Source organism: Microtus pennsylvanicus, chromosome 9, assembly GCF_037038515.1.
Source record: "Microtus pennsylvanicus isolate mMicPen1 chromosome 9, mMicPen1.hap1, whole genome shotgun sequence".
NCBI lineage: Eukaryota > Metazoa > Chordata > Mammalia > Rodentia > Cricetidae > Microtus > Microtus pennsylvanicus.
Genome location: NC_134587.1, coordinates 8,539,172 through 8,611,260, shown reverse-complemented (window position 1 = coordinate 8,611,260; position 72,089 = coordinate 8,539,172). Strand labels below are relative to the sequence as shown.

The 72,089-nt window shown below is 37.7% G+C and overlaps 1 protein-coding gene and 1 pseudogene across 1 annotated transcript; one reads left to right on the top strand and one right to left on the bottom strand.

Moving 5' to 3' along the window:
* Positions 1 to 20,834: 20,834 nt before the first annotated feature.
* Mtx2 (metaxin 2) lies at positions 20,835 to 70,840 on the top strand. The gene is made up of 10 exons (XM_075984843.1): positions 20,835 to 21,123; positions 39,440 to 39,487; positions 40,496 to 40,542; positions 55,182 to 55,254; positions 61,366 to 61,442; positions 62,887 to 62,979; positions 63,434 to 63,472; positions 63,858 to 63,983; positions 64,947 to 65,023; positions 70,402 to 70,840. Exons 1-10 carry the CDS (start codon positions 21,084 to 21,086, stop codon positions 70,571 to 70,573), a joined length of 792 nt encoding a protein of 263 aa, XP_075840958.1. The 5' UTR covers positions 20,835 to 21,083; the 3' UTR covers positions 70,574 to 70,840.
* Positions 48,975 to 51,393, bottom strand: LOC142856677 (large ribosomal subunit protein uL16-like; annotated as a pseudogene).
* Positions 70,841 to 72,089: the final 1,249 nt, after the last annotated feature.

Genomic DNA, 72,089 nt, shown 5'->3' with positions numbered 1-72,089 from the left:
TCTTGATTTTATTTTTATCTTCACGCTCTGAAACTCTGTTTTCCTTTGTGGTCGTGAGACAGCACTGTAATGGCCCCAAAGGAAAATCTATCTAAGCAATTTCAATGTGAAAGGTTTAAATAAACAATGATGAACAAGCTATTAGCTTGTTTTCATTTTAATATCTTTTTTATAATGGGTGAAAAATTCAGTTATATTTTCAAATGATCGATAAAAAACCCCTACAAGTATGTTAGGGTGGCATGAGAAATCCTGGTAAAAGGGCTGCGATTACGCTGTGTGCTTTCCGGTAAACACATGTTGCTATCAAATGAAGATTTAACTCATATTCATCAATGATGGTTTCTAATAAAATTTAACAAAAGCCAGATCATCCTGTACTTACCCAAGTACTCTTTTAAAATGTCCCACATGTCTACCCATGTGACCAAACCTTGCTGTATACACTCAAGACTGTGACAAATGAAGCCAGGTGTGGTGGCTCTGTGCCTGTCATCCAGGACTCAGGAGGTGAAGTCGGAGGAGAAATTCAAGACCAGCTTCAGCTACATAGCAAGATTGAGGCCTGCCTAGGCTACATGGGACCCTGTCTCAGAACAAAACAAAGCAAACAACAAACAAACAAACAAAAGCAAAAAAAGAGAGAGAATATATAAAGAGAGAGATCAGGTATTCAGAGGGAGAACTTTTGCTTTTTTGCCTTCATTACAAATTTTGAACTATTTGAACTTTTCCCTTCCTTCCTTCCTTCCTTCCTTCCTTCCTTCCTTCCTTCCTTCCTTCCTTCCTTCTTTCCTTCCTTTCTTCTTTCCTTTCTTCTCTTTTTGGTCATGAACATTGTTTTATTTGAATAATTTAAAAGTTTGGCTAGTTACCAACTGAAGTCATTAAAGAGGTGTGCTGTACTGTTAGAATCCTTAGCTGTCAGATTAGAGTTACCCAGGAAGAGGGAGCCTCATTCCCTAATTGATGTGGGAGGGCCCACATCCTGAGCGGTATCATTCTTAGGCAGGTGGGTCTGGTCTGCATGAAGGAGGTCCTGACCATGAGCCTGAACGCAAGCCGAATTATCACTCCAAATACAAGTCTTCTGGTGGTGAGAACACGTGAAATGTACCAGCAATTTTGAAATGATAACATGCTATTACTAACTATAGTCATCCTCTCGTGGAGTAGATCTGGAGAAGCCTCATTCCTCGCATCTAACTGAGGGTTGTGCTTTTATGACGCCCTTCTCCTGGTTCCGCCATCAAGACTCCGGCTACTCATTCTGCTCTCCACTCTATAAGCCCAGCTGTGTGAGGTTTTTTGTTTGTTTGCTTTCTAACAACTAAAGTTTTCTTCACTAAGATTTCTTATTAACCTCTAACAGTTGTATATATCTCAGGGATATAATGTGATAATTCAATATATACTGTGTATAGCAATCAGCACTTCCTTCTCCTTCAGTGTCTTTCCTTATTTTCCTCTCCTCTCACTCTCCTCCCTTTCTCCCTCCCTCCTTTCCTTCCTGCTTCCATCCAACCTTCCTCTCTTCTTCCCTCCCTCCCTCTCTCCCTCCTTCTCTTCTTCCTTCCTTCCTCTTCCATCAACACTGGAGATTGATCCTGGGGTTTCATGCATGCTAGGCAAGTGTTCACCACTGAGCTATCTCTTCTACCCCCTCATTTTAGTTTTTATGTTGAGACAGGGTCTCATTAAGATGCCCTGGCTGGCCTTGAACTTGTGATCTTCCTCCCTCAACCTCCAGAGCAGCTGGTATTACTGACCCAGGTTAAAACCCTTTTATTGAAAAAAAAAAGTGGAAAACTTAAAACATATGTAAAAGTAGATAGTGAGGATAATATCACAAAGCCTTGGGTTCTTATCAACCGACTTCAATAACTATCAATTCCCGTCCAATTTTGCCCTGTTTATACTCCCACCTACTTCCCACCAAGTGAATTATTATGGAGGAAATAAAAGTGTGTTTTTTCACTTAGAAGTATTTACTGAACATTTCTAGAAGAACTAAAAAATAAGTAGCTAGAACACCGTGTCATGTCTCTCTTCAAACAGCTACTGGTTTCTTAGTGTTGTCGATCGATATAAAGCCATGACTCAGTCTTCATTAACTGCTCAGAAATGCCTTTCTTTCAAGTCAGATGGGTTTTCTAGAGCCCATAATCTGCTCTTCAGTGGACAGATTACTTCCTCTCTAGCTTGATTTTTGCTCCTCTTATCAGTTTAAGGACAGACACTTATCTGTAGTGTTTCTTCTCTCCATCCCTCCCTTCCTTCCTCAAACGTTCTCCCCCATTTTATTATTTATGTTTATGGGTGTTTTGCCTACATGCATGTCTGTGCACAACACACGTGCCTGATGCTGAGGAGGCCAGGAAGAGTGTGTCTGATCCCTTGCTACTGGCGGTACAGACACTGTAAGCTGCCATGTGGGTTCTGAGAATCCAACCCAGGTCCTCTAGAAAAGCAGCCAAATGCTCTTAAACTTCTGAGCCGTCTCTCCATGGATCTTTCTTTATTTCCTATTGGTTTTAAAGCTTTTCTTTCTGTGGTGGGAACTGAACCCAGGTCTTCACATATGTAGCTCTCCTGCTAGGTTATATTTCCCTGTCCTTTAGGGTTTTTTTTCAGCCTGTGTAGAGGGAAGTTTCTGTTCCACCCAGTCCTGCAGTTGTTCAGTCCCAAATGAAGACAGAGGCTTATATTAATTATAAACTGTTTGGCCTATTGCTCAGGCTTATTACTAACTGGCTCTTACAATTTAAATTAACCCATAATTCTTACCTATGTTTAGCCAAGTGGCTTGGTATCTTTTCTCAGTAAGGCATTCTCATCTTGCTCCCTCTGTGTCTGGCTGGTGACTGCATCTCTGCCTTTGCTCTTCCCAGAATTCTCTTAGTCTGGTTTCCCTGCCTATACTTCAGCCTGGCTGCATTTTATTAAACCAATATGAGTGACAAATCTTTACAGTATACAAGAGCATTATCCCATAACAAGTCTGCATTTTGGTGATTTTGCTATGCCTTGTAATTGTTTAATATGCTTTGTTCCCCCCCACCCATGTTTCCTATAATTTAGTAGGTAGACATGAATACTTAAGCTAAACAGCTTCTGTTTCCAAGAAAGGCCATTTTCCAGGTGGTGGAGTGTACTCTGTGCATGTCACTCTGGAAGACATCTTATGCTCATTACTCCCCCTACACACCCACCTTTTTGGGGCTATGTTAACACGGGTGGATCACTTAGGGGATGTCAGCATAACATACTGCAGACTTCTCTCTCTGGCTTTCTCTTCCCTGTGTTTGCATTTCATCAATTGGCATGCTCTTTGTGTTGGGGCTGAGCTGTATGACGTCTGTGCCGTTCTGCTGGTCTTGGCCTGGGATTAGCTGTTTGATGTCTCAGGATCCAGCTAGGACCCACCCAGCTGTTGGGCCACATCAGACAGCCTCCACGGGGACAGCTCATCTGCTCCTTCTTCTCCTTCTTCAACAGGCATATCCAGCTGCGATCATCGGCAGTCACGGGAGCCAAGCGTCTTCCATATTGAAAGCATCTGAGTCATTATAAGATTGTTCGTTCTTAGTAAATTCTTCATTAAACTTCCAATTAGTTTCCAGTATGAGATTCAATATGGATACAATGTGTGATAGATCTGACCTTTCTGAAGCTGTGGCAGTTCATTTTGTCTCTTGTGAAATAGGATAGACTTTATTACTAACATTTTCTAGTCCTTGTTCTTACACAGTTTTATAGACTTTCTGACGTGATTAAAGGTCTTTATCATTTTGTTCTCGAGCTTGTCAGTTCAATCCATACCAGAATTCTTTATTTCCCCTAATTTGTCTCATTGGCTCCTCTACTTCCTGCATAATTTTTCTTCTCTTCTTTCTTTTGACAGCCCAACTGGATTGACAGACTGTCCTGTTTTCGCTTGTCTTGGGGGCCTTCAGGAGAAACCTGGGGGACTTAGTATTTACAAGTTTTGTGGTATTTGCTTAACAAAGGCTCCTTGAAGAGATCAGGGTCGCCACTGACTAAGTTAAGAAATAGGAAAACAGAGGGATGCGAGGCACCTGCAGCTGGAAGAGTTTCTTTGGGATTGCTATAATTTACAGTGGTTCTTGCCTTTTAAATTTTACAAACTATATATATGTGATTTTCCCCCTTGGCTTGACCAAACATATAGTGTATATTTTATTTAACATCTCATATTCTGCAAACTATTTAAAAATATTAATTTGCCTAATACTAATAAAATCTTGTGGGCTACTCTGAGAAGCACTGAACTTAATTTATAGAGGTGAATATGATTACAGTATATTATACATGTATGGAAATCTCATAATGAAACCCATTATTTTGTACAATGAATGTATGCTAATAAAAATGTCTAAAAATTTAATTTATAGATTAAAAAAATGCTAAAGTCAAGAAGGTGGTTTTCCTCTAACCAGTGGCAAAGCAGAGTACTAACTATATAGCCTAATTCTGCACCAGAGGGACTCCATTACTCCTTTCCCAAGAGTAAGAAGACTCCCAAAGGAAGTTACATAATAACTCTTTGTGATGGTTAAGTTTCACCACCAACTTGAGCAGAGTTGCAATCATATAGGAGACATACCTCCAGGTGTCTGTGATGATGTTTTGAAGAAGATGTAACTGTATCAGGAAGCCCTGCTCTGAATGTGGACAGAACATGCCATGGACTGGGGGTCCTGGACAAATGGAAAGGGGGAGAACAGGACTGGAGAGATGCTTTGTGGTTAAGAGCACTTGTTACTCTCCCAGAGGACCCAGCACCCACATGGTGGCTCACAACCATCTACACTCTAGTCCCAGGGGATGCAATACCCTCTTCTGGCCTCTGTATCAGTAGGTATGTGTGTAGTACACAGACATACATGCAGGCAAAAATTCATACATGTAATAAAATATTTAAAGAAAAGTGGGATAAGAAGTTCATGTGTGTACTGCTTTCTTATTGGGGAGTTGATGTGACCTAACACATCATGCCTGACCTGGGTATTAAGGGTGGCCCCCACACTGGCCTCCTCAGCCATTTCTGTACACATAGGCTGTAACGGCTATCATGGGCACCCTCTGGAAAACACAGAGTTGAAATATCCTGTACTGAGAGACAAAATTAAACTTTTATATCTATACTTCAGATATATGAGTGTTTCATAAATTCAAGCCGTTAAAGTGATTTAGATTTTACAAAGTAGACTGGGAATGGGAACTGTTTTATCAGATTGGTCTCCAAAAGCTCACTGACTGCCAAAACAATGGTGCCAAAAAGGAATTAGGTGCAGACGACTCGGGGAAGCTGTGCTTGCTGCCAGCTTGAACTTTTCTTCTTTTCCCACTGAAACATGTTTTGGAAAATCTATGTATGTATCCTATTGTATAGAGAACTTCAAAAGCCTAAAGTGGACCACTGCAGAAACCTCAGAATATTGTCTTGAGAATACTTCAAATATTTTCAAAACACATCAGCATAAAACATCTGCATTGTGAGTTAAAGATGCCAATCGGGTTGCCAGTAAAGGCAGAGTTTAATATTCCCAGATGTTATTATACAGTATCTATGATATGTTGGCTGAGCAGGGTATGCACATTTGTACATCACAGTGTTTTTTTCAAAATGTAAATCTACTCCCTGAAGATATAACAAGCACAAGGCTGAATAAATTGTCTGGAAAGTAAAATTCATATTTCTTTTTCATTCTTAGCTTAGAATATGGGGGAAGGGAGAAAGCAGAAAGCTAATTTCACTGTTAGATAGAACTTGGAAAATGAGCTTCTACCTGTGCAAATTTAGAAAACACATGCACATCTAAAATGAACAGCCCTTCATCTGTTTGGTTGCAATCCTCATTACCAGACACCTAAATGAATACAATAGAAGTGAGATTTGCTTAATTCCCCAGTATACTCTCCTTTCTGAGAGAATCTTATAACACAGTCCATTCTAAAAACATCTGAAACTGGGCACAGTGGTGCATGCATCAACCCCAGCACTGGGAGGCAGAGGCAAGAAGACTTTTGTGAGCTCCAGGTCAGTTGGGTCTACATAGTGAGTTCCAGGACAGCCAGAATTACACAATGAGGCCCTGTAGGCAGAGGCTGCTCTTTCATTTCCAGCCACCCAGACCCAAAATGATCACATAGAAACTGTATTAATCAAAACACTGCCTGGCCAATCACTTAGGTGTATTGCTAGCTAGCTCTTATATCTTAAATTAACCCATCTCTATTAATCTGTGTATCACCATGGGGTTGTGGCCTACTGGCAAGGTCCCAACGGGCTCCCACAGGCATCTTTCTCCTCCTGTGGCTACATGGCATCTCCCTGACTCTGCCTACTCTTCTCCTGTATCTGCCTGGAACTCCTGGCTTGTCCTATTCTGCTCTGCAACAGGCCTAAAGCAGCTTATTTATTAACCAGTGATATTCACAGCATACAGAGGGAAATCCCACATCAAAGCCCTGTCTTGAAAAATCCAAAACCCCCCAAAAAACCCTTATGTTTTAAGATAATTGATGAATTCTATATAGAGTGTTTGGAACAAAACGAAGCAAGATAAGTTTACCATATTAAGTAAGCTATATCTCCACTGAAAAAGGATTTTGGAGGATTTAGCAATTTGTAGCAACTTTGTCCTGTGAAAGCTGTCTGTAAGGACAGAGCAGTGCAAATGGTTTCATTGTTGCTTTAGCAGTATATATATGAATTGTATCAAATGCGAGCTGCCTTGTGACTTTTCCCTGTGTGTATACCACATACTTAGATTATACTCAGTGCCATCATCTTCTCTTTTCTCTCTACCCTTCATTTTCGTCCTACCTAATAGTCCCCTTTATATTTTATATCCTTAAAAAAATCCCCTAGGTTTTGCATATAATAGCAAACATGACTATCTGTCTGTCTAACTTATCTTACTTAGTATGGTGGCTTCCAATTTTATCCATTTTCTCTCTCTATGGCCAAGTAATACTCATAAATAAATACACATACACACATATATCCACACATATATCACATTATATATTTCAGCAGTTTTCTGGGATTGGGAGCCACTGTGTAGCCCTAATTTGAGGACAAATGATACAGCGTCTTTCAGTTAGGCTGAGAGCTGAATTTCCAGGGATTCCACGTCCAGTAATCTATGCCCAGGAGAGTTATTTAGCTTATCCCTTGGCCATCAACAATGAGTCGTTAGGTACCTGCTACTTTACCATGCTGTGTTAGCAAGAGAGAGCAGTTCCAGAAAGCTTAGATTCCTCTCCAATCTGAGAAGATGGGTTCAATAGACCGAAACTAATAAAGCCAAGGATGCACACCGGAGAGGCCTAGGGTGTTTGAGAAACCCTTCACAGATAGCACGCGCGAGGCGTGAACAGGGCCCAACAGGGGCTAAGAGCTGGACAGAGGAATAAGTGACGTCACCAGAAATGCAGGAGCTGCCCTAGTCAGTGCCTGTCTTGGAATAATGAGCAGGGCAGTTTGGATGGAAAGACTGTATTATTATTTAATGAGCCTATAATCCCAAGTTGTGTACTGCAGCGTAGCTGTTATTTTAGCAAATGTGGTAACTATTATTGCTATATTTAGCTAGCTTTTGGTACATCAGACTATCCAAGTGTTTACAATTACTTTTATTAACCCTAGGGAAATTACTGATGTGTCTCAGAATGTAACACTGACACAGTACAACAATGGGCAGCTACTTATTTAGTCTGTGTAGTGCACAGCTCTATGGGCATAGAGTTGCATTGGAAAGATTCTTTTAGGGAACAAAGTAGCTGCTCTTGCAAATGGTTGCAAGGGAAGGAGGCAACAAGATGAGTTAGCAGGTAAAGGCGCCTGCTGTCAAGTCTGATGACCTGAGTTCGATCCCTGGAATCTACATAGTGGAAGGAGAGAGGCGTCTCCCATGGATTATCCTCTGACTTCCACATGTGTGCATAGCATGTGTGTACCCCTGATGAAAAATAAGTGAAAATGTTTAAAAAATGGCCTTAAGTAAAAATCACATAGGATCATATAGCTGATTCAATGCTTTAAAGGAAGGTTCAGTGAGACACACTTTAAAAAGTGATTTTTACCCATATCCACGATGAGAAAGATTGTTTGGGTGCAATGAAGACCCTGAATTTCTAGGCCCTTTATCCCCACAAGCTCTAGGACAGTGCTTCTTCTTTTCTTGTCCCCTACAAACACATCTTTACTCGGTGTCCCCAAACATGTTGAACTTCAAGTGCCAATATACCATCTTTCTTTCTCCAGCCTTTACAAGCAAGTATAAAAGTCTCAGAAACAACTTTCATTGCTACTTCCTTCACACACACACACACACACACACAGTCTATGCACATGAATATGCATGCACACCCATCAAAACCGCAACAAAAAACAAACATACAAAATCTCAAACAAAATCATTCTTTTTCTTGCAAATCCTACTTTGGTGAATGGTAAACACCCCTGTCACCAGGTCAGATGTTGGAGCCTGAGCCCAGAGAGGGGAACAATGAGATGGGGGAAGATTGTAAACAGGAGGCAGCTTGGGAGAAAGGGTTATTGTGAGGTCAAGAAACATGTCTACTTCTCCATTGTACTCCTGCTAAGTCTGCCACAGTACCCAGTATTGAGTAATTCTCAATAAATGTTTGTGAAATCAAGCAGAAATTTGCCCAAGGGTGGAAATGCTCACCAGAGGAGAATATGGGGTGTCCTGTTTTGTTGCTTTCCACTTTATTCTTTTGAGGCGAGGTCTTTGGTGAACCTAGAGGAAGGTAGAGAGTTAGAAATTGGACCTGACAATGAGTAGGTTGATTGTCAAGATCCATCTAAGAAGTCTTGTCTGTAGGATATATATGCAGATTAGGATGTAAAAAGAAAACAAGCAGAGCCGGGCGGTGGTGGCGCACGCCTTTAATCCCAGCACTCGGGAGGCAGAGGCAGGCGGATCTCTGTGAGTTCGAGGCCAGCCTGGTCTACAAGAGCTAGTTCTGGGACGGGCACCAAAGCTTCAGAGAAACCCTGTCTCGAAAAAAAAAAAAAAAGAAAAGAAAGAAAAGAAAACAAGCAGCAAAAGAAGAAAGATTAGATGATTTTTGTTTTGTTTTTGAGACAAGAGTTTCTCTGTGTAGCTGTTCTGGAACTTGCTCTGCAAACTAGGCTGGCTTCAAATTCAAGGGATCCACCTGCCTCTACCTCCTGAGTGCTGGGAATAAAGGTGTGTGTCACCAACTCCCAGCTACAATTTGTATTTTTAATTATGATTACCAACACCAATTCTTAATTATGATTAAGTATAACTAGACCAATTCTGCTTCCTTATACCCATGAGAATGGAATTTTCAATATGTTCTGGGCTTGTCTAGGATTTCCCAGATTTTGAACAAACTTACATCCTAAAATTGGAAGGATTTCTATTGAGCAGGCATTGATGCAGCTACCTATAGTTGTATACCCACTTATTTCTAGACTGTAAAGCCTTCCAGCCTTAAAAAAATAAAGAACCTTAAATAAGTTTTGGATGATAAAACAATTATCACCCCTTTAATTTGCTACAAAGTATTACGCAAATTATTTCTTGCTGTACCACCAAAACTTTGTTTAAGCCAATGGTTCTCAGCCTGTGGATTGCGACCCCATTTGGGATCCAACAACCCTTTCACAGGGATCGTCTAAGACTATGGGAAATCAGAAATATTCATTTACATTATGATAGCTAACAGTAGCAAAGTCAAAATTATAAAGTAACAACAAAAATAATTTTGTGGTTGGGGTCACCACAACATGGGGAACTGTATTAAAGGGTCGCAGGATTAGGAAGGTTGAGAACCACCAATTTCAGAGAATGCTGTGTCTCAGGGAACACATTTATGATAAATGTATCCAGTTCTTTGCTATCTCACCTTTACCGTCAATATACTTTCCTTTAAGGCAGTTATGAAGAAAAGCACCCTTTCCTTTGTTGATAAAGGAAAGCGATTTTTCATCTTAGAAAAGCATTTTTTTCGAGAGCTCTATACTCAGAGTTTAGGATGTTTTCTGTTTGAGAAGTGGTTGGCTCTTCCCCACCTTGTGTGCCTGTCAGGCTCTGTCTAGACATGGTTTCTCCACTCTGGGAAGAGCCTGTGGCAAGTGACTCATTCTTCTGGAGGACAGGATGCTTCTGGAAACCTCAGGGTCTTTCTGGCCTCCAGGATCAGATCTCTTGGGACCAGATACTGCAGGTTGCATCCAGATCTCAGAAGCCTCTGGACTTTTGACACAATGGCTGACTGTTTTTTCCCCTGACCCAGCAGGGCTCCTCTATGCCTCCCAGCTACTCTTTGCTGTCTCCCAGGTCTGGTGCTTAGCTCACGCTAAGGTATGAATAAGGCTGGAGACATCTTCCTGTAAAACAGAAAGGACATTCTTATTGCTGCGTTTGCCTTTGAAGTCAGAGAAGAGGCTAAGGAGAATTAGTTTTTGGTGTTTTCTAAAATTTCCAAAATGTGTTCCAAGACACTCTCATCTCAAGAAATTTTTTTGAAAGAAAAGGTTTGTTAAGGAATTTTTAGATCAGTTGGTTAAAGAAGTTTGACCAGGTGCGGTGCCCCATGCCTTTGATCCCAGCACTCAGGATGAGGGTGAATCTCTGAGTCTGAGGCCAGTGTGGTGTACGTAGTGAGTTCCAGGCCAGTCAGTGTACACAGAGAGACCCTGTTCCTGTTTCTCCCCCTCCCTTGAATACAAGACAATAGGAGTTAGAGAGCAGAGCTCAGGTTCAATTCCCAGCACCCGCGTGGCCGATCACAGCGGATGATAATTACAGTTCCAAGGGATCAGGCACCTTCTGGCCTCCACAGGCATAGGAATGCACCATTTAGTGCAAAACGTGTATCAGGAAAAGACTCTTCCTACACATATAAGAAGAAAGTAGGACTGCATACTGCTCTTACGTATAGAAATTTATGATGCACCTGGGCGGTGGTGGTGCACCCCTTTAATCTCAGCACTCGGGAGGCAGAGGGAGGAGCATCTCTGTGAGTTCAAGGCCAGCCTGGTCTACAGAGTGAGTTCCAGGACAGGCTTCAAAGCTACAGAGAAACCCTGTCTCAAAAAACCAATTAAAAAAAAAAGAAAGAAATTCATAATGCAAAGAAGCCCAGTAGTAGTAGCTGCTACGAAAAGTCCCGTAGTAAAGAATCCTATTCAGGGTGGAGGTTGGAGCTCAGTGGTAGAGTGTGGATTTAACGTATTCAAAGTCCTGAGTTCGACGCCCAGCACCAGAGGATGGAAAGAAAATAATTCAGTGTTTCCCAAACTTGTTTTTTTAAAAAAAATCTTTGTAATATTTCTCTGTGTGTAATGTGTGAGAGTACACGCTCAAGTGTGTCCATGCAAGATGCAATTGTGTGTGTGTGGCCAGAGGACAGCCCCAGGGTGTTGGTTCTCACTTTTCCGTCTTGTTTTGAGATGGGTTCTGTTCCTTTCTGGGTGAGCTGGGTCAGCTGGCCCTTTAGTTTTGAAGACACTCCTGTCTCTACCTCCCATTTCCGTAGTGAGCGGTGATCTCTCATGCTTGCACTACTGAGTCCAGCTTTGATGTGGGCTCTGGGGATCCAAACCCAGATAATCGGGCATGTGTGGTAGGCAAAAGTCTGTACCACTGAACCATTTCCCTATCCCACGTTGTTTGAATGCTATATATCATCTCCAAAGAACTAGAACGCTCAGAGCTACACAAAGGGAAATACCAGGTCAACAAGTCTTGTCATTGCCTATACTCATTCGCTTTGCTGTTACTGAAGTCTTTTGCCATAAAGGCCTGTTTTTATTTTCTGACACCCCTTCCTTCTTGTCTTCTGATTCTTTCCTGCGTCCACTCGGTGTTCCTGGCCTGAGTGGTCTCTGTCATTCATGTTTCAGTTCTGTTTGTTTTTCTTTCTGTCATCCTCGGGGATCATATCTTGTTTCTACTGTCCTTCATATACAGACTTGGGAGAGCCCTGCTGAGTGCTGGTTAGTTTTATAGTTAACTTTTCACAGCCCACAGTCACCTGGGGAGAGTCTCAATGGAGTGGAGCTCAGGTTGCTGGCCTGCGGGGATGATCTTGGCTATGCTGACTGGTGCAGGGAGACCCAGGATAAAAGTAGGTGGTGCCGTTCTTTTGGTTTGGATCCTAGACAACGTGAAAAAGGAAATGGCAAGCTAATGCACAGGCATGTATGCATTCATTTTCTCTCTCCATTGGACGGTGGATGTGGCCAGCCTTGTGGCTAGTTCTGACTCCTGGACTTCCGTGCTGTGATGGGCCGTGACTGGAACCATGAGCTGAAGCCAACTGTCTTCCCCTAAGCTGCTTCTGTCACAGCGGCTGAAAATGAGGACTCCCTCTCTAAGCTCTAGACTTGCGTCCTAAAATGGCTCTAAATAGTTTTCTCTTCTGCATTCTGTGGCCTCTTCAATTTTGACAAATCTATGCTTCTCTTGCCACAAAACCCACCCATTTCAGAATTCCCTTCAGGATTCGTTGCTAGGATTTGGGGTTTGGGTAGAAAAATGCAGTTTTAAAATGTTAATAAAAACTTCACTCAAATAGAAACCTGTCTTTTTACCACATTTTTATTGATCGGAACACTAAGGAAAAGAGTTGTTTAAAACTCAGTTGTGTCTAGCCTATATGGTGTTCCACAAGGCACAAGACTGTGGCGGCAGACATAATGTCTGCTTTTATCACCAAGAGTCACTACTCTTTGGTCACCAACATTTTAAATGTAAAATAAAATGCCAAAGACAAATATCCTTCCTATATATGAACAATAACCACTTTTAGCCCATAAAGTTAGAGAAAAACCCATTTTAGCAGCAATAAAGAAGATTAAATACTTGGAAGTAAACATAGTAACAAGCACACAAACCCTAGATGTGAACATCTTTAAAGCGTCCTGCCAGGCAGAGGCCAGCAAATGGAAAGTCGTCCTCTGTTCTTGCCTCAGATGAGTCGACATATAAAGATGCCAGTTCTCTTTAAGTCAGTTTATAGAGTTAACGCGGCTCCAATAAAAATGCCAAGGCACCTTTTAAAACAGAGCTATAGAAGTTGATGCAAAGTTCATGTGGAAGAATAAACATGCAAGAATAGTCAGGACAACACTGAAAGGCAAAAACTACGAGAGAAGAAAGACATTGAAGAAGATGAAATACCACAGGTAAAAAAGAAAGGGGTTTAAAGGAAACAAACATTTATCTACTCATTTGTACTAAAGATATGCAAAGATAAAGCAGAAAAGGAGACAGGTTTACTGGTGGGAGTAGAGAGGGCTGGGGGTGGGGAGAAAACGTAGCAAGACTGAGAAGGCAATCATACTTCTGTATCAATCTTTTTTGGGTTTTGTTTGCTTTGGTTTTTTATTTTATTTTAAGTGAACCTTAAAAGCTAGCATACAGAATGAAGGATTTCATCATGGTATTTTCACACATACATGCCATTATGAATAGATCTTTCCTGTAACTGGTTCTTGGAACTATGGTAATGAGACACCTATCCTCCTCCCTGACAAATGAAGTTAACTCCAGCCAGGATGGGAGGGAAACCAGAGGTAGACTATGAAGAGTGAGAAATGAACCTAAGTATATTAAGTGAGCAATATATAACACTGAAGCAGATAAGGGAAGAAGTGCTAACCTGGAGGACGATAGTAGGATGATAAACTGTTAGGCAAACCAGCACATATTCCTGCACAGAGCCTGGAGAGAAGGCTCAGCGGTTAAGAGCATAGGCTGCCCTTGTAGAGGACCCAACTTCAGTTCCCCTTACACAACTCAGACAGCTCTCAACCACCTATTATTCCAGTTTCAGGGGGATCTGACACCCTCTTCTAGACTCTGAGAGCATCTGCACACATGTGCACACACACACACACACAAACACACAGATAGACAAACACACAATTCAAAAGTTAAACATAGGAGTTGGAGAGATAGCTCAACACTTCAGAGCCCTGGCTCTCCTCGAGGACGTAGGCTTCAGTTTTGGCACCTTCCTGGTGGCTCAACTGTCTGTAACACCAGCTGAAAGGAATCGGATGCCTTTTTCTGGCCTCTGAGGGCACCAGGCACGCAAGTGATGCAGACATACATGTAGGCAAAACACTCATACAAATAAAAAAAAAACAACCATCAAAATACACTCAGAAAACTAATTAGATAACCTTAGCTATCAGTAGTAAATATATAGATGATCAAGAATTAAGGTAAAAATGATGAGAAAAAGGGTGATACTCAAGTACTTTACTCACTGTGGTATATTTTAACGAGTCACACTTAGAGTATGTATTTTCTTACTGCAACCTAACCTGACAGGCCTGGTATACCCACTGGTGTTTTTATTGTTGCTGTAGCACCGTACCCGTCAGTTTACCATTTCCAATAGGCAAAAGTTGTTCTTAAAGATCTGTTATGTTTTTTAAAACATGATAGTAGACACAAAGCAGTATTATATATATATATATATATATATATATATATATATATATAAATATATTGTAGAATAGAATATCAGCTTAACTATGTAAAGATATGTTACTTTTGTTTATGTTGCAGAATGTTACTTTAACTGTGTAAAAGTGTGTTACACTTGTTTATGCTACATTTGTTTAATTGTGTAAAGATGTGTTGCTGTTTCACCTTGTCTGCCTAAGGCACCTGATTGGTCTAATAAGAAGCTGAAAGGCCAACAGCTAGGCAGAGGAGGGATAGGCTGGCAGGCAGAGGGAATAAGTAGGATGAAGAATCTAGGCTTGGAAAGAGAAAGAGAGAATGAGGGAGAAAGAGAGGGAGACATATCTAGGACCAGCCAGTCAGGCAGTTAACAGCCAGCCAGGCAGTAGAAGCAGGACATACAGAATGAAAGAAAGGAAGAAAAGACAAGGCAAAATGTAAATGAAGAGAAACAGGTTAAATTTAGTTATTGGAGCTGGTGGGACAAGAGTAAGACAAGGCTGAGCATTCATAACTAACACAAGTCTCTGTGTCATGATTTGGGGCTGGGAGTCTGAGAAAGCCTGATACATACACATATATGTTTATCAAAATAAGTATATACAGGCTAATTATGTGGTCTTTATTTTGCTATCAAGATCAAAGTAATTTTTAAGATAGGATTTATTCTTTTTTTCAGTCTTCAAATATCTGATGGAATTTATTCTTACAGATATTCTCTTTACTTATTCTGACTTCAAGACCACAGTTATTCTCATATTTATGTTAAGTAAAACTATCTTTTTGTTTTGCTTTATATTTTTTAAAGATAGTCTTACTACACATTCTAAACTGGTCTTGAACTCAGTATTCTACTGCCCCAGTCTCCTGAGTGCTGGGATTACGTGCTGACCATGGCTCTGGGTTGGCAACTAATTACTCTTTATAGATAAATAAACTGGCTTTCTTTTCTCTGCTGTGTGGGTCTAGTCATACACACATCCAAGGAGGAGGCCTGTTATTCTATTGCAGACATTCTTAGCTCTGTTCTTTTTAGTTAAAACAATCATCTGAAATTCTCTTCCCCTGTGTTAGGGGCTGCAATTAAGACATTATCACATTTTTACAACTCCCTTTATGGAAATGAAAAATATTAAAAAGCTTAAATGACTCGTCTAAGTTCCAAAACAAGAGATAGCCACAGTATAGCACTCCCCTCCTTCTGACTGAGCACAGTGGTTCTATTGTTTTGGCTGGCCTGCATGTTTTCTCTGTTTCCCTTATTGTGACAGGCCCCACCGCCCCATCCCCAAGCCTGCTCCGCTATCCAATCCACTCACTTGGACAAAGTACTAAAAGTGGGGGTGAGAGCCTGCAATTGAAGATAATTACAGTTCTTCTAGAATAACTTAGAAGTTGGGGTTATGTCAAATTGGTGCTTGTAGCAGCTACTTCTCAAGTTGTCTGGAGAAAGTGCATTTTAAGATAAGAAGAAAATGGAACAGAGCTATAGAGACCAGGGGTGGGAAGAGAGACAGAGACAGAGACGAAGACACAGAAAGACAGGTTGCCAAGCCTAAACTTCTGATTCCTACAGGCCTTTATAATTCTGTGTATCATTGCTTTATCTTTTCTATCAAAATGGGACACTAAACTTAAACATGGTTAAGTTTAGGTTTAATTGTGTTTTTGTAACTTACAACCATAGAAGTCCTAGTTAACATAGGCCCTGTGACTGTGGATGAGCTATAATTGCCAGAAAGGGTGGTCAGTGAAACAATGAGACTCAGTTCCTAATGACGACTCGTGAAAGTGAGCAAGAAGATAATTAGAAGATCAAGTCGGAAATAGCATTTTAATTTATTTTGAAAAACCATTAATATTTGAAAAACCTTTGCCCACGACAATCAATTATGTAGCTATTTCTCAAAAATTAGTCAAATACGCTTGTGGTTCGTGTAGTGGAGTGCCAGCCAAATAAAGAAGGCGTTACAGTCAGAAAGTGGGAACGAAAGGCATAAGCTTGATTGTCCTGGTCAGTTATGCTTCCTTAGGTATTCAAAAGGGAAGAAAAGGAACGAAGAGACGTTAGGATGAACTGCCACGACATTTTCGGACCCTTGAAGCATCTTTGCAAAGCCAGGCACGATGGCACATTTCTTTAATCCTAGTACCTGGAGAGATGAGTTTGAGGACAGTCTGGGATACACAGCAAGACCTTCCTCACCCCAACTAAAAAAGAAAAAGAAAAAAAAAAGCAAAAAATAAAAAAGGAAAGAAAAAAACTAAAGAGGAAAAATTGCCTGGAGTTAGCTACAGTTTATTGTCTCTTAACTGAGTAACACACCTTTTGTGTTGAATGAATTAGCCATTGTCAAAGTTGTTGATTGTGGAGGAGGGAACCAACTTAAGAAGTCTGTAATTTACCATTTTATTATCAAAGCAACAGTATCTTTTAAAGAATCATAGATAAGAGTTCCCTCTTGCAGACATCTTTCAAAAATATTTGCATTAAAGTATTAATATTTTGTCAGAGAAAGTGAAATATAAATAAAATGCCCAAATATTTTAATATTAACATATATTCAAAACAATAATTGAACATTTTCTTACTGTGTAATACAGTAACACAAAGTCTAGGTTAGAGACCTGCAAATATCCTATAATAGAACAATTTGGCAAGTAAGTGATTTTATTAGGGCAAACAATAAGACTGTCAATGTCATGCATTAATAATTTATTTTAAATTATTGTGTGACTATCCTTTTAGTAACATATGGATTCCACAGTACTTTTGTTTTATAACCTCATTCTTAAAAATTCCAGTGGCTTGTTTTCTTGTATTTCCCTTAATTGTGGTGATCTTAAACAGATCTTCAGTTTTAAATCTGCCAGTTGTTCTAATACAGATGCATAAATATATTTTCTCCAGTTGGCTCTTTATTACAAAGAAAGCTTGTTTGTGGGCACCGTCGAGACATCTGCATCTTATTGGATTTAATTTTTAGTAATAAAGACCTCCCACATTATACATTCTTTCCAGCCTAAATTTGCCTGTGTGGGAAGAAAAAGAACTGTCAGTCAGAGAGAAAAAAGTAAAGCCATATGCTGTGGAGGATTCAGCTTCCTTGACTATAATGAAAAGGAGTTGTCTATATAGACAGTGCCCCAGCAGATCTCAGTTTTAATTTTTTTTCTCAAAGGCTTGCTGCTGTGATCTGAATTCTGGTACCCCTTCAAATTCAAATGCTGAAACTCAATCAGCAATATAACAGTATTTAAGAGGGAGAGAGAGGCCTTTAGGAGGGTTCTTCTATGGAATTAAAACACTTATTGAAAAGGCCTGAGGGAACTTGTTTGTTCTCCTTCCCCTTGGACCTTCTGAAGGCACGAGAAGGTACCATCTATGAGGAGCAGTTTCTCTTGCAAGACCCTGGATCTACTGAAGCCTTGTTTTTGGATTTCAGAGCTTTCCAAGATTAGCAATAAATCTGCTGTTTATAAATGACCCAGTCTGGCTGGATGTGGTGGCACACACCTTTAATCCCAGCAGAGGCAGGCGTAGCTGTGAGTTTGAGGCTAGCCAGATATACATAGCTCCAGGATAGCTAGGGCTTTGTAGTGAGAGCCTGTCTCAAAATAAAACAAAACAAAAAAACAAAAGAAAAAAATCCCACTCCTCCCCCAAAAAGCTCCAAACAACCAAAAATATAAATGAATCAGTCTAAGGTATTTTCTCCTAGCACCTATGACTGGCTAAGACACTTGTTATACTAGCAAGGGTAGGTACACCCTAACCCAGTACTCTCGATGCATCCTGGTTTATTGTGTCTGGTAAGCTATGGCTGCTTGGCTACAATTATGCGCAAACGTCCTTTTTGCCTCGCTCATGCTCTGTTGTTCCCACATATATTCCCAGGCTCTGGCTCTAGCATTCTTTTCCATTTTGAGGTTCACCCCTACCCCTTTGTTTATTGGTTTCATAGTCCCATGGTCAGGACCGTCATCTACGGACGTGGGCTCAAGTTACGAAATAGAGCACTAAATCCATCCAAAATAGTCAAAACATATTATCTGTAGCTTTAGAAAGATAACAAACAGAAGAGGCCAACACAATTTGAACTGATAATAGACTTTTCATTTTTTTCAAGGCCATACAAAATATTCCCTATGCGAGGAAAAGAATGGAAAACTTGGTTGGCAGGAAGATACCGGAACAGCTCATTCCTCTGGGTCAATGTCAACAACAGGATGAGGAGAGAACTGGACACCACACACTCCATTATTAGTGTGCTTCTTCCCTCAGCACAAACAAGAACGATCCACTACCTTCCTTGTATTGCTATGAGCTTCTCATTAACCTCTAATTTCAGTCAGAGAAAAGTTGCCTTTAGAATACTTTGTGTCTATTTAAATTAATGGGTAAGTTTAAATTCGGTTTAATAAACTTCTTACTTGTTGTGGGGGCTACAAATACTGCTATGGTTAAGTCTTTAAAACTTTCTAACATTTTACATTCTCTGAGAAGACTTGTACATCCTCGCCTCTGGCATCTACGGATGAGACTGTATCTGGAAGTCAGCTCATTGCAGATATAATTAACAAGAGGTCATTTTTCAATATGAGTGGGCCTTAATCCAATGACTGGTGCCACATTAGAAGAGGAAATTTTGGACAAAGCGACACACGGAGAATGTCACGATAGAAGCAGAGGTTGAAGTGACATGACTAAAGTCATGGAATGCCAAGGAACACTGGCAATCCTAGAAGTTATGAAGCAAGAGGAAGGATGTCTATGTCCTTGAGAGAAAGCAGAGTGATGGAGGATTCCCCTCTGTATGCTGTGATATGGTTTATTACCATTGCTTAATAAAGAAGCTGACTTGGCCTATGGCAGGGCAGAATAGAGCTAAGCAGGAAAACTAAACTGAATTCAGGGAGAAAGAAGGCAGAGTCAGGAGATGCCACACAGCTGCCGAAGGAGAAAGACACCAGAACCTTACCAGTAGGCCACAGCCTCATAGTAAGACACAGACTAATAGAAATGGGTTAAGATGCAAGAGCTAGGAATATGCCTAAGCTATTGGCCAAACAGTGTTATAATTAATATAGTTTCTGTGTGATTATTCGGGTCTGGCTGGTCAGGAAATGAATGAGCAGTCTCTTTCAGTCTTGCCAACACTTTCACCTCAGCCTTCAAGCTTCCAGACATCTGTTGTTTAAACGACCCATTCTGTGGTAATTTGTATGGCACTTTTAAGAAAGCAGTATACTACTTAACTATTAGTTAAGGAAGCAGAAATATGAACAATAATTGTAATGGAGGGTCAGAGATCTATGAACATAAAGAAAGGAGACATACCTTTCCAAAAATATCATGGACAGTAATTCTTAGAACAGCAGTTTATCTATGTACAAACTTCATAAGCTATGTGTGTGTGTGTGGGGGGGGGGTCTGTGTGGTGGAACTAAGAATAGGAAGTAGGGTCTCAAGCTAGGCCAGAGCTTTACTAGTGTGCCAACTGTTCAGGCCTGACTTTTCTGAATACTATTATTGGCCAGCCTAATCCTCGATCTCCTGATTCTCAGTGAGAGATCCTAGAAGAAAAAAGTGAGGTGGAGAGTAACTCAAGAGGAACTTAGTCATTGACCGCTGGCCTACCCCAGCTGATGCTTGTGTTTGCCTGGACTAGCCCGCCAAGCCTGATGACTTGAGCTGGATTCCCGGAGTTTACATAGCAGGAGGAGAATCCCAAAATTGTCTCAGCTCTCTATAAATACACATACACACACACACACACACACACACACACACACACACACACACACACACACACACTTTGGCTCACCCAGAGATCTATTACAAGTGTAACTTCATGTTTCTAATTCGGTAATATTTATGACTTCCCAATTATAACCTATAATTAAAAACAACACGATTAGGCTAAGAGAAAAGACTCATGGGAGCTAGTGCCCTTCCTTCCCTGCCCCCTTTACACTCAGAAACAAGAAATTGAAGTGTTTTATTCTCCAAGCTTCATTTTGAGTGCACGGAGTTGAAAGACAATGTTTCAGCTCACGAGCTGATCAAACCTCCTTCTGGCTAGAGCATTTGAACAAATACTTGACACTGCTATCTGTCCAGGGACCTCAAATCCTGCAGGTGGTGGAACTGTGGGAATTCTGAGTTTCTGGGTCTCAGCAGTACCAGACCAGGCACTTTAACCTCTTCCAGCTTGCTCCCATCTTGGTAGGTTGCTGAAAGGGTGCAATAAAATTCCAAAGCGCCGATACACGTACGTGTATTCACGTAGCTAGAGACAGTGCAGAGGCTGATCTTCCAGGGCTCACGCGGGTCCGGAGCGCGCGGGGCGGAGCAGCCGGAAGTGCTGGCGCGCGCTGTCAGCGACGCCGGAAGTCTTGGGCCGGCCTGGCGGTAACCTTGCGGGCTGGGCCGCGTCTCGTGAGGTGGTTTCAGCGTGTCCGAGCGTTGAGTCAGCGAGGCTCGTGAACCGCGTGGGAGCCGCCGAGGTCGCGCGGGAGGGAGCCGAGGGCCGCGGAGCGCAGGCGCGCGTCCAGGGCCTCGCAGCCGCCATGTCTCTGGTGGCGGAAGCGTTCGTCTCCCAGATCGCAGGTAGCCCGCGTGGGCGCTGACGGGCGGGGGAGGCGACGCGGGGCAGCGGCGGGGAGCCGCGTGCGGAGAGGGCGGTAGTTTCCCTGGAACTTGGGGGGGGACGAGAGTCCCGAGCCCACAGCCCGGGTGGAGGCGGCCATGCAGGCCTGGCCTCACTTTCCGGATGAGGAAACTGAGGACGCGTGGCCAAGGTCACCCTGCAGGGGCAAAGTGCTGTCCACGCTGCCCCCGCGGCGCTTTGTTCCGCTTCACGGCGGTTTGGGTGGGTAGAGGAGGCCGGGGGTTGGGGTTGCGGTGGGGGCGTGGCCACAGGGCCTTCCCTCCCCAAGGGGCTCTCTCTTGGGGTGCTGGGTTCTCCGTCACTAATGAGCGCCCCTTCTTTACCTGTTGTTGAAATTCTTGCTTCTCCCAGCCATTTGCATAATCTGTAGGATCTTTTGAACTAGTCTTAATTTGCATGAAGTTTAAAGAAAGTAAACACCTTTGACTTGGTGGTCGAACTTGACTGGTAAATAGATTCACAAAAGTTTTTTTTTCTTCCTGAGGCTTTTATCTCGGGGAAAGTGAAGGGTTTAGGTTAACGGGATGAACGTTAACTCCAGCAATGTTTTCAACATGAGTACCATAAGGAGATACTAGGATAAACTAGGAACATTTGACATAAAGTAATGTTTTGGAAATGAAAAGTATAATGTGTCATAACTTTGCCAACTGTATTGAATTTGCCTGAACATAGATTTTTTTTCCTTTAAAATATCATTTTATAGGAGAGGGAAGAAGCTAGATAGATTGTAAGCTTCATGAAAGCAGGGGAATGCTTGTTTTGTGTGCTCCCCCCATCCTAGTACCTGTCGGTCACTTGGTTCTCTGTGAATACTCATGACTTGAGTAAGTGAGGAATACTGCGATTTCAAGTAACGGTTATCTCTGTCTGTTGTCTTAGCTGTTTGTAGTAATCTGTTGTAGTAGGAGGAAGCATTTCAATTTAGATAATTGAGTAAATACATTGGAACAGCTCCTAAGTCAAAATGCTGCATGAATAAATTTTAGATGAATTAAAGATTTGAATGTAACACAAACCAATTTATAATAAAACAATTAGAAGAAAATTACAAGGACCAATGCAGGATATTAGTTTAATAATATTGAATAGCAGAAGAGGTTCCTTGGCAAAACACAGACTATTCACGCCATAATAGGAAATATTGGCAGAGTTGGTTGTATAAAAGTATTGAAAGCCTTTGATGATAAAAGACACCATGAGTAGCTGGGTGTGGTGGCTTTTGCCTGTAATCAGAAACACTTGGGAGGCTGATACCCAAGGATTGCAGGCTTTAAGCTAGCTAGCCTGGGCTTTAAAGGAACATGTTTCAAACAAAACAAACATCAACAACAGGGAAAACCCCCACCATAAATAAAGTTGTACATATTAATGAAAAAAAAACCTCCTCAAAGAAAGGCAAAGAATCTACATGGATCTTTCATAAAAGGAGAGATACACGTAGATAGTGGAAAGATGTGCTCCATGAATAACTGGCACACTGTCTTTGTAGCTAGGGAAAAGTGGACATGATAATCTCCAGTATTGGCAGGGGCATAGACACATTACTTTCTCACTTAGTGGGTCTGTAGATTAGGCTCCCTTTAAGAGCCAAACACAGCAATATTTACTAAAATGTTATACTTTAACCCAGAAATCATCTGTATGTAGATTTATCTGATAGAAATTTGAGGACCAGTTCTTAAAAGAACTATATAGTCATCTTTAGCATAGCATTATTTCTGATAGCAAAAAATAAAAGTGTTCCAGATGTATGTAGATTTTTGATATACCAACCCAATAATTTCATTTTGGTACCTAAAATAAGTGAGTTGTCAGATGATATCTTTACTTCATTATTAATATTATTCTTAATAGCCATGACATGGAAGCAGACTAGGTATTTGTCAGCAGATGAATGGATCAAAAAGTCGGGCATATATACAAAAAGAACACTGCACAGCGGTAGCAAGAAGGTCATTCTTTCATTCATGATGATGTGGATAGAGCTAGAGGACCTTATCAAATGACGTCAGCTAGGAATAGAGTCACAGATACTGTATGATCTCACTTTTGTGTTAATCTTCTAGAAACCGAGTAGACAGGTGATTACCAGAGGCTGGGGCAGTGGGTGGTTGGTAAGGGGGGAAGAGGTAGAAAGGGGCCATGTTGACCAGAGGGCACAGCTTTCCAGCTGGACTCTTCTCAAGACTGAACACCATTTGAATGTGTAAGTGCCCTGACATTTTTTCCTTGTCCAATGATATTTTTTAAAATATAATAATAGTAATGATTTATGGTCATTATAGAGTGAAAGTAATCCAGAGAACAGTAGGAATAAAGTGAAAAATCACCTGACAACCTACTGCCAAGATTAAGATTAAAGAAAAAAAAATCCCATCTCATATTCAAAACCAAATCTATCATTTATTTCCTTATAATTTATTTCCCTTAAATTAAAAATACAGACATAGATAATGTAGAGGGCACATTTCTTTTGTCATGATATAATGGGTCTCTTCATTACATCATGTCTATGATGAAATTATATGCTTTCATATTTGAATAGCTATGTAGTATATCATAGTAGTAAAGAAACCATAATTTACTTGTGATCATTTTTGTTTGTTTGTTTTTTGATTTTTGTTTTTTGATACAGGGTTTCTCTGTGTAGATCTAGCTGACCTGTAACTCTGTACCTAACTCAAAACTCACAGAGCTCTCCCTGCCTCTGCCTCCCAAGTTTTGGGATTAAAAGTGTGTGCACCACCACCCGGCCTTAGTGAAATCATATTCTAATGGGGTTTGAGGTTTTGTTTTGTTTTGTTCTGTTTTTATGAGATAGGGTCTCATTATGTAGCCTTGCCTGATTGGCCTCAGACTCACAGACTCCACCTGCCTCTGCCTCCTGAATGCTGGAGTTTTACTCTATTTTATCAGTACTATTTATATTAGTATTATTTACTCTATTTTATCAGTTTAATGAATGATTGGCAGCAGTAGGAGCTCTGTGCCTACATAGGAATATCCACATCAGCTCATGCTCCTATTATGTGACTGACCAGACAAATTGAAAACTTGAAAAGCAGACATGAACAAGGGAATCTAGGAAGGAAAGAAAGCATTTGGGACTAATGTTTGGAATGGTTGATATCAGGCAAGACTTAGTCCCTCTTTTAAAGGACTTTTAAGTTTTTAAGCCCAGGCTACCCCAGCATATCTCCTTTTTAAAAGTCATATGACTATGAATTTTAATTGTATCAGTTAAATTCCTTTACAGCAACATCTATATTAGTATTAGAATAACCAAGTGAAGGTGTTTTTGTATGCTTCACGGTGGCTGTTGTCTTGTTTTGCATTCCTACTACTTTTTGTGTAATAGTCTGGCAGTCCATATTAACTGAGAGCAGAAAGGGAACTTGGCAAGTCAGTTTGGTCAGGTAGTTGTGTCAAAGCCATTGAATGTGTGTGTGATTTTTCTCTTTGCAGTGGTACTTATGCTGTGGTTTTTTGGGGGAGATAAATTTCTTAACATGGAAGAAGAATTTGAATTACTTTTTTTTTCACCCAAGTAATATGGGAAGAATAACAATTTATGACTTTAAATGAACAGTTTGGTTTTCTAGATTATAGGCTAGATTTGGAGTTTTGAAAGGATAAAAATGGTCCTGGATATTGAATTGTCTAAAAAACTTACATAGATTGTCTCTGTATTTTAAATTTTTATTGTTTTTTTTTTAATGATAGCTTTACTAATACATAAGTTTCTGGTTTATGACCTTATTTTTAGTTAGTTGAGCATGAATATGTCCCTAGACATAAGTATCTTGAAAATAAGTGGGGTTAAGACAAGTATGTTTTGGTTGAGAATGTAGCTCAGTGGTAAGACTCTTACTTATCACGTGGGAGACCCTGGTTTTGATCCTTTGCATCACACAGACGTGCGCCCCCCCAAAATAGGCATATTTTAAAAATGTTTTTATACTGATAATAAAGTATGCTTCCTTCTGGTTTTCCTCACATTAGTACCGGGCAATGTCAATTTATAAAGCACCAAGACAGGTTCTAGGGGGCTGAAATAAATGGAAAAATAGAGGCTAAAAGAACCTTAATATTGGTAGAGGTGGACTATAGCTCCGGGGAAGAACGTTTTCATATTCAGGGTCCTCTGTTTGATCTTCAGCACCACCAAAAAAGTGGGGTGGGTTTTGTTTATTTTTATTTTTTGGTGTGAAGGGGCAATGCTGCTGCTGTTCACAAGGCTATATTGAGCTCTCAGAGTATTTAATGATGAAAACTACAACAGAATTGAAGAAATGCATTCATTTGAAAAATGTATTAAGGACAATACATTCAATTATTTTGCTCTTGGAAATAAGATATTTTCTTAGTTGTTTTTAATGTGGTGTTCTGAATATTTCCTAGTAGTTTTGAGAAGGCACCAAGGAATTCTTGAGAAGTTATTGAACTGGCCGTTGCATTTCAGATAATCTTTTTTTTCTTTTTCATTATCAGTCATGGATAGTATTATATTGTGGAACTTCTCATGTTAGTAGATGTGAAGTTGATGTTGAAGAGGCAGGTGGTGAAATCAAACAAACATAGGGTTATACTTCAGATGAAAGGCAATGTATAGTTGATTTACAGGAGGATGGCCTATTATTTGATCTTACTGTATTAATGAATATATTGCAAACCAGATTATAAAAGGCAAGGTGCTTTGCTTCCTTTGAAAACTTTAATATGTTGCTATAGTTTTTTTTGAAAAACATGTTTAGTGAAATAGTTCACAGTTGAGCAATAATGTCAATTTTAATTTACTTGTAAGTTCCATTACAATTTGATACCCTTAAATAGCATGTCCTCTCTCTGAGATGTGTATGGGATGGAACCCATTGCCTTTAGTATGTTAGTCAAATACTCTGCCACTCAGCTTTACCCACAGCTCCATGATTTTTAATGATTAGCTTAAAAGATTTTGGTGATGGGTACCCTGTAAAATATGTCACTATTATCTCTGTGAAGGCTTTTGAGTTATTAATGTTAGCTTAAGCTTTCCACATTTGAGTGGAAATTGAAAGAAAACATCAGATCTCTTAACATTTTTCAAACATTTAAAAAATTTCTTGAGAAGTAGTTATTAAATAGGCTGAAGATAATCAAATAGATAAGATGTTGAAAATTCAGACTTTTCATTTTTTTTAAAGACAGAAATTATAATATTCAGTAAATTTAACTAAACTCATTTACATGTAGAAGAGAAGTATTCGCCTTGCCAGTAAGAAAAATGCATACTTTAATTTTTTATTGCTTTGTAAATGACCCTCTATTCTTGAACTCTTATTTTTGTATAGTCTATAAATGAATCATGGTTTTGAACTTTTTTACATCAGTAATAAAAATGAAATTTGATGGGGTAGTAATGAAGGCTCTTTTCACAAAAACAATCATTTTATCGTGACAATTTCCATTAACTGTAACTGTGTTAGCAAAATAGAAGCCATAAAATACATTTCATTGTGTGTTTTTGTGCTAATTGCTTATTTTTAATCATTAAGAACTTTTCTAAACCACAGAAATTTTTTTATAACTTAGTCTGCCCTTGGATAAAAAAAGATTTCTGATATATATTGAATATAGCATTCTTCACTGTAATAGAATTTCTTTTCACATATATATTAATTCCATTATGTGGTCAACCTAAGCATTGACTAGAAATTTATGTAAATGAATTTTATCATCTGTTAGGCTTTAAGAGGCCATCATTACTGGCCATTTGTTAGTTTGCTTACCAATCTTTACGGTAAATGAAAGTGTTTTGGGGATGGGAACATATCCCAGTAGCATTGCCTAGTGTGCTTTCCTAGCGTGCTTGAGGCCCTGGTTTCAGTCCTCAGCACCACAAAAACAAACAAACAAACAAACAAGCAAAAAACCATGCGAACAAAAGTGTATGGACATCTTGAACTACAAGAAATGTTTTTGACTTACCTGTTTTATTAATTTAAAGGGTTGTTATGTTCTCGTTGTTTTAACCATTGTCATTTATCGGTTTAAGACTCTGATTTGGCTAGTAATGAGAACTAATTATAATATGCTAACTATTTAACTGGTAATTGGTTTTTTCTTTTTCAAATGGAATTATGAATTGTTCTTTATATTTTCCTCTGTATTAGGCTTCTACAGAGGAGGAAAGTCAAAAGGGCATTAAGTATAGACATGACTATGTGAGACGAAATTTATTTGTGGAATTGCTTATTTGATTATGGAGGATGAGATGTTCCACACAGGCTGTCTGTAACTTGGAGACTTTGGAATGCTGGTAACTGGGCTCAGTCCCAATCTAAAGTTCTCAGAGCCGGAGAAGCTTATGTCTCAGTCTAAGACTGAAGGCCTGAGAGAACCCAGGGAATGACTGATGTTAAGTCTCAAGAGTCCAGAGATTGTAGTTCTGTTGTCCCAGGGAAGGAGATGAGGACCCTGCTCAGGGAGGAAAGGAAGCCAACAAGAGAAGGAAGAAGGAGGAAGGGAACATGAATCTTCTCTTCTGCTTCATTCATTCATTCACTTGTTTTTATTGGTAGGGGAATGTTTGCTTCATCTTACACTTTATAGTTTGTCATCAGGGGAAGTCAAGGGAAAAGTCAAGGTAGGAACCAGGAGGCAGGAACTGATGCAGAGGTCATGGAGGAATGATGCTTACTGGCTTGTGACTCAAACCCATAGGAATAAGGGTCCCTAATGGTCAGGTGTTGAGGGGGAGGGCCGGGGATGAGAAGATAAAGAAGACAGAAAACTGGGATCATGAGGTCTTGCATAAGCTAACAGCTTATGGAAGTTTATTAAAAAGCATATCTTAAATGCCGTTTGTAGGGGAGAAGTGAGCTGAAGTCAGCAGATAGCTAAATCAAACAATGTTGACCAAGAGAGCACAGCCTGAGACACAGCTGCCTTAGGCCTGATAACCACATCCTTCAGTGGGGAAAACCAGATTCCCAAGAACTGAAACCATTATTCTTTCTAGGCCAGCTGTTCTCAGCCCATTGGTTGTGTGACCCCTTGGGCGGTTGAAGGACCCTGCAGGGGTTGCATATCAAATATCTTGCATATCAGATATTTATGTTACAATTCATAATAGTAGCAAAAATACAGTTATGAAGTAGCAATGAAAATAATTTTATGGTTGGGGGTTGCCACAACTTGAGGAATTGTATTAAAAGGTTGCAACATTAGGAAAGTTGAAACATTGTTCTAGATCGTATCTCTATTCCCAGACCAGCCCTTGCCAAGTCTGCTTCTGGGCAAGGACACAGAGCTAAAGTTCCATTTGTCCTTTCATCAAGGCCTCCAGAAAAGCCTTGGATTGGCCTAGCTCCCAACAGGCTTGTTACTCATGACTTCCTCACCCTGCTTTCTGATACAGCCCAGGACCATTTATTTGCTCAGGGATGGCATCACCCACAATGGGCTTGGCCTTCATGCCAAATTGTAGTACTTCTTTACAGGTCTCGTCTGTAAAAGCCCTCACAAACACACCTGTAAAAAGCACCTTGAATAGTCCTTGATCCGAACAAGTTGATACCTAAAAATTATATTTCCTAAAATATTTCTCCACCTTGCCATGCATTTGTGCTTTAGAAATCATGGACTGCAGATTAAAGACAAATATTTATATTTCAGTTTACTGTTTTAGATTATTTTCGTACCCTTGATATTGACTTTATTGGTCTGCCTGTAGAAAAAGATTTGAGTTACGTAGCCGGGCGGTGGTGGCGCACACCTTTAATCCCAGTACTTGGGAGGCAGAGACAGGCGGATCTCTGTGAGTTCGAGACCAGCCTGGTCTACAAGAGCTAGTTCCAGGACAGGCTCCAAAACCACAGAGAAACCCTGTCTTGAAAAACCAAAAAAAAAAAAAAAAAAAAAAAAAAAAGATTTGAGTTATGTTAGATGAATTGAATTAGTTAAGCAGTTGGAGTCTATTTGTTTTTCTTTTTGAATAATGTAGCAGCTGCTGTGCAGATCAGCTGTGTGTGAATGTGTGGTCTAGACTTCTTCTGTTGGCTTCACCGGTTGCTGTTCAACCTTAATAACTGAGTCAGGGCTTCTCTCAGTCAACCCAAAGCTCACGAATAATGGCTAGTATGGCTAGCCAGCCTGCTCCAGAGATCCCTGTCTGTGCCTCCCGTGTAATGGGAATTAGGATTCTTAATAACTCATCTAATTTTATTCTCACAACAATCTTAGAAGACATTTAGTATTTCCCCTTCTACAGTAAGATAATGAGGTCAGAAAAGGTTAAGTAACTTGACCAAGGCTACTTAGACAATACATTGTAAAATTGGGAAACTCTACCTGACTTCAAGGCCTAACTTTTTCTTTACACCACCTGTTTTCACTTACTTTGCTGTGAATGGTTGCTGTCTCTCCCCTCTAGTTTCCTTTTCTTCCATCTTCTGGAGTACAATGGCAATTTCATATTCATTTTTTCTTATTAAAGTAATTTATGTTTTAGGCATTTAATAGCTTGTTTGTTCATTTAAAAGGCTAATTGAAATATTATTTGGGGGGAAATCTTTTATGTTTTAATACATAGATTTTAGCCATATTCATAAATACTGACTTGAGTAGAGTAAGATGATCAAAAACTTTGTTGAATTAAATTGATCTACATAGGTCCTCAGTATCACTTTATCTGAGCTAAATGAAAGAGATAAAAGAATGTAGTCTTAAGTGCTACTTGTGTCTCTAGGACTTTCTTTCTATGTATATATTATATGTATTAAATGAACAAAAAATTGATTGTAGACGTGCTAAATGTAGTTTCTGAAATGAATGCTATGTACAGTTTGTGTATTCACATACCACAAACAACAAGGACTCTGATACCAGTCAACAGGTTTCCTCTTTCTACAGACTTAAGGCAATTTGTAACCAAGGCCATAACTCTGTAAGACACTTTGAGTTACAAGATCCTTTTTTGAGACAGGATTTCATGTAGTCCAGGCTAGTTTTGGACTCTGAACTGCTGATTCTGCTGCTCTCACTTTCTGAGTACTGAGACTATAGGCATGTGCCACGGCACCCGTGCTTTGTAGGTACTGGAGTTGAGCCTAGTTCTTTGTGCATGCTAGGCAAGCACTCTATAACTGAGGCACATTCCAAGTTCTTATCGAGTCCTTATTTAAACCTGTTAGTCTTTAATCTTTGTGTATGCACTTCTTGCTTTAAATTCTAACTTGCCTTACCACTCTGCTCCATAATGCCAGCTGCCTGTGCTTTAGGTTTCTGAAAATGACTCCTGCATTTCTCCCTTTTAATTAAAAACATGAGCCACTTTCTGGCATGAACTGATCTCTCAAACTGTTAAGGTGCTAGGAGAATTTTTTTTAAAAAAGATTGACTTTTATTAATTGTGTGTGTCTATGGTGATATATGCATGTGAGTGCTGGTGTCTTTGGAGGCCAGACGAGGGCGTTGGGTTCCCTAGAGCTAGAGTACAGGTGACTGTGAGCTGCCCATTGTAGGTGCTGGGGTCCGATTTGGGGTCCTCCACAAGAACAGTATGTACGCTTAACTACAGAACCCTGTCTCCAGCCCTGGAAGAATGGCTTCACACTCCTGTGTGGGGAAGTCACTGCTTATGCATTTGTTATAAAGTCTTTAAATGTCATCTCTTCTCCTGCACCTTGGGGATGTTATTTAGTAGTCTTGTAATTATTAGCTGGGATCTGTCGTTGCCTTCTTTTCTGTAAGCTTACAGGCTGAATTAATATCGAATTTGATAATCTAAAACAGCATTCCTTAAATTCCCATTTTGATAATCTTATATTTTAAGTCTAATTATCTTAAAAACCCATTTAATTACATTTGCCTGACAGATGATGAGTTTTAAACTTTTAGTGTATTTGTTGATATCACTGGGGTCATCAGTCTGTAGTCTATATCAAATTAGCAAGTTTGTTTCTTGTTTTCTCTGTATGTTGTACAGTAACTTTTGATTAAGATTGTCTAAGTGCTTCTTTGATTGTCTAAGTGCTTCTTTGAGCATTTTGTTATGTTGCTAGTATTTGAATTTACACCTTTGTCAGAAAGTCATCTGAATCTGGAGAGACTGCACATATGCCTTATTCCTTTTCTGTAACACTGTAGTCCTGTTGCCGGGCTGAAGAAATGGCATCTATGAGCTTTTAAATATAGTTGCCTAAGGAGAAGCTGAGTTTGACTTCATTAGTGCACAAATGATAGGTTTGTGAGGAGTTATTATAGCATTAATCAATTTGATGGATTGGAAAAATGGCAGAATTGAAGCAGCGTGTAATATTAGTGCCTATTATTCTACAAATTATATCTTCACCTGTGTTCATATGCCAGCAGAGTCATGTTGTGCATCAGAAATGCAGAATTTAAGAAAAGAGACACCAACGGCAGAGGGGATCTCTTTTCATAGCTTGTCTCTTGTCCTCTTAGATTAGCTCAAGAAGTGGTCCTTAGAATCTAGACTTTTTTATTAGGTTATCACTTTGATAGTGTGAAATAACCTTGGATGGAAGAACCATCTGCCATCAGAACAACTTATCACTTAACTTGACATGAGATCAAGTAATATGTAACTTCTCTAAAAGACCTATGATATACATATGTGGATTTATTTGCTACCAGTCATTTCAGTAGTATTATAGTTTTCTACTAGTAAAAACATTGATTTTTGATTATATTTATTGATAAAACTTAAGTATAGCTTAAGTACAATTAAAATAATGTTGAGCAAATATTTGTTTGGTCTTGTTAGTTTATCATATATATTGCTAGCAATTTATGCATTATATTTTAACTTTTAAAATTTTAAGAGTTGTCTTTAATTTTTAAAATTTAAAATCCATTTTGTTTTTATTGATACAGTGACTATATGCCGCTATGCTAACTGGTACTTATCCCCTGCCTCAGCCTCACATGTGCTATAAGTAGAGGGTGTGCCTCCTGCCTTGAGCATGTCCTTTTTAAAGTTTGTTTTGTCTTCCTCAACATAAATACATGCAAGAATAGGGAAAGGTCCATTTTAAGTTTAAGAAATACTCAGTTGCATAAAAATACTCATCTTTATCCTTAAAGACTGAAGCCTAGAGGTGTCTTTCGCTGTTGGTAAAGGAAGATTTGGGTAAAGTAGGAAGTAATCAGGGTACTTGATGTGGGAGTGTCATATATCAATCTGTTGATTTCATTGGTTAAGTAATAAACTGCTTGGGCTCATAGCTTAGAACATTGGTGGGTGGAGTAAACAGAACAGAATGCTGGGAGGAAGAGGAAGTGAGGTAAGACGCCTCAGAGAGAGATGCCATGTCCCGCTCCCAGGCAGACACATGCGATGAAGCTCCGACCCAGGATGGACGTAGGCTAGAATCTTCCCGGTAAGACCTGTGCTCACAGATTATTAGAGATGGGTTGATCGGTATATCAGAATTAGCCAGTAAGGGCTAGAGCTAAAGGGCCAAGCAGTGTTTAAATAAATACAATTTGTGTGTTGTTATTTCGGGCATAAGCTAGCAGGTGGCAGGGGAGCTGGGGACGCAGCCCCGCCGCTCCTATTACTACAGGTACTGAGTAGGGCAAAATAGAAAGTTGGTAAAGGACTGACTAGCTTTTCAATAGAATTAATTGGGATATGCACTTAGAGGGCTTTGATTCATTTCTAGTTCTTTTTTTATATTTACAAAATAGAAACATAATTCTTTATAAAAATAATAAAATTGAAGGAAATTTACCCAAATACTGTTACCATAGCAATCTATTGTTTTGAATTTAAGATTTCTTTTATTATGTAAATGAAGTTTTTTTGCCAGTTAGTATGTCTGTGCACCATGTATGTGCCTGATGCCTACAGAGGTCAGAAGAGGGCATCTTGGAACAGGAGTTGCAAGCTATGATGTGAACCACTGTGTGGGTGCTGGTTCTCTGCAAGAGCAACAAGAGCTCTAAGCACTGAGCCATCTTTCCAGCCCCCATCCCAGGAGTTCTGATTTTTAAAATGTAAGTTAGAGTAGACCACCAAGAGTGTCTTTGTTTTAGCATGAAAAAGATGAAATAGTTTTTTAATTTTAGAAAAAAAAATGTATCCCAGTTTTATTTAGAAAGGGACAGTGTGTGTGTGTGGGGGGGTATGCCATAACATGAGCAGAGAAATCAGAAATTACCCATGGTAGTTGGTTTCCCCTTATACCATGTGTGTCCTGGGGATTGAATTTATGTCAGCTTTTACCCACTGAACCATATAGTAATTTCTTTTCTTAGAATGAATTAATTTCTCCAAAATCAGGCAGTAGGTTTTTTTGTATGAATGTGTTTAGCACACATATACATGCACATATGTGAGGCCAGTGGTTGACATCAGTTACTCTCTACCTTATTTTTGAGACGGGATCTCTCACTGAGCGTGGAACTTACTCAGCTCACTAGCCAGCCAGCAAGCCCAGGGAGCTCCTCTCTGCCTTTTCAGCATTGTGATTCCAAGCATATGCTGGAGCACCAAGCTTTTCCAGTGGTTGCTGGGTGTCAAACTCAGGCTCTCATGTTTGAGTGGCAAACACTTTACCAACTGAGCCATGTCTCTAGCTGCCAAAGTAGGTAGTTTTACTTTGGAATTCTTACAACAAGTATTAGACAAATTACCATTTGTCTAATGGTAATTAGACAAAAAATTAAAACTTGATAAACTCAAATTTACTATTTTTGGCATGCACTACAGTGATTTGTTTGAAGCAGTTGAGAATCCAAGATTTTAGTAAATAACTTCAGAACTACAGAAAAACTTCTGTATCTAAGAATTTATTTGTAGGAAATGAGAGGTACAATATTGACTTCACAGTAAGATACGGTAGAAAATAATGTATGACATAGGTAAATATGAACTTCCATGGACAGTACATATAAAAGAGAAATAATGTGACAAACTTGGCTTTGAAGATGATTGTCAATAAAGAGAAACATTGAAGGGAAACAATTTGAGTAAATTCATAAAAGCAAGCCTTAAGTGTTCAGGAAAAATTTGGCATATTCTATCTAGTTGGACAAGGATCTTGGTGTTAAGTGGGCAGGTAGACAGGGACTCCTCTACTAATTCATGTATGTTCTTCCCTCAGCCTTTCTTAGTCTAAAAAGCTGTTTTTTTTACCATGAAAGAGGACTTTTTCTTGGTTAGGAGCACATGAATATTTGAATTCTATGGTGAAATTTAAAATAAGTAGTTTGTAGTCAGACCTTTCTCTCCTGCCTGCCTGTTCCCAAATAACTACTCAGAGACTTAATATTACTTAAAAATGCCTGGCTGATAACTCAGGCTTGTTATTAGCTAACTCTTACACTTAAATTAACTCATATTTCTTATCTATACTTCACCACGTGGTGCATGGCATCTCTGCGACTTTGCCTTCTTTCTCCCAATATCTGTTTGGATTTCCTACCTAGCTATATTCTGCCATGCCATGGGCCAAAACAGCTTCTTTATTAACCAATGGTAATAAAACATAGTCACAGCATACAGAGGGGAGTCCCATTTTAATACAGCATGCAGGCCCAAATAGATTTAGTAATTATGTTTGTTTACTCTTTTAATAGATATCAGACACATAAAGAGTTTATACTAAGGATGAAAGTAGGAAGAGTTAAAAAAGTAAGTTGAAATTGGAGATCCAGCTGTTTTCAGGCAGATAATATTACTGGACTTGTGTTGTATGGTCTTGAAGTTGTCTGGGTGAATTTTTAAAAATGTTTTTCTACATGATATAGTTTCTGTATCTTTCCTGCAGCTCTTATTAGCATAAAATGATCCACAGTAATAATAAAAGAAGTGATAATAATAAAACACAACATTATCCAGTGAAATATTTCCTATGTGTTAGGTTCTAAAGATGACCTGAATTCTAGAGTCACAGTTTGTTTTCTGCTTGGAAACATAACTAAACACTCAGATTGTGAAAATATCGACTGTGATAAGTGGTATAAAGGGTGTCTGTGTAAGGGAGCGTTTGAGCAGTTTAGGGAGATCAATAAAGACTTGCTGGGGATAAAGTTCATCTTCAGCATTTGTAGGATACAAAGTGAAAACGAGAGGCTCTTGCTTACAGACTGTAAAGACTCTGGGACTGGGACAGCAGAATGCTTTAACTAGGCCCTTGCTGAGTGCCATCTCTGTTCAGCTGCAGGGGTCATAAGTTCACACACTGGACTACCTGAGAGGTGATGACACAAGAGAGCATTCTAGGTGGAGGAAACCACACAGGAGAGGCTGGGGCGGGAGAAACTGGATGGAGTGCAGACTGAGAAGCTGACTTTCCAAAGGCCAAGAAGGATCTGGGACATCATGTTGAGGGTTTGGGTCTTCATTCCAAGTACTACACGAAACTCTCGGTTTGGTTTAGGCATAAATAACTTGGCAGTATTGAACAACCCTTTCTCACAACTTCTGATTTTTACCAACCCCCTTTTAAGAAAACTTTTAGTTTTAACTTTTCTAGTTATTCTGAGGCCGCCCCTTCTCTAAGGATGTTTAAAATGGCCTTTCATACATACTGGGAGTGACTTAGTTTAAGTTGAAAGTACATAGGAGTAAGTGATATGAAATATTATTTCCTACTGAAGTAGTTTTATTATCTAAAACATTGCAAGTCAACTGAAGAATAGTTATTTAAAACTGAATAGGCTATTTATTTATTTATTTATTTATTTATTTATTTATCGGGTTTTCAAGACAGGGTCTCTTCGTGTAACAGCTCTGGCTGTCCTGGAATTCATTTTGTAGACCAGGCTGGCCTCGAACTTACAGAAATCCACCTGCCACTTCCTCTTGAGTGCTGGGATTAAAGGCATGTGCCACCAACACCCGGCTGTTTTATTGTTTTAAAAATAATTTTAAAATGCTACAAGTATTATGTTTATTGTCATCACTGTGCTTTAAAAGTGTTCACTTCCCTTTATTTGGTACATAGCATAACTCAGCAAGTGGTGGAGTGGGTATTGGTTTGCTCAACATTTGGAAAGAGAAAATGTCCTTTTGGATGGCCCCTTTAGTCAGGTGTCCACAATAAAAGTCTTTAATTATTGTTATTCACAACAAGAAATAATCTTTATATTGTGCCATGTGTGGGAGATAATTGTTCATGATTCTTGGGTCTACTTACATCAGTGTTTCTCATCCTTATGTGACCTTTAATACAGTTCCTCATATTGTGACCCCCAACTCTAAAATTATTTCATTGCTACTTCATAACTGTAATTTTGCTGCTGTTAGGAGTTGTAATGTAAATGTCTGAGATGTTTGAGACTCACAGCTTGAGAACTGCTGACTTGGATAAACTGGCACCTCCGTGGGTTAGAGATCTAGCAACATGACCCCCCCCCCCAACATGGGGTTTTCTCTTTTGGTACACTTATAGAATAGCACTAGTGATTTCTCTTTTTACATTATAATTGTTTAAACTAGGCCACGTAGACTATGCCAAAAAATTAGTGTTGTTTACGTGCTCTGAGATGCTCAGGGGTGAATTAGGTAGCAGCTCATTCTCTGCATACAGTTTCTTATCTGTTGATCCATGGCACTGAGTTCTCAGGTGCTAAAATAAAATTGCTATAGAGTTTCATCAGTCTACTTGCCTTTTTTAAATTGGTGTGTTCTATTTGTGAAGAAAGTATCAAATGTTTGGTAGTTTCTTCCTGAGACTTTATTTTCAATAACTTATCAGTTGAAATATAATTTATATATTGTGCCAAGCAAAACATTACCCCCTTCTACCTTAGTTTCCAGCTGTAGGTTTTTCATACCAGATTTATAGGTAGCTTACTTTCACTCAGGTAGAATGTTGCAAAAATTCTATTGCTTTTATATACTCTATTGAATTAGGTCTGGAGAATCCATCATAGTGGAGGTGGTGATAAATTAAATTAACTCTGTGTGTGTGTGTTGAGTTTGAACCCAGTGCTTTATGTTTGCTAGGTGAGCACTCTGCCCTGAGCTACTGGAATTTACTGAAGCTTGAGTTAATGTTCACATTATAGCTCATATCATAAACCAATAGAGTAACTTCTAATTTATCAATAAACACACTGCAGATAGCATATATTTAATGATAAATTGTTTTGAAAATTTGCAGTCTATGTCTAGTATAGAGACAAAATAGCTAAACAAATTGAAATTACCAAAATATTTTATAATAACCCACTACAATAATATTAAGCTGCTTATCCATTTTTAAAGAATGAAGTATGATAGATTTTAATTAAATGTTCAATTTCTTTTTTTTACTTACAATGAGTAGCAACTGTATGTAAGATATGTACATTATGGCTCATAGAAAGGTATAGAACACATGTATTCTCTCAGGAACTGAGTTTAATATTTATTTATCTTTTGGAAGTTTTATAAATGTTATTTTGGTACTATTGCTTTAGCCACATTTTATGTGGTGCATAAAATTAAATATTTGATGATTATGGACCTTATAATAAATGAGTCTCGTTGTGTTGTTTAGAGAAGTTAATAGTATAGGTATGTTGACTATATAATCTATCCTAAAAAGTTACTTTTGAGTAATTTGCTAATGGCAGCTTATTTTTGTTGCTTTGATTTTTAAGAATTGTACTATGTAGGCTAATTGGGTTCTTACTGAAGTTTTACTTTGTTAAAATGTTTACAGTAAAATATAAATATTTAGCATCACTACATTTTTTGGTATGTGTGCCGAAGGCCAGTAGCCTTTACATATATGCACAATATTGTAGCTAACAGTATAGAAAACTATTCCTGGTCCGTTATATGCTTAATTATTTCCTAGTATTATCAGTAAATGTCTACTTAATTTTATGTATATTAATTAGGTTAAAGGTAAAATTTGCCCCTTTTGATAATACTATGTTTTTTATAATCATTCTAAAGTGTAAGAAATTTAAGTGTTTTTTACCTATTGCCTCTTAAATGAGTCATCTTAAAATGAATTACATATATAAGTTTCTTTTAAAAATCAACTATAATTATATATTAAAATGATTTGTTGCTGTGTCAGAGACTAGATTAACATAAACAGTTAGAAGACTATCATTTATTAACTATCATAACCCACTTTCTTGCTAATAGCAATTATAGTTGCTTTATAGGATTAGTTTATGCTTTATGTCCTTTACAGAGGTGAAGTTAGTAAATGAGATCTTGATAATCCTGTATATTCTGTTAATACAACTATTGCTTCTTTTTTACTTTTTATTTTTAAAATATTTTTTTAAAGTTTTTGTTTTCAGTACATCTGGTGCGAAGTTTCTCCTCCCTCCACTCTTTCCATTTCCACCTCTCCTCTCTCCCAGGTCCACTCTTCTGTTTTTGCTTCTACTGTTTGTTTGTTTTGTTGTGTGTATGTGTGCGTGTGTGTTTTCCTTTTCCAAGACAGGGTTTCTCTGTGTAGTTTTGGTTGTCCAGGAACTTGCTTTTGTAGATCAGGCTAGCCTGGAATTCACAGTCTCCTGCCTGTGCCTCCTGAGTGCTGGGATTAAAGGCAGGCACAGCCACCACCACAGGGCAAAAATCATTTTGCTTCTTAAGCACAGTTGATCAGAGTCTTTTTAGAATTGAGTGCTTTTCCTTAGCGCTGGTGGATTTATAGCTAGCTTCTCCTCCAACTTCAGTCTTGTGTAGACAGGAGAGTAAGGGTCAAGGTCAAGCTTCATTATCAGGCTTAAAATTAGTTTTACTGACTTTGTTTCACCTTGTAATTCTTAATGCCTATGATGCATTAATGCTTATCATTTTGTAGAGTGGCTGTCCTGGATCCAGGCAGTGGAGCCTTCTAATGTTCACTGGGATTCCTGTGTTTTTGCAGTACTACTTTTAAAAAAAGGAAAGGTGGACGGTTGTTAACAGATGTGTGTTTTCTTTCATCTAGTGAGGGAAAGTTTACTTTTTGAAAAGCTAACAGTAAAATGTTCTCAGCATTATTTATTTTTTGTGCTGAATAAAATACCAGTATTTTGTTGTATAAACATTATTTTGCATATAGCTATTTTTAAGGAAGCTAATTTTATGTTAATTGGGCAAGATATTCCCTCTTTTTCTATGAAAAACCTTATCACCACACAATAAACATTAAAACAGTATAGCCTTCTTAAGTAGGCTATCCTGTGGTCTAAGGTAGTATGATTCATTGCTGTAGTTAAGTGTCACCTTAGCTCTGAAATGCTTTCCAGTGTACACACTGATGGATTTGTGAGTATTGATGTGCTTTTGCCTTGTTTCTGCAGCCACAGAACCTTGGCCTGAAAATGCCACCTTATATCAGCAACTGAGAGGTAGGTTCTTATTCACAATTAAAATGGCTTTGTGTTAGAATATACTTATAACCAACAATAAACCCCCAAGCTAAACTGAACCAGCTGACCAGGCAAATAAACAAACAAAACTTGCTGCATCCCCCAAATGTACGAATCCAATTGAGAATGTAAAATACAAAGAAGGATTCCCTTGTATAATTTGTCTATGAGGTTTTGCCTAAACTTGTATCTGCCAGGTAACCAACTATTCATAGCCCATAAGGTCCTTAGTTTATTATTGACTCGTTATATTGGCTGCTATAGGCAGTGTAAAATGATGTGGTTGCAGGAGCACTTGGCAGATTTACTGCACCAATAGCTGAGACAGCAGATTTTCCAAGTCCTGTGGTAAAGTGAGCTCTCAGTAAAAAGGAACTGTTAAAATGTATAGGCTAGGATGGTTCAGGCTCCCTTTAGCAGCTCTTCATATATCATCAGATCACATTATGGACCCCATTTGGGGCTCAGCAGCCTGCTACAGTTGTCAGAAGACTGCAAAGTAATGAAGACTAATAGGCAGCAGCCCCCGTCTTCTAAGCATGGAATTTTTATTGCAGCGAACTTGTCATCTTTCTTTTGTGTGACAGACCTAGACACACAGAGCAATATTAACTGTAAGCTGGTTTATGTGGTTGTGAATACTTTTACTTTAAACTAGAGAGATTTGAACAGATACTATTTTAGTTCATTTTAATGAAAAGAAAAAATACTTTTTTAAATTGTAAAAATGGATGTTTCTAAATAAACGATTTTAATTGCTGAAAAATGAGATAAATGATCAGATAATTTTAGAATGTCCCTATTTTATCATAACTTACACATGATAATTTAATTGAAACTGTTACATGGCAGCATTGATATAAAGCTTCATAATTGCTTTAGTGTCGGATATCCTTTTTTAAAATAGAAATAACTTATAATATTTAATATATTTTGCTTATTTAGCAGTTAAACTTTGGACTCATACCTTTCTTTATGTTTCCACAGGGGAGCAAATTTTGCTTTCTGACAATGCAGCATCTCTTGCTGTGCAGGTAAATATGTAAATAATGTAATTTTGTTCTTTGTGCTAGAGGATGTATATCATTTTGAGTTGCACTCCACCCCCTACTGAAAGTCTGGTATTGTATGTTTAGAGTTTTTCTGTATGACTTAACCATTATTAGTATAATCTTACTCTTTTGTGAAGTATAATTTTATACAATATTTTCAGTTGTCAGTATGTAAAATACACTTCATTATCTATTCCTTTAAGCAAAATTACTTTTAAGAGGACGACACATTCGATCTTAGCAGTTGTTTTGTTTTTGGTTAGATACACTATTTTACTTGGGGTAATAATTTTACTTACATACTCAGAATTATTTTCTAAGTTATTTGTAGTTATTCGCTACATATTTTAATCATTCTGCTTGTTATATATATGCTAACTTAATTCTGTCAGTTTTGAAGCAGATAGATTCTTTCTAGCTATTCCTCATATATTTATTGATTGTATGTGTGTTTATTATTCCCAGTCCACTTATTGAGTGCAATTGCTTTTTAAATTTAATGTTACGTTGTATAATCCAAAAAAGATTTTTGGCAATGTGAACTTAAAACTGTGCAATGGAATACATGGAGAATTGTTTACTTGAAAAAAGTAAATGTTTCTGTAGGTTATAAAGTTAAATAAATATTTCATATATTTAGCTTCTGTAGTTTGCAGCACAAAGGAGATTGGCTGTACAGCATGTAAAAAGGGTCTGTAATGTGTGACATGTATTGGAGGTGAGACTGTGGGCTCCTGGAGGACAAAGAGAAAGAAGGAGAGAAAGTATTTTGTCAAGCTTTTGTCATATTGGAGGCATAATGCTAAGCATTTAATTTTAGGTCATCTCATTTATATTTTTTATTTAATTTGATAACCACTAGGTTTAATACCACTGTCTGTATTGTCATTCAGTGAGGCTGTAGATGGTATGGTATTCAGTTCATCTTTGTTTTAAGGCAGAGAAAGAAAGAAAAGATGGGAAGAAATGTGCTTGGACGGAAATTTATTAGTTGGTGGATCTATTATGTTTCTTTTACATTTGTCTTATATCTATCTTTTACCAAGAATATAAATTATAATTTTTGCCTTTATTTTGTCTTTAAATTCTATTTAACTAATTTTTATTTATTTTTATCTTAACTTTTGATGAATAAATTTTCAGTTATGTGTAATACATACAGCCTTTGTACAGCTTTTGTGAGATACATGGAATTTAACATTTTTCACACACACACACACACACACACACACACAAACACACACAAAACATAGCTGCCTGGAATAGAGAATGCACCCAATAGATGTATATTGTGTAAATGGTTTCTTAGTGTGGTGAAGCAATCTTGCCTGATAAATGACTGCACAAATAAATTATTTGCTGTATATAAAATAATATTTTCAGTCTTTATATCTTTGAAAAGATAGCCTCAGAGCATAGTGAATATTTTAGTTGAAGCACTGTTTCTTGACCCCTTTTAATTGCCTTTTGGGCGGTAGCACTTTAAGGATCTAACAAAGCTAATTAACATTTTTTCCTCAGAAAAATCTCCTACTGCATGCAGAAAAAGAAATGTGCCCAGGCTACTTTGTATGTATTTCAGTATGTTTGCTCCTTACTGAAGTCGTCTAGGGATCCCTTACAAAGAGCCCTTAGGATGAAATAATATCGTAGAGAGTACTGCAGTGATTAATTTTGAACAAATAGAACAGAATTTTGGGTAGGAATAGACTAATAATTCTCAGCTAGGGAAGAGTTTGGCTCCTTGAAGACATGCAGTGGTTAAGCACGTGGGTTGTCAGAGCTGTTGGAGGAATCCATTGCATGTCCCTATTTGGTGGACTCCAGATCTGCCGCACACTCACTGTTCCACAGTGGATAGGTCAGTTCTACCATGAGCTCCCTGGTTCCGTATATAAAGGGTGCCAGACTTGAACAGCCAAAGTCTAGGTGGTTTAATCAGTTTCTATACAAAGCAAAATAGCAGAATATTACCATTTTAAAAAGTGATGTTTAAGTTTTCCTTGGAAGGGGAGATAAAAAGACCCAGCTTGGTAAATATTATTGTTGTTATGTTTCCTTTTAATTTGTTTTCTCACCATAGTTTCTCAAATCACAGTTGCAGCTGAAAATAACACCAAAAAAGACCTTTTAAAATAATTGAATTTTGCTTAACCATTTCAAATTTTTATCCTACATATGTCACTTAGATGATAAATTAACCAGCATATATTAAAAATTCTTGGTTTTCTTCAATATTCTTTGACTTGACAGCTGATAGTAGCCATGACTATAAATGCGACTTTCTCACATATCTGATATAAACTTTATGGAGTAATTTTCTTCTGTATAGAGCAACAGCATCTGTTTAGAAGAACGAGCTAAGGACTTTATGTCTGATGTATAAAATTGATCAAAACAACGTGACAAGTATCTATAAACTGTTTATTTTCTAGAAGATACCAGATATAAAATATTAGACATTTTAATAGTCCACCAATTATCCCACCAGGAAATTCAAATTTACTTAATCACATAGGCAGGTGTTTGTTATATTCTGAAAGCTAACTTCTTGACTATTTTTAATGGTAGGCACCTTTATGACTTCAGTTTAAAAGAAAATAATTTTCCTCCCGGTGATCAGTTCCCCTGTGATTTGCTGTCTCTGTATCATCTGTCTACAAGTTTAGGCTTACCTGAGTGCTGCTTGGTCGTAATGTGCTCTTGATTGCTGACTGTGGTGAAAAGTTAGCCTGATATATTCTCATGGGCTCAGTGTTTATGTAACACTGTACACACACGTGTAGACACAGTTCTCATTTTAGAGTGCTTCTTTGAGGGATTTAGGCTTATAGTGATTCGTAAAACAAACCTGATAATTCCATTACTATTGTCTCTTACTCTCTAAACTTAGACCAACTATCTAGTAGATAATAAACTGCTAGCTACTAAGTAATTCAAAATTTCTAGTAGCCTCATTTAAAAAGTGGTTAATTTTAGTAATGTTTTACTTAGCCCAGTATATCAAAATATCATAAAATCAATAGAAAATTTGTTTTACTTTCTTCAAATTAAATTCAAAATCTGATGTGTACACCTAGAATATGTCTGTTTGTGCTAGTCATGTGCTCGGGCATATGTGAGTGCTGGCACTTGTATTGTACAGTGCTAGTTTAGAATACAGCATGAACAAGTGACTATGAATACATAGGAATTCTTAAGCTTTTCACAAAAGAAAAACCCCGCTTTTTAAAAGTAAGAAGTTCTGGGTGTGCACTTTATCCCTTTATTCTTAGCACTCAGGAGGCAGAGGCGGGCACAGAGGCGGGCATATCTTGTCTGAGGCGGTCTGGGCTACATGGTGAGTTCCAAGACTGTCAGGGCTACATAGACCCTGTCTAAACGTCTGTGCTGTTTCAGTTAGAAACAGTAGATATAGATATTTATATGTAATATATATATTATTTTATAACAAATTCCACAAAGAGAAATGGGCAGTTTATCCCTGTTCCAAGGACGGTATGCTTTAAGAACTCTGTTTCAAGTTTCTTCCTTTGTAAAATAGACATAAGGTAGTTACTGTCCCGTTGGCAAATGGGAATCGGATGGATTAACATATTTAAAACATTTAGAAAGATACTTGGAGTGTTATAAATATGCAGGGGATGCTGATTATTTCCTTATGTTCTGATTCTTGGCAGAAATACATTTAATCAGTTTCAACAAGATAATTAGAAGCTTACAAGCTTGATAATGCCTAAAGAACACCACTGGGAATAAATATTATATATAAGGTTTTAAAGGGAACATTAACATCAATAATTTTTATAACCACATTAAATACAGGATTTTATGAATTCTCTGATAATTTCATACATGGATTTTGTTCATGTTTACCCTACTACTCCTTCCCCAACCTTCTTCTAGATCCATTTCCCATCCTCACACTTTCCCAACCTCTTGTCCTTTTGTCTTCTTTTTGTTACCCACCAAGTCCACTTTCTGCTGCCTGTATAATTATGGGCATGAAGCTGTGCACTGGGGCATGTTTTCATGCTATGCCAAATATGTTGATATTCAATGCATAAACCTAATGTTATTTAAGAATATTCAGATTTGTTTTAAAATTTAATATTAAATATGATTGTGTATAACCAACTCTACGAAAGCTTTTATGTAAAGTATTATGATCAGTTCTTACCATAGCCCAATGCAGGGTGCTACTATTACCCTTTTTTAAAATGTGGTGCTAGAGAGATGTCTTAGAGGTTCAGAGCACTGGCTGTTCTCAGTTGCCAGCATTCACCTGGTGGCTCACAGCTGTAGCTGTAGTTCCATACATCACATGGTGCAAAGATATACATGCAAAACACCCACAAACATGAAAAAAAGAAACAAACAAATCAAGATGTGGCACATAGCCATAATCCTAGCATTTTGGAAACTGAGGCAGAAGGATCATCATAATTCAAGCCCAGCTGTGGCTAGATGAGTTTCAGGCTAGCCTAGGCTATATATGAGACCTAGTCTTAAAGCGACCAACAACAAAGCCGGAAAACACAACACAAAAAGTAGACATCTTTAAAGTTCAGAGCTGGTCTTTCTAAAGACACAGAGCCCACCAATTATGGAGGAAAATAGAAAGCCTCCATCCATATTGGTTAAGTTCTATGTGTGGGCAACATTGTGCTGAGCACATTGCTTTTATTAGTTTAATCCTTCTATGAGGCCAGTGCTGTGTGAGTTACATGTCAAAAGGACCCTCTCCTTAGCAATCCCGTGGAGTTGGTATCATTAAAATTTCTACTTCCCCACAGAGAAGAGTGGTGAGGCAGAGAGGTTCAGCTGTTGGCCTAATAATACATGACCCCCTCATCCCCCAGTAGCTCTGGCTGTCCTGGAACTCACTCTGTAGACCAAACTGGCCCTCGAACTCAAGATATCCACCTGCCTTTGCCTCCTGAGTGCTGGAATTAAAGGCGCGTGTGCTACTACTGCCCTGCTACTAAGTGAATTTTTGCTTTGTTTTTTGGGACAGAGTTTCTCTATGTAACAGTCCTGACTGTCCTGGAACTCACTCTGTAGACCAGGCTAGCCTCAAACTCACTGAGATCTGCCTGCTGCCGCCGCCCAAGTGCTAAGATTAAAGGCATGCACCACCCCTGCCCCACAATAAGTGAATTTTTAATTATACATTATTTCTGACATTTCTTAGCATATTACAATTTACATTAAGTTATAAAAGATAAACGTCTCAGTTTTTGGGATTTGGAAATGTAGCAAAGACATTCTTATGTTATTATTAAGCTTCTTAGGTAGTGAAAAGTTCTTTTGAAAAAATTGAAGCTATGGAAATAGAAGGCGTTGAGCAGAGAATTAATGCCTGTTTTGACTTTAAGGATTTATATACTTATTTTGAGAATATCTTCATATATATAAGTATGTGTGTGTATACATATATACACACACATACATATATATATAAATAAAATAATACTTTTTGGTGAGGTTTAGAAATAATTTCATTTAATATATATGAAGCCAATGTAAACAACCTAGCTTTTCTTTTTTTGTGTGTCTGAATATAGAGTCTATAAAATTGGAATTTTTTTTAGTGTCACAAATAATCATTATTAGAATTCTGCATGAAAAAGTAGCACTTAAACATTAAGAATGACATTTAAGCTCAGATTAAAAAGAGTGTCTATGTTTCATTTAATCTTTTTTATTTTCCTTGGGTTTTGTGAGTAAATAACTCTAAAAATGAGAAAATAAAAATAATAACAAAAACTATTTTTTCTGTTGATTATATTGTCAAAAAATTCAAAGTTTTTATAGGCATCATTAATGCTGTGAACACTAACATATCAGATGGACTGATATTTACTTAAACTGACCCTTGCTTTTGCCTTTTGACAAAAGAAGCTTTGTAGGTGGAAGTATTTATTAGTGATTAACGGTCATATCCTAATGTAATCTTGGGGTTGAGCAGTGAGGAGTAAGTACCTTTTTTCTTTGGATTGCAAGTCAGTTGTTGAATTGGAAAATGTATGAAAATAGCTCCTTGTCAAGTCATTTAGATAAATGGCAATGGCAGACAGCTTGCCTGCAGAATTTTAGGTAAAATAATCTTGAGTATTTGATCGGGTTTCATACATTTTTGTTTTAAACAAGTTGTTATATTCAGTATGAAGTGCCAACTTAAACATGATGGGAATACTGCTAGGATGCTGGCATTTGATGTATTTTAATAGAGAACAAATAAAATACTATTTATGGAAAATATTTAAAAATTAAAGCTGCTTTATAGTTTCATAAAATATGAATTTAAAGATTTCAAAGTCTGTCCTCACTTTGATCATACTCTGTAAAATGAGGTTTTGTATTTACCTTCAGAGTTAGGAGAAGGCAGTAACAACTAAGGAAGAGAACATAGCAACAGCTGCCCTTTTTCGTATTCCAAGATGAACGAGATGAAGGCTGTAGATGTTTCCTTGAATTTAATTTCTTCAGATTTGTTGTTTTATATTACATTAATTAGATGATTATGGTAAGTTACACTTAAAACACCTGGCATGAATTATGAAGTATAAATATAAAGTATGAATAAGTATAAAATATGTTTCTAAAATAAAACTGAATTTATATAGCAAACAGAACTTAACAGAGTGAAACAATTTCGATATCATATTAGTTCTTTAGCACATGAATGATATGATGTGTAAAACATCTGAACTAGTCTTATAGGATTTGCAGCCATGAAGTATTGCATATTCAAAATAAAGTAGGTGGGAAAGTTGTCATTTTTAGTAATTTATGAAGTAGTTTATACCAGCTAATATTTTCTAATGCAAATATTTATTTAACCTATTAAAAGTCCATGTTTCTATAAGTCTCTGAGAAATTTTAAGTTTAAAGTATCATCACTTTTTTGCTTGTTTCTTTAAAAGGTAAATAGCAAACTGTATGTTAACATTTGTTGCAGTTAAATAGGACAATGAAGACATAGTGGTAAGAAGAAGACAATCTATTTTTTTAGTAGAAAAATGCTAGCATTCTTCATTATTAGATGTACAATATCAGCATAATCGATCTAGCAGTATTGTATTTGAGCTGAAAACACACTTAAAATTGAGACCATACACTATCCAGTGTGAGTGAAACATCTTTCATACAGTTCTAAGATGAAATTACCCTTGAATGAATAGCATCTTCATTTATCTTCAAACCTCTTCTGTGCTTTTAGTGAATCTACTCTTTCAACATTCCACAAGAATTACATTATACTGTTATACCAGAGTACCTCTGCAGTGTGAAATAGATTGGTTTGGAAAATGAACCTGGCTTTGCTATAAATTACGTTCACAGGTACAAAGGAATTTGTTATTTTGTTTAAAATAGTCACAAATATAATTATGGTCTTAATTTATGTTAAACTACAAATAGCGCTATTACTGTAACTGTATTAGGAATTTAATATGTCTCTTTAAGAATGATACCTAACACTTCTCATTTTTAACCTTAGATACATTATTTCAATTATGGGGTCTGCAGCTGTTTGATGTAAAATGAATTATTTTGTGGGTAGATTTCTTCATGGTTTTTAATTTTAAAACATCTCTTTTCAGTAAAGTGGAAAATAATTCTTCAGTTGTCGGTACTGATTTTTCTTTGTGTTCTGGTGAAACAGGATAGAAATTAAAATCAGAATTATTTTCACTTTGTGCCCGAAAGTGGCATTGCATGATTGAGAATAAGCTTTATAGAGTTTTCATGTGAAGTGTTTCAGATGTAATTATGACCTGAAGAGAAGTTTGGTCCTGAGGTGGGCAGTGTAGGCTGTGATCGCTGTCATTGAGCAGTGCTGTTAATGTGCTCTGTGTGATGGAAAAAGTCATATTAAGCTGTCCTCAATCTTAAAAGTTTAATTAAAGAAAATTATTTAAAATTTTGGATTACTTTAACATTTTCCTGTCACTTGGCTGATTTACTGCTGAAATGTACATTAGAGAGTGTTAGTGTTTAACGTCTAAGATAAGATGTTAGCATATCTTCAGGTATGGGAGAGGAAAGAGGTAGCTGCTAAACATCCAGGGCTGTGTTAGAATTACTTAGCTGAAATGAAGTGAGTATATTATCCGTCCCTACTTAATCTGTTTAGCTAATAAAAATTAGAAATTTTTGTTACAGTTATTTTTTTTCAGTTGGAACTGTAACAAAACTTTACATCTCTTCTTAGACTGTAGAAAACACTTCACCCCGTCTCGGTGAGTGCCAGCTATGCTGCTGGTGGTTTTTTTGTTTTGGTTTGTTTTGGTTTGGTTTTTTTGCTTTTGACTGGATGTGAGATTTATTACTGAACATGATTTGGGAGGGTACAGGAGAGTACCGTGGACTCCCTCAGAAATGCAAGGGACCAATATATTGCTGGTATATTAGATGTTATCAGGAACGAACTGCTTCTCAGCAACCATGTCTTCAAACTCACTGCATTAAGCTTGGTGAAGCCCCACATCTCTAAGATGTGGATCTTCTGGCAGCCAGGGAATGTAAACTTGGCAGAGCCTCAGTCACATGTGTCCCTATTCTGTAGCCTGGTGCAGATGGACATGATGGCCTGGCCAAGGTGAACCCTGGTCACTGACCTGGGACTTCCCAAGGCACTATGCATACCTGTCCGGAGCCAGTCAGACCCGGGACAGGGCAACATCTTGTTCATTTGGATGACAAGTAAAGGGCGGGGCCTCCCTCGCATATGAAAGCCATCCTCCCTCACCACAACTCTTTACCATGTATTTGTTGGCACAAATACAGGCAGCCTCTGGGGCTGTGGAAGAGCGGTGCTCATATTCATCTGACACTATGCGGCCACAAAATGGGAATTCATCAACTTTTGCCTTCTTCTGTCCCAAGAAGTCATTGTGGATCTTGACCCCAGGGACACCTCAGCAGAAGTGAGTCCTTGGACACAGTTTGTCTAAAATACTAATACTGGTAACAAGCTGAAGGAGAAAGGGAATGATTGATTTTCAACACACATTACTATATATTCTTTTCTAACAAAACAAAAACAAGTAAATAAGCATATGGCATTGACAAATTTTTACTTCATAATTTATCAAAATCATGCAGATAAAAGACCTCTCCCTTCAGAGTGTAAGTTCCGTCAGTACCTTCAGACCATGACTGTCTTTACTACCTATCCTTTACATACAGTAAGTTCTTGAAAAGTACTGGCAAGCTACAATAAGGATTAGCATCTTTTAATTCTATGAATCCAAAGTTCAGTGCTTTAAGTAAACCCACCTATTAATTAGTGTTTTAAGAAATCAATACTTACACCTATTAATAAGCAGGCATTGGTTTAGAAAACAAACAGAAAATTTAGCTATTTGTAATCAGAAATCATAACTCAATAAGCAAATAATAAAATAATAAAAAATATGCTTTATATAGAGCAAATCTGTTACCAAAGCATGAAAATGACATTTAAGAGCACATATGAAGACAGATTACATGAGAGAATAGAACCATCCTTAGTACACACTCTCATAAAAACTATTACTGGAATATTTAGCTCAACTTTAGATACATCAACATCTGAGAGCTTTGAAAAATTAGATTCTTTATAAAAGCAGCCAAAATTAGAATAGAAAAAGATACAGCATTTGCCTATTAAAATTACATATAGGTGAAAACAAACCTTAGGGGAAAATTAAGCAAAAGAAGTATAAAGCAGTGAAACATAGAAAAAGACTAATTCTGTAGATCAGACTGACCTTGAACTCACAGAGATCCGCCTACCTCTGCCTCCCTGAGTACTGGGACTAAAGGTGTGCACCACCACCGCCCAGTAGTTTTAAATTTAATTTAACCATTTTTTTCTCATGTTCCCTTCTGGAATATTGCTAGTATTTTTGGCAATAAAGACTTGAAATGTGCCGGGCGGTGGTGGCGCACGCCTTTAATCCCAGCACTCGGGAGGCAGACGCAGGCGGATCTCTGTGAGTTCGAGACCAGCCTGGTCTACAGAGCTAGTTCCAGGAGAGGCTCCAAAACCACAGAGAAACCCTGTCTCAAAAAACCAAAAAAAAAAAAAAAAAAAAAAGACTTGAAATGTGATGTACATATTATCTGGGATGCTGCTGAGGCATCTCTCCCAGTTTTGTAGGTTGTCTTTATAATGTTAATCACTTCTAGATAATGTCAGCTTTTCGTGCCTCATTCTCTTATGTACATGTTGTTATAAATTCATACTATCCAGTAGATCTCCAGCACCCATTACCCTATCCCACAGAAGTGTGATGTTTGTACTGTATAATAAATGTAGTAAATAGACCTAAGGCACAGGTGCCGCTTGAATATGAAAAAAAGACTAGATTGCCTGAGAAACTGATTTTAAAATTTTGTACAATATTATTAAATTTAACCTAATTAGCAACTTGTCACTAGTGATTACCATATTGGACAGCCTGGTTATAAAACATTGGCATAGGATATGCTAAGGAAGTTATTTCATGTTGTGCTTTCTTTGAGTTGCTTTAGAATTAAGTGTCCAACTGAAGTAAGAGGTTAAGTTTGCTTATTCCTTGTTATAACCAAGACTACATTTTTCTCAGCTAAGGATAAAGATAAATATTTCTACTTCAAATAAAAAACAAAATGTGTTTTTGGTTGATGTTTCATAACTATTATTTGGAGTTTTAGATTAAAAATAAAAATGAGGGGCTGGAGATGCCTATGTGGTTAAGAACTCATTCTGTTCTTTTAGTTAAGTTCTTAGTGTTGGATGATTCACAGCTACCTGTGACTCAAGCTCTATTGGTATCTGGATCTATAACCTCTGACCTCCATGGGTACCCTCACACGTGTGCACTGCCCCCCCCCCCCATTAAACATATTATAGAAATGTAGAAGGCGAAAGTACTGTTTTGGAACGTCAATTCCCTTCCATTTTACAGAGAGAGTACAAAAGAACTAGTTAAGTCAGAGTTTCCTTTCCCTTTGAAGTTTTTACATGTTGAAGATAATCATGGTAATGCTTTGTTTTTACATTTTTAATATTTGAGTGGAAGTTCTCTGTAATATCAAGCTTCTTTGTAAACTCCAGATGAATTCAGATATTACTTCTGAACTAGTGATGAAGAATAAATGTGTTTATGTTACAAAATTAATCTTTGTCTAAGAAGAATCATGCCCTCAGTTGAGGTTTGTATGTTGAGTGTCATTAAATTGGTCAAAATTAATTTATTTTTTTTATTAAAAAGAAGCAAAAATTTGAAGTATAGTTCTGATTGTACAGCAATATATTCTGCCTTTTAAAAAAAGTGAACTAAAGTTCTATGGAATATTGATTCTACTATATATATAATTCTACTATGTATGTAGTACAATTTCATACCATATGTACCATTTTGTATGGTATTGGTGGTTGCTAATTAACAGTTGAATATTATTCAGGTCTTTGAAAAGAACTAAATTATTTCAAACTCTTGCTTTGTTGAAGGCCTTAGTCTCTCCTAGACTTTTGTTCTCAATAAATTTCTCTTCACATTTCACAGTTAATATGAGTACATTCTCATTTTCTTGTGTTTTTTGTGTGTTTACATGTTCATGTATGTATGCATGTGTGTGAAGATCAGAGGTTGATGTCAGGTGTCACTCCACTTTTTTATTTTTTATTTTATTTTATTTTATTTTGATTCAGGGGCTCACTGTAGTAATCCAGCAAGCCTGAAATGTCTTACGTAGACTAGGCTGATCTTAAATTCAGAGATACTTCTGCATCTTGAGTTCTGAAATTAAAATCATGGGCCACTGTGGCCATCTCCACCTTATTTTTTGAGAGAGGGTTTCTCACTGAACCTGAAACTCAGTGAGTGGCTGGACCAGTGGCCAGGAAGTTCAAGGGCTCTGCTTTCCCTCTTCCTCCTGCCCTGAGGTGGAGTCACCCCCTGCGCGGCTTTTTATGTGGATCCCCCACATCCCACATCAGGCCCTCAAGTGGGAGCTGAACTTTCACTCACCGAGCTGTCTCCTTGACCCTAGTCTTTTTCCTGTTCCTGAAATCAGTTTGCAGTCACCATCATTGATCTCTCCCTTCTTTGTATTACAGTATGAAGGGTTGCTGATAGGTGCTCCTCTCCACCTTTTCTGTTTCCTCTGATTATGTCTGTTTCCGTCTACTGTGTGGAGTCCCGGAACTTGCACTTAGTATCTGCTGCTGAGACTTCTCCCGCTTCCAGGAGAGGGGGAATATGGATGGGTGAGGGTAGGGCAGCTAACGGTATCTGCCACAGTAACTTGCCCACTTTGATTGGAGTACCCAGATAACATTGCAAAATAAGCAACGTCGAGTGCTTGGCATCAAATACTATACAATATTATAAGTCAGTTGTAGGGAAAATGAAGGAGCTTGTAAGGAGACCAGCAGAAATTCAAAAAAAGCAAAATTACTTTCTTTGGCTTTTTAAAGCATTTCTTTTGCTTGGGGAGAGCAGATATACATAAATTACAAAACTTTACTCATGCTGTGAATAAAGGGGATTTCTTTTTTCAGGGAAGCATTTCTACATTTCTAGAGGACTAAAATTTTAATTGATGTATTTTTTTATTGTTTTATTTTATTTTGGTGTTTTGAGACAGGGTTTCTCTGTGTAGCTTTGGAGCCTGTCCTGGAACTAGCTCTTATAGATCAGGCTGGCTTCGAACTCACAGAGATCCGCCTGCTACTGCCTCCCTAGTACTGGGATAAAAGGCATGTGCCACCATCATCCAGCTTAATTGACATACTTTTAAATTAAAATACAGAGCTTTATTTTTATTTTATTGAGACAGGGTCTTGTAACAAGATAGGTTCTTGTAATGTAACCCAGAGTGGCCTGGAACAGTCTTACCTTAGTTTTACAAATGGGTAAATCAGAGATTTGTTTAGAATGTTGTTCATGTTTAGTATTGATTTTCAATCCAAAATGGAAAAGGAAGCCTAGGAAACAGCTCTTGAGAAATTTGTATTGTGTATAAGCTGGCTGTTCTATCCTTAATTTCAATATATGATAAAAATAGCCTTGCTAATGAAGTAATTTATGGCAACTTACATTTGACTATTTTTTTTATAATTTATCAACTTGTGAAAATAAAAGTTTTTCCTCCTTCTAAAGTGTGTATGGGAATTAGAATTACAGTAACTTAAGGTTTCCCAATGTAATGAATTATCGTGTAGAAAGAACATTGGAAAACTGTAAGAGGAGGCGTCACAAAGTTATGAAAGCGGACCGGGGCGCAAACCTGGAGTGTCCTACAAAATAGTAGGTTAGGTAGAATTTGTCTATGTGAATTTTTTTTTTCTGTTTCTTTCTTCTTTCCTTTTTTTTTTTCCTCCCCCCACTTGAGACAGGGTCTCTATGTAACCCTGACTGTTTTGGAACTCACCATGTAGACCATGCTGGCCTCAAACTCAGAGATCCACCTGCCCGCCGAGTACTGGAACTAAAGGCGTGTGCCACCACACCCAGTTTATATATTTTTTAATCATAAAAAATTTTTCCAAAGCATAAGCTTTTAAGAGAAGACAGCTGTGGAACATTCTGGTTTTGGATATACTATATTGTCTACCTACTCTTTTATTTAAGAGAAGACAGCTGTAGAACATTCTGGTTTTGGATATACTATATCGTCTACCTACTCTTTTATTAGTAGACATTTAATCCTTCACAGTTCTTCTGTAAACCAGGGGAAAATCACTTGTCTCTTTAAAATTTTATTTACTCTTATGTTTATTTATGAGTTGTGCTGTGTGTGTGTGAGAGGGAGAGAGAGAGAGAGAGAGCATGCTCACGAGCATGAGCATGTGTCACCATATGTGTATAGAAGACAGAGAACAACTTTTGGGAGCCGGTTCCTTTCACCATGTGGGTTTTGGAGGGTACTCAAACTCAGGTTGTCAGGATTGGAGACAAACACCTTTATTTACTGGGCTCTGGCTCCCAATTTTAATTTTTTTTTTAAAGATTTTTTGAGACAGGGTTTTGTTGTGTAGCCTTGGCTGTCCTGGAACTAGCTCTGTAGGCCAGGCTGGCCTAGAACTCAGAGATCTGCCTGCCTCTGCCTCCTGAGTGCTGGAATTAAAGGTGTGCACCACCACTGACTAGCCCAATTTAAATCTTAAATGATGAATTAGTTAACATAAAAACCACATGTCAGGATTTTGAGGATTACTGAAAAGAACATTGAGTAGCAGAAATAACATTTTGAATTTTCCAGTATGACGAGAAAGATGACAGTCCTTCAGTGAATAAAAATATTAAACTATCAGTATCTTAATAAAATTTTGACATTAGTCATCCATTAAAGAAAGTTAAAGCAATATGTAATATTGCTTACTTACATAAAGTAATATGAATGTGAATAAATTTTTTTTCTTAAGTATGTATATATATAATTGTCTTAAGTTTATATATTTACTAATGACAGATTTTTTTTTTAAGTAAAATGATAATTTTGCTTGGAAGCTTTAAACTGCTCATCATTTTCCAGTGCAGTATTATTGTATGGACTATTTAGGAAAGAAATGAAGAAGGAAGAGTTCTTTTCAAATATGTGTGTATTCTTACCAGGCTTATTATGTTTCTCTTCATTTACAGGCCTTTCTGCAAATGTGTAATCTGCCTGTCAAAGTGGTGTGTAGGGCAAATGCAGAATACATGTCTCCATCTGGTAAGTGTGTGTTTTCTGTTAATACTGTTTATTCTTTTGTACTGAGGATTGAACCTAAGGCCTTGAACCTGCTAGGTCAGTTCCTTACCACTGGCGGTATTTCTAGCCCCCATTATCAAATCCTTAGTTTATTTTCCCCCCTTTGAAGACTTATCTTTTTAAAGTAGCAGTTATAAGCTTAATCATGAAGGCCTATGTCTATTTATGTCACCTCTGGTCTGAGGTTTTTAACTGGATGTTCAGTACATATGTGATATTACATTTCCCCAGTCTTATTTATATAGGGCTTTCCTTACCTGAAAGCAAATTTTAATGTTAATGAATTTTTTAGCATCCCTGAGTTATATTTCCTATAGAACAGGTAGAAGAAAAAAGCACGTGAAATAATTAAATCGTCAACTTTCTTTTTTTTAGTATTTTAAAGTACTTTTAGTAAAGCTTCACTTTGGCTCTTCTGAATGATGACAGTGATCTGTGTTACATGCTAGTGGATTTAGTGATGATGATTTGTGTGTTAGATGCCAATAGATCTAAATAGTCTTAAATCAATGAGATTCAAATAATTCATTCAAATGTCTCAAAGCTAATTAAATGTTAAATATAATGTCACAGATTATTTTCATTTTGGTTTTGCTAAAGCAATAACTACACAGAATCATTCTTTCATGAGTAAATGATTGTGTATAATTGATTAGGTATGCTATATAGCTTTTTATGCATATAAAAATTTGTTAATCTCTTCATTTTGATATGGTGATTATTTAGCAATTAGCTGTGTTTAGCATTTAATTTTCACCCTTAAGTTTTTAAGGGTGATAATAATTGTTAGACTATCTGTAGATACCCATCCCATAACACTGAAAATTCCGTACAAATATACATTTATTGGATTTCTGAATAAACATTTCTAAGAAAAATATTCTAGACTTAGAAATCAAATATATTTTGGATTTTTAGAGGTTGCTATTGCTGTGATGAAACACCATGACCAGAAGCAACTTGGGGAGGAACAAGTTTATTTTGCTTACATAGTTCTGAATCTCAGTCCACTAAGGGAAACCAAGGTAGTAACTCAAACTGGACAGGAACCTGGAGGCAGGAGCTGATGCAGACTATGGAGGAACACTGCTTACTAGCTTTCTCCTCATAGCTTGCACAGCCTGCTTTCTTATAGGACCACCAGCCCTCAGGGGTTGCATCATACATAATATACTTGGCCCTTCCACACCAGTCACTAATTAAGAAAATGCCCTGCAGGCTTGTCTATAGCCCAATCTTTCGGGGCAATCTTAACCCTGAGTGTCATGACCCTTTTCGTGGGAAATCAAACAGCCCTTTTACAGAAAACACAGGTAATTTACATTACAATTCATAAAATAGCAAAATTGCAGTTATGAAGTAGAAACAAAAGTAATTTTATGGTTGGTGGTCATCACAACACAAAGAACTACTATATTAAAGGGTTGCAGTTTAGGAAGGTTGAGAAACCACTGTTATGCATTCAGTTTCTCAGCTGAGATTCTCTTATATGATTCTAGCTTGCGACAAGTTAACATAAAAACTAGCTGGCTCAGATGCTAATGTAAACTGTGGAATTCTGTTGAAATACATTGTATCTTCACTGTCTTTTTCTTTGTCATATAAGGAATTTGGTTTATACCTACTGTCTTAGGGTTTTTCTGGCTGTGAAGAGACTCCGTGACCATAGCAACTCTTATAAAGGGAAACATTTAATTGGGTGACTTAAGTTTCAGAGGTTTAGTCCATTGTCATCATGGTGGGACATGATGGCATGCAGGCATGGTGTTGGAGGCGCTGAGAAGGAGATGCTTCTTGATCAGCAGGCAGCAGGAAGTTATCTGAGACACTGCACATGGCTTGAGCATATCTGAGACCTCAGAGCCCACACCACAGTGATACACTTTCTCCCTTTGAAGGCCATTCCAACACCGACAAAGCCACACTTCCTAATATTGCCATTCGCTATGAGCTTTTGGGGGCCAATTACATCCAAACTAACACACCTACTTATAAAATGATTAGTAATTTAACACTGAAGTTAGGATAAGTGGCAAGAAGTGATGTAGTTTGTCACGTATGTAAGTTATTGTGCTTATATAATTATGGATTAGCTTCATTTTACACATTTATTGTCATGTTCTCTGGCCTTTTTACTAAGACATTTATACTTAATCTTGTCTCAAATTAGTATTTCCTTTATCATGATTGGGAGTGATAAGTGCAAAATTTCCTTAAAAATCTGCCTACTTAAAATTATAATTTTTTTTGAGACAAGGGCTCACTGTTTTAGGGTTTCTATCGCTATGAAGAAACAGCATGACCATGGCAACTCTTATAAAGGAAAACTTATTGGGGCTGGCTTGCAATTTCAGAGATTTATCCACTATCATCATGGCAGGACATGGTGGCGTACCAGGCAGAGAGTTCTACATTTGGATATATAGGTAGCAGGAAGAGGCAGTGAGCCGCTAGGCTTGGCTTGCCCAGCTGAAACCTCAAAGCTCACCCCCAGGGACACACTTCCTCCACTAAAGCCCATTTTCATTCAAACCACCACACTCGCTGTATTTCTTTGGCTGTTCCGGCACTCTCTGGTAGACCAGGCTGGCCATGAACTCATAGAACCTGTCTCTGCCTTCTGAGTGCTGGGATTAAAAGAATGTGCCGCCGTACTCAGCTTGTAATGGGTTTCTGAAACAGAACATAGGACAGTTAGAAAACATTTTGGCTAATAGTTAGGAAGTCATTAATCCTGTTCCTTTGTCTGTTATTAACTGTTTCTCTTCTTTTAACTTTTTTACATGAGCTGCTCAGACAAGATGACATCTGAGTTTCTAGCTGACAGTCTCTGAATATACAGACTTACTTGACAATATGTTATTGCTTTCTTTAGAAAAAAAAAGAAAAATAGGGCTAGGGAGATGGTTCTCTATTTACAGTCCACGCATGAGGCCCAGTGTTCAGATCTTTAGCACCCACACAAAAATCTGGGCATGCCAGTATCTGCCTGTGTTGGGAGCTGTGAATCCCCAGATCCTGAATTTCTTGTAAACAACTTGTTTTCCCCTGATCTGAGTGCCTACGGCTGCTCTGAGCCCGAGACCCTCAGGAGTTCCTGATGGCAGGGGAATGGTTTCTGGTGCGTTTGGCTGGGGCGTGGCTATCTCTATATAAGCTGCCCCCTGAACACAATAAAGGAGGCATTCTTGGGGCATTCTGACTTCAAGGATGACCCATGTCTCAGTCTGTGAGTCTTTGTGTGTTTCAATCTCCAGCCCCTTGCCCGGCTCACAAACTGTATGATGGTGCGCTACATGCCTGCAGTCCCAGAGCTAGGAAACAGAGACGTGCAGTGTAGTAATATGGGGAGCGGCGGCGGGGCTATGTCCCCAAAACCCCAGCTGCCCCCACGGCTAGCTTATGCCCCGAAATAATTACACAGACACTGTATTCATTTAAACACTGCTTTGGCCCTTAGCTCTAGCCCTTACTGGCTAATTCTCACATATTAATTTAGCCCATTTCTAATCATCTGTGTAGCGCCCCTAGGTGCGCTTACCGGGAAGATTCTAGCCTAAGTCCATCCTGGGTCGGAGCTGGGGCATGGTGTGCGTCTTCCCTGGAGCAGGTAGCATGGCGTCTCTCCTGCGTCTGCTCCCGAGAGAAGAGCTGTGGAGTCTGACCTCACTTCCTCTTCCTCCCAGCGTTTTGTTCTGTTTACTCCACCCACCTAAGGGTGGGCCTATCCAATGGGCCTAGCAGTTTCTTTATTGCTTAGCCAATGAAATCAACAGATTGATATATGACACTCCCCCATCAGTGCAGTCTACCTAATCCTTGAGCTCTAAGTCCAGTAAGAGACTCTGTTTCCAAAATCAAAGTAAGATGGAGACAGACTGATGGAAGAATGACAAAGGACACTAATGTCATATCAACTTCTGTCTGCCGCATACCCATACCTGCATGGGTGAATGCACCTGTACACATGTGTGCATGAGTGCGCGTATGCACGTGCGCACACACACACAGATAAAAAATATGATCTGGAGTAACTTCTGTGTAAAATGAGAATCAGAACACACAGTTCTATTTGACGCAGAGAATTGTCTCTCTCTGTGCTTTTGCCTGATAGCTGCAGTAAAGACTGCACAGTGACAGTAGTTAACCTGCTGAGAAGGAAAGGATCACTCTTCATTGCTGCTTCATCTTACTCTATCTCTTTATTGAATGTATTTGCATATTCAGCTAACTAGCCACGTTATTTCTATGTTTATTACCTACAATGCTTAATTTGTGTATGGGGGGAGTAGGTGTGGTGTATCACACGCAGAGGCCAGAAGTTAATATGTCTTTCTTTGTGGCTCTCCACCTTTTTGTTGGTTTATTTCCTTTTGAAATAAGATCTCTCTGAACCAGTAGTTCACCATTTGGTGAGACTAAGTAGCCAGCCCCCCCCCGGGATCTTTGTGTTTCCTTCATTTAGTGCTAAGGACAGAGCTCTTGTGTGAGAGTGCATGCACACATGCACACGGAACTGGAGTTACCTCACACACATCAAATAAAATCTTAAATGTCATATCTCATATCTATATTTCATGTCTAGGCATGAAACAGTTTTTTTTTTCAAAATCTGAGATGACCTGTATTTACTCTAATAAAGTTTTTTTTCCAAGTTAAAACCAAATAACAATATAACCTAATGTTTATCCAGTTTAGATTGTTTGGTTTTTGAGATTTATAAAGCAGTAAAAGGAATGCACCATTGGTAGTAGGGAAATAAAAATACATCTCTTGAGTGTTGTGTTCCCAAAGGCTCTCTTTTCTTTGTAGTGTTATCCCACAGATGCAGATGAAGCTTTTACTGGTGCCAGGCACCTCATCCATTACCCTCAGGCTGACTGAATTAGAAGTGAATAAAGGGAAAAGTAGTAGGCAGAAGCCTGCTGTTAGTGTGAACTCTGCTTGAACTAAATCATCCTTTCACACTTGGAGTGGGCGAGCTTGCTATTCAGAGACTGTTTTCCTTTATCTCTCATAGTTGTATTAAGCATTAATGTTTATTAAAATGGAATATTACTCTCTAATGTGGCATTTATTTAAAGACACCAGTTTCTTCTTCTCTCTCTTTCCCTTACTCTCCCTGCTGAGGTGTGGACCCACAGCCTCATGCTGTTCAGGCACTGGAGCTATAAGTTGAGCTATGTCTCTTAGCGTTACCATTTCAAGAGCTTACTGTTCTGTTCTTTTCCTCTTGTGTGTTGGGAACATAACTCAAAGTAGAACACCCTCTAAGGTGGTACATTCTTTGAGTCCACGCAATTTATTCATCATCACTACTCACTAAGAATACTGACTTCAGTGGGTATCGGATTTAAAATTAGAAAGCATAAAAGAAAACATTGGAAGACTGCCTTTCCCAGCACTCAGGAGGCAGAGACAGGTGAATCTCTGGGCGTTTGAAACCATCATGGTCTTCAAAGTGAGTTTTACACACACTGAGACCCTGTTTCAAAAAACAAACAAAAACAAAAATCCCACCACCACCACCAAAAACACTTTTCAGTATAGATTTAGGTTTTGTGCTGTACCCCGAAGAGAAATCCCAGTTGTATTTCTTTGGAAGTTTTCAGTGATCTTGAACTAGTGTCCTGGCTTGGGCCATGTGATTTATTATTAATCTTATTTAGTGTTCTGAAATGAGAACGTGATGACTAGTTGATATATCTAGGCAAGAACTCAGAAAATGAATCTGCTTGTTCTTTCCCTTCCTCCTTTGTAGTAATTTGATTTTTGTGAGTTTTACTTTGGGGGCTGTGTTTGCTCTTCAAATCCTGCCTCAGCCTCCTGAGTTCTGGGAATTTCAGCATGTGCTGCTTATGCTTGGCTCTTTTATTTTAAAATTTATTGGCAATCATGCTTAAAATTTGTAGACTTTAGCAGATACTTGTGGCTGTCATTTGGAAAATTACAATTTTATAACATTTCTTTATGAATAAAACAAACCTGAGTTTCTTGTTAATTTTTTTTTTTACTAGCACAAACTTTAATTTACTGAAACTGTTTTCTTACATATTTTCTCCTCCTCAACAGGAAAAGTACCTTTTATTCATGTGGGAAATCAAGTAGTGTCAGAACTTGGTCCTATAGTCCAGTTCGTTAAAGCCAAGGTAATGGAAAAAATAGAAAATGCATGTGACCATTTTCATTGATTTGAACCTAGCTTAATGAAATGCTAATGTAAATTATTAGAAAATATTTCTGAACTATAAGTTGGGTGCTGTTTCATAATATGAATCAATAGCAAAGATGTAGGTTGATTTTTTTTTTCTAATATAGGGAAATGAGAATTTTTGTCTTAAATGAACCTTTTAAGTTCTTAAGAACTTTGAGAAGGAAAATAGAGATAGGATATGTTTTTGAAGTCAAAAATATTAAGTTTCTTACTTGGCAGTCAATAGTTCTGTTCATTTGTTTAATTTGGATTTTAACCGTTAAGAAACACTGTTATTAGCCAGGCAGTGGTAGTACACACCTTTAATCCCAGCACTCGGGAGGCAGAGGCAGGCGGATCTCTGTGAGTTCGAGGCTAGCATGGTCTAAGAGCTAGTTCCAGGACAGGCCCCAAAGCTACAGAGAAATTCTGTAAGAACAATAACAGAAAAGCAACACTTTCATTCTTAGGGCAGCATTCTTGCAGACCTTTATATAGACAGAAAACCAGATCATACTATTATGTGTTATTTTATCCTTTAAAATGATTCCATATTAATGACTATACACAGATACATATCTTAAAAATGGTTGCATGGTTTTCTGTTGTGTTTTATGCATTATATAGTTTTTAAATGAGCATTTGGACATTGATCTTTTATATTGCTATTTATAAGTATTAAAATGAATTTTCTTTTGCAGAAAACTCTGTATACTTGTTTCATTAAGATAAATTCCTAAGGCAGGCGTGGTGATGCACACCTTTAATCCCAGCACTCTGAAGGCAGAGGCAGGCGGGTCTCTGTGAGTTTGAGGCCAGCTTGGTCTACAGAGTGAGTTCCAGACCAGCCGGGGCTACATATTAAGACTCTGTCCCAAACAAAGCAAACAAAAAGATAAATTCCTGAAAGTGTTATTAGGGTGCTTTGACATATATCTTTTAATAATTAGAACAGATCATCGCATTGAGCTAGGAGCTATTCTGTTTTATGTCTCTTCATTGTTACTTTTGACTTTGTCTTTGTCCCCCTATCGTTAGCTATTTTCCCCCATCTTTGCCCATTTTATAAGTAGCACATGTTTAACATTTATTTTGTTTTTAAGGTTTATGCCTGAAAAACACAAGGTTTACTACTAACCATTTTGTTTTCTCCTTTATGAAATAATTCATTCTGTAATTTTGTCTATTGAAAATACATCTTTTGTATTTCAAATTAAAACTACTTAGTAGTGACTGAATATTAGGTATACTTTTATACATAATAATTTTGTTTTAGAAAGCATTTTGGAAATTAATCCATTGGACATTTATATACTATATTACTTGTGATAGAAAGATAACTGAAATATTTTTGTATTTTAATATGATGCTCTTTTAAAATTTTTTTAAATTCCCTTTAGGGCCATTCTCTTAGTGATGGGTTGGATGAAGTCCAAAAAGCAGAAATGAAAGCTTACATGGAATTAGTCAACAATATGCTGTTGACTGCAGAGGTATAAGATTATAATGCTTGAAATAAAATAGTCTTGTATAATTTGCATTCTCATATAAACTTTCCTTACAGTCTACTGTAAAGCCATTGAGAAGCTGGATTCAGGCTGGGGGTCATTATCTATAACCAAGTTTCCAGATAGCTTCAGCTCTGCTGTCGCTCTTAGAAGCAGTGAGTCTTGTCTACTCACTGTTTCACGTTAGCCTTTTGCAGTTTACTTTAATAATACCCATACAATACTGCTGTACATATATACAAACATATGTTCTGTACATAAGAAATGTTTTCTGTAAAGACTGCTGGTAAATTTGATAATTCTGTCCAGTGAATTAGCCAAGAAGGAAAAAGCTCATATATTTAATTTACAAAGTTGTCTTATTAGGAATTACTGTGGCAAGAAATAAGTTTGACCCTTTTCTTTTTGGTAGTTTCAGTGACTCTTGTTTTGTTCCTAGCTGTATCTCCAGTGGTGTGATGAAGCTACAGCCGGGGAGGTGAGTGGTTCTGCAGCATTTATCTTAATTAAAATTTAATGAGAAAACACTTCTGCTCAGAATCGCAAGTCCCTGCTCATAAATGAAACATTGTGGTTTATACCATTAGTGATACAGTTTTTCACTTACTTTAATTTTGCTTGCACATACATTTTAGGGAAGCCATGTGTCATTGTTTGATAGAACTGGTTGTAAAGTACATAAAAGTTTATATATTTTTAAAGGGAATGGTTTAAAATTTTAATTTTTTATGTTGTAAGCTATATATATTTTTTTCAAGATTGCTTTATGTATGCACTCCGAGGATACATTTTAGAATTCTGTTTGTAAAAATGCATTGTTTTCTAGGAAGGATTCTGTGTTTCACAAGGTTTTTTTGCTTTAGATCACTCATGCTAGGTATGGCTCCCCTTACCCTTGGCCCCTGAACCACATTTTGGCCTATCAGAAGCAGTGGGAAGTCAAACGTAAGATGAAAGCTATCGGATGGGGTAACAAGACTCTGGACCAGGTCAGTACAGATCGAAGTTAACAAAAGGATCTCTTCCTATGCATTAAAATGGCCTTAGTTTAAAGAATAATCTAAGTGTAATATTATAACATAAACAGCAAAATACTTGATATCCTTTCTCTCTCGTGACATAGTTATATTTCTCTTATGAAAGTTTCCTGTGCCTGTGAGGCCTAAATGACAAGTAATTTCTGAGATCCTGCCACCTCAGACTTGCTTCTCTTCGTTTGCAGAATATGTTCTAGATGTCTAAGTAATACTGTCCTCAAATGGGATCATATTTTGCCTGCTGTTCTATAACTTGATTTTTTTCTCCTCCTAAACAGCATATTATTGCAGTCTTTTGTCAATAAATAGATCTACAGCATCAGATCTTAATAAAGCTTTATTAAGTACAGTACTTAACTGGCTTCACTTGAAGGGGGTTGTCTTAAGTTTACTAAAGTAACAAAAATATTTAAAAGTGTAATTTTCAAGGTCTTGAAGTTGAACATCAGTCATTTAAGCTAACTGGTGATTTTTTTTTTCTCTCCCTGATTCCTAGCTAGACATCATACTGATGTGTGCTACAGGGGGTTAGCAAGTAACTGGATAGAGTGAGTGAGGTCAGTCTCCAGCACTTTCTAGTATGTCATTTTTATGGAGTAGACTCCCCTCACCCCTTAAAATATAAGCAAAATCATTGAATATATGGTCTCAGGAAAACATTGTTTAGAGAATTAAATTTTGAGAGAAAAACTTTTTGTTAAACAGTGATCTTTATCAGTAACTTAAATTGTATTTAATGGGTTTTCACTAATTCCCATTAATATCAAAAGCATTACTTATGTCATGTATAAGTTCTATGGTCTTAAAATTTTAAACTGAGTCTGTTTTTGTTATGAACTGGGATATAGAGTCTTACATACTTTTTATGGTTTTGCTAATTTGGCTACTTTTCTCTTTGGTTCCCTGCTTGCATAGGTCTTAGAAGATGTGGACCAGTGCTGTCAAGCCCTTTCCCAAAGACTGGGAACACAACCTTACTTCTTCAATAAGCAGTAAGATGTTTTCTTCTTGTGGGAATGGCTTTGCTTGACATAGAGGTTTCAGATGTCTTTTATCACAGAGCTCTTATTCTTTTCAAGAAGGACATATAGCTCTGCTCTTCTTGGTGGGGACAACTGTGCTGCTCTTCTTGTTACGGTACAGGAAAGGGTCCAGCCCCCTGTGGTCATGTCATTGATATTGCAGCTTTCTGTCCACAGATTTTATTTTCAAGTAGCAAGATACATTACTATATATAGAGAGAGATATAGATATATAATAATATATACTGTATATGGTAATATATATGGTAATATGCATATAATGTATAGTATATATGTATATATTATATATAAATATATAGAAAAGACTTGTTTTTTAAAATTCATTTTTGTACTCATTAAACATTTATTCCCCTCTTGACTGTGAGGCACAGTGCTGCTTAACATAGAACTAAGATTTCTCAAGTCTGGTCCTTGTCATTGAGTTTTCTTAAGATCAGTCATGTAAATCAGTCAGTTTTTATATGATTTGACAAAGATTTTGATATAGTTTAAAGTGCTGTAAGAAGTACAAAATATTAAAATCTTAAACTTTCAAGTACAACAACACAAATATGCTGCTAATATAGCTCCAATCTGTAGTATAAGATGCTTGAAGACCAGGAGAGTCATTAATAACAAGCAGAATACTGTCAGAAGGACAAGAACTGTTTATCCTTTTAAAATGAAAATATCATAAATACAGATATTAAGGAGTATAGATAAAATATATGTATATATGTAAATTGAGTAATGCATGTTTTATTAACAAGAGTTTAAAATTTTAATGCTAATTACATTTTTAATTAATAAGGTTCATTAAAAGGGCAAAGATTTTTCTTTATTAAAAATTATAACTAGGGAGGAGGTTTAAGACAGTGTTTCCTGTGTATCCCTGACTGTCCTGGAACTTATTCTGTAGACCAGACTGGTTTTTAACTCAGATCCAGCTACCTCAATCTCCTGAGTGCTGTGATTAAAGGCATGTATCATCACTGCCTGGCAAAAATAATAATTTTCATATATTGAAAGTGATTGTTCAATTATGTGATACAGTGTAGATGAGTTTAAATTAGTATTTTCATCTCAATTAATTTTTTTTTTTTTTGGATTTTTCGAGACAGGGTTTCTCCGTAGCTTTTTTTGGTTCCTGTCCTGGAACTAGCTCTTGTAGACCAGGCTGGCCTCAAACTCACAGAGATCTGCTTGCCTCTGCCTCCCGAGTGCTGGGATTAAAGGCGTGCGCCACCACCGCCCGGCTTTCAATGACTTTCTTAAGGCTATTTTTTTCTTGGCTTATTATTAGAAACACTGTATTTTAGGTTGATAATAATTTTTCATGTGTATGGTATGCATGCATGTGTATGCTCCCATATGTAAATGTGTATATGGCTGTACATGCATGGATAGGTGTGTGCCTGTGGAAGCCTGAGGTTGATGTCAGGAACTTCCTAGATTGCTTTATTCTTTTGAAGAAGAGTCTGTAAGGTCTATTATTAAATCCAAAGCCTGTTGATAGGGCTGGTTCCTGCAGAGCCAGAAGAGGCCATTGGGCCCATGGAGCTGGAGTGTAAGGACAATTACGAGCTGTGATGTGGGTGCTGGAAACCAAACCCAGGTCCTTTGAAAGAGCAGTCAGTGCTCTAAACCACATCTCTCCAGCTCCAATAATTAAAAGAAAATTATTCTATTCTATTTTAAATATATGATTGTATATGATTGGGTTTGTACATGTGAGGAGGCCAGAGTCCTGAGCTGGAGTTAATGGTGATTGTGAGCTATGACATGGGTGCTGGGAGTCAAACACAAGTCCTCCACGGGCTTCATTTGCTATGATTGCTACTCTTCATAGACGTCATCTTCTGTAGCCATACCAACATACTTTATATTAAAAATGAAAATGAAAATTTAGAAATACTTCAACTATATCATTTTGTAACAGAAGTAATATAAAACTACATATATAACATATACATCTCAGGTTATATAAAATTATTTTAAAATTAAAAATTGGGACTTGTTAATCTCTGAAGCAAAAAGCCTACAGGATTCATCAGATCTTGGAAGTTACAGCTTTTACAACTATGTTGTGTTTCTGTTCTTTAGTCCCTAACGCAAAGACATATACCCAGATGTTAGTATTATGTAGTTCTTTTTATTTTTGGTATTGAATTCTTACTAGTGCTAAAGTTGAGAGGGGCTATGTTTCATTGTTTGAAGTTCAATATTCTTGTTTACCAATGAGTGATTTTGTTACACATACATATTACACATACATGGGCGGGCAGGAGAATAATTTTTAGTTAAAGTCCTTGTCAATGCGTTGATAACTATAGACCTTTTGGCATGTGATTTAGAGAAAAATTAAAGATATTACTTTTGTTAAGTTGTATTTAAACTTACAAAAGAAAATGAAATTTAGACAGTTGTGAAACAGAAGACCTGCTTTTGATATTTAATTGGTATTTAAGATATAAGCATTCAAAAATTTTACCTAATGTGATGCTTAGGCAGATAAATTTTTTTATTAATAATTAGATTGAAGAATATAATTTTGCCTATCTTTTTTATTTAATTTTTGGAGATGAGGCTATTACTGTGTAGTTCTGGAATTTGCTATGTAGCTCAGGCTGACCTCAAACCTCTGCTCGCTGTTGCTTAGCCTCCCAAGTGCTAGGATTACAGGTGTATGCCACATGTCTGTCTGCCCTTCATTTAATCAGTATTAAATGGAAAGAATCTACATTTAGGAAAAGGTAACTTGTACTTTTATTTTGCTGTGGCAAAACTTTTTTTAATTTTTCTGTGGCAGAAGTCATTTTTTCATGAGACATGGTTTCTTAACTAGTAAGGTACTAGCTTAAGATACATAGGTTAGATTCTAATTAGAAGCCTTGAATTGTACCCTTGGCTCTCACGTATACTAAACAGTGACAGATTCTCTTTTCCTTTGTATCCTACTTTTACTTCCTAAAATTAAAACCAACTTTGGTTGTTACTTACCTACTGGAGATATTGAGAAAAAACTTTTAAAAGAAACCAAATGGAAAAGAGGAAAAAAGTTTTGTAACAAGAACAGTAATTGAGAAAAAAGAAAGAAAGGACCTTGAGTTTCATACTTTAGTAGCAGTTTAAAGCTCACTATTTCATGTGTATACAGGGATCATGTGTACTATGACACATGGGTGGAGCTTCTGGGAGTTGGTTCTTTCCTACAATGAGGGCCCAGGGATTGAGATTGTATTATCAGGAAGCCAGTGCCTTTACCTGCCGAGCCATCTCGATGACTTGTGTAATTCAGTTGTTGTTGGTTTGTCCTTGTCTTTCATAAGAGCTGTAGGTTTTTCTGAATTGGTTGCTTATCTTTTTTCTTTTGGCATAATTTACATTTTGTAAAATTGGTACTTTTAAGAGCATGGTTTTGAGTTTTAAGAAATATATATATTGTTGCATAACCACAAGTGTACTTTATTTTACAAAACTTAAATTATTTATGTATGTGTTGGTGGAGGGCATGCTACAGTACAGTGTGGAGGTCAGAGGACAACCTGGAGGAGCTGGTTTTCTCCTTCTACCATGTGAGTTCCTGGGATAGAGCTCAGGTCATCAAGCTGGGCAGCAAGTGCCTTACCCCTGCTGAGCCTTCTTTCCAGCCTCACAAGTACTTTTTAAAAGGAAGGAATTGTGGGAATTGATAATTTTTAACAGTCAGAATTAGTTAACAGGAGTCACTGAAATTTGTAAGGATTGCAGAGAATGCCTTTAATCTTAGTATTTGGGAGGTAGAGGCAGGTGGATTTGTGAGTTTGAGGATGAACTGGTTCATATAGAAAATTCTGGGCCAGCCAGGACTATACAAGTAGACATTGTCTTAAATTTTATGGATTATAAAAAATGTGTTTTGATAATGTATGTGCTTTGTTTGGTTCAGCTGTTGTATCCTACTTCCCAACGGTTTTCAAAAGCAACTTTAAGTAACTGTCTTATGTTAACAGTTTTTGTATGCTTATTTATATATATAAATTTATATCCATATATAACTCCATATATGAGTATATACTTTTAGCATTTGACATTTTGATCTCTTCAGAGTACTTCTGACCCACCTTAACTTGAGCACAGATTCACTGTTGACCTTATTCAGAGCCTTCATTTATTGATAAAGAATGCCCAGCCATATAAGAAGTGAGGGATGATTGACATAAATGTGTATTAAGAAAACCAGCCCCCACTTGTAAGATAGATATCTCTTTTTAAGACATATTAGGGATATAGGACAGTTAGTGTTTATATTACTCTAGTGAAGACCTTAACTCTGCATTTATCTCCTCGTGTTCTTGGCTCTTTGTAAGGATCTGCTTGTTATTGATTTCTTCATTTATGATGAAAAAATTATGGTGCTATTAAGTCCAAGGACTCTTCTTATTTAAAAAGAAATGCTACCCTTTGACTACCTACTTAAATATGAGCACAGAGTACACATTTCCATTTCATTTTATTTTTAGACAGGAATTGGTATGTAACCCAAGATCACCTTCAATTTACAATGTTACTGACTAAGCCTGAGTGCTGCAGTTAGAGGCAGGTGCCAGGTTGTACATCTCACATCCTACAGTGTACTTACCTTCCTGCCTTCATGTACTCAGCCAACCCGGAGACTGCAGACACTGGGCTGAGGTCTAGTGCTATAAAGATTCGGGCAGTGCTTGCTGCTTTTAAAACTTACAGACCCTGGGGAGGGAAACAGTTCAGTGAGTGCAGCTTTACTGCAGTATAAGACACATATCGCCTTTTTATTGACTCTTGTAATGGGCATGTGGAGAACCTGCTCTGTGTGTGTGTGTGTGTGTGTTTGCACACATGTGCAAGTGCACACGTTCACACTTGTTTTCCATGTCTTAGAATATCTTCTTTTTTAATCTCTAGCATAGTTTCTGCCACACTGGAAACATACTATATTTATTTTATGATTAAAATAATGAATTTAGGACTAGGGAGATGGCTCAGTGGTTAAGAGCACTAGCTGCTCTTCCAGAGGACCTGTGTTCATTTCCCAGCACCTACATGACAGCTCACAACCACCTGTAACTCCACTTCCAGGAGATTGGACACCCTCATACAGACTTTCATGCAAGAACCAACGTTCATGAAATAAAAATAAATTAAAAATGAATGCAATTAATGTTATCTTTTTCATGTTCTGTAAATGAAAAAAATTTCCATCAAGTTGTGGTAGGATTTATTTCAGTGACTTTTTCTTTTCAAATTGATGAATAAAATGTTCTTTAAAAAAGAATGCTTTCTAATGTAAAAATGAGGTGCCTTAGCTTTTCTCATCATTATTTTTTTAGACCTACTGAACTTGATGCTTTGGTGTTTGGCCATTTATACACCATTCTCACCACACAGCTGACCAGTGATGAACTTTCTGAGAAGGTGAAAAACTATAGCAACCTCCTTGCATTCTGTAGAAGAATTGAACAGCACTATTTTGAAGATCGGGGTAAAGGCAGGTTGTCGTAGAGTTGTATGTCAATTAGTTATAAAAAAAAAATCTAACTTTTGAAATATGAATTACTTGAACAGTATAATAAAAGTTTCAGAATTTCAAAACCAAAACCACTTTTTTGAAACCTCAGAAATTTGCACAATGTCATATACATGTTCTTTGTGCTGTCTGTGTCTACCTTCATTTTGAGTTGTTTGATTTGTTACACTGTATTCTATATCTTGACATTTTATTTCTTTATGAGCATATAAAAATAAACCTCAAGCACTGTGGTTGTTTCATTTACTGTTTCTGGTTACTCACTGAACTTACGTGGAATAAACAGTTCTCTAAGGAAAGCGCCTGATGTGTGCACTGAACTTTCTCATGTGGAATAAACAGTTCTCTAAGGAAAGCGCCTGATGTGTGCACTGAACTTACTCACGTGGAATAAACAGTTCTCTAAGGAAAGCGCCTGATGTGTGCAGTGAGACTATGGAGCACATGGGGACAGTGGCCCTGGGAAAGTATTCTCTACCAGTGTGCCCAGAAAGTGGGGTGACTGTTGGTTGTCCGGTGAGGCACACATTGAACAGTCTTCATTCCTGAATTAAAGTGAAGTAATGTTTCGTTAGGGCAGGATGGATTGAAAGAACTATTTTATGAGGATGAGAACTTCTTGATTTTTTTTTATTCTTTTATTTTGGTGAGGGGGTAGTTTTTATAGGAGTAGGGATGGGAATTCATACACAAAACTAAGGATTATCTATCTCATAGTAGTGGTGCTGTAAAGAAGGATATGTAAATCTGTTAACATGTCGAGAGTGATAGTTCTTTACCAGACATTTCCAACTCAGTTCGTTTCACAGAACACTTAATGATAATCGTCACCAGTTTACAAAAGAGGAAATGGAGTCACAATCTTCTAAAATGTTCATGTATGTGTACAAATAGTTTAGTCATGTGCATCCCCCACTCCCTCTAGTACTTCCCCTTTCCCCACATATATCCCATCTCCCCATAACTTCCTGTCTTTAAAATAATAGAAAGTTTTTTTTGCAACCTAAGTCAAATTACTCATGTTTGTGAGGTCATTCAGTGTGGGTTGTAGGTCAGCCTACCAATGGTTTTCCCCTCCCCAGAGAGAAGTCTCTCTCCCTTCCTCCTCAGTCACTGACTGCCATGGGCTTCTTGAGATGAGTGGGCCATTGGGAGGAGCCCTTCCCTGCTCCATGACCACATAGTCTTTCTTGCTTTGTTTGTATTTCATCTCCAAGCTAACACCTTTTTCCCTTTCTGCATAGGGTTTCTATGTAATCCTAGCTGTCCTGGAAATCACTCTGTAGACCAGACCGACCCTGAACTCAGATCTGCCTGTTTCTGCCTCCTGAATGCTTGGATTAAAGGTGTGTGTCACAACTGCCAGGCTTCAGGCTAACACTTTCAAAGGGGAAGTTAGCTTCACCTTTCTATTCCATAGAGTGCTTAGAGAGAGAGAGAGAGAGAGAGAGAGAGAGAGAGAGAGAGAGAGAGAGAGAGAGAGAGAGAGAG

Bases quoted from the DNA above. Each gene is read 5' to 3' on its own strand.
- Mtx2 (XM_075984843.1), top strand. From the start codon at position 21,084: ATGTCTCTGGTGGCGGAAGCGTTCGTCTCCCAGATCGCAG. The intron at 62,980-63,433 runs GTATAAGATTAT...TTTTGTTCCTAG, and splicing joins ATATGCTGTTGACTGCAGAG to CTGTATCTCCAGTGGTGTGA. The intron at 63,984-64,946 runs GTCAGTACAGAT...CTGCTTGCATAG, and splicing joins GTAACAAGACTCTGGACCAG to GTCTTAGAAGATGTGGACCA.